This window comes from Aythya ferina, assembly GCF_964211825.1.
Source record: "Aythya ferina genome assembly, chromosome: 1".
NCBI classification, from domain to species: domain Eukaryota; kingdom Metazoa; phylum Chordata; class Aves; order Anseriformes; family Anatidae; genus Aythya; species Aythya ferina.
Genome location: NC_140296.1, coordinates 67,070,888 through 67,142,517, shown reverse-complemented (window position 1 = coordinate 67,142,517; position 71,630 = coordinate 67,070,888). Strand labels below are relative to the sequence as shown.

At 42.5% G+C, this 71,630-nt stretch overlaps 2 protein-coding genes and 1 long non-coding RNA gene across 4 annotated transcripts in view; all 3 read left to right on the top strand.

Moving 5' to 3' along the window:
* MAP4K4 (mitogen-activated protein kinase kinase kinase kinase 4) overlaps positions 1–2,334 on the top strand; it is a 136,390-nt gene extending 134,056 nt beyond the window's left edge. The window contains 1 exon segment of the mRNA XM_084526747.1: positions 1–2,334. This exon segment is cut by the window's left edge and continues 956 nt beyond it. The gene's annotated coding sequence lies outside the window, so the exon portion shown is untranslated.
* Positions 2,335–15,446: 13,112 nt separating this feature from the next.
* On the top strand, positions 15,447–41,081 carry IL1R2 (interleukin 1 receptor type 2). 2 transcript variants are annotated; one of them, XM_084512346.1, is made up of 9 exons: positions 15,447–15,490; positions 31,148–31,278; positions 31,391–31,649; positions 33,962–34,136; positions 35,224–35,398; positions 36,056–36,121; positions 37,060–37,195; positions 39,312–39,457; positions 40,781–41,081. In XM_084512346.1, exons 2-9 carry the CDS (start codon positions 31,200–31,202, stop codon positions 40,906–40,908), a joined length of 1,164 nt encoding a protein of 387 aa, XP_084368472.1. In that variant the 5' UTR covers positions 15,447–15,490; positions 31,148–31,199; the 3' UTR covers positions 40,909–41,081. The 2 variants fall into 2 exon arrangements, with proteins under 2 accessions (XP_084368472.1, XP_084368471.1); XM_084512345.1 differs by lacking the exon at positions 15,447–15,490 and adding an exon at positions 29,469–29,575.
* A 16,074-nt stretch (positions 41,082–57,155) lies between these two features.
* LOC311444424 lies at positions 57,156–58,715 on the top strand. Its single transcript, XR_014697881.1, has 3 exons — positions 57,156–57,279; positions 57,639–58,016; positions 58,531–58,715. It is a non-coding gene; the product is annotated as an uncharacterized lncRNA (long non-coding RNA).
* The last annotated feature ends 12,915 nt before the right edge of the window (positions 58,716–71,630 follow it).

Sequence of the window (71,630 nt, the reverse complement as noted above, 5' to 3'; positions counted from 1 at the left end):
CAGTTAAAGGTTTAATTTTTGTTTAAACCTAGAAGTGCAACAACAGTTTTACCACAGTCTGCACTCGCAGAACTAAAAAAAAAAAAAAAAAAGAAAAAAAAAAGAAATAAAATCCAAACTACATATGTTTATTTTTTGTGCCTACCTCATTGTTTTTAATGCATAAAATAAAAGAGGTGGTTTAGTTTATACGTTTTTAGATGCAAACCATTAATGTCTAATTTAATCTTAATACCAAAACTACCAGATCGAAAGGTTTCTGACTGTTATCGTGTAGCAAGTTTCAGCAGGAGGAGAGAGTGGTCCATTGGGGCAATAGTGGTAGCGTTATGGCAGTGAGACACTGATTAATGTAATTTGCTTACTAAATTTGGAAAGCAAGCATTTTTTGGAACCAATTTCATCCTTACTAGAAGTCCGAATTTAGCCTAAAACTGCGGAGGTTTCACTCTTCTAACACGTGGGCTTAGTAACAGGCAGGTAAAATAACTAGGCTAGTTCTATAAACTGTTAAATGTTGTAGGAAACGTTTTGGGGCGGTGATGTTTTTCTTTTTTAAGAATGCAATGCACTAAAACTCTTTTAAGAATGTAGTTAATACTGCTTATTCATAAAAAAACAGCGTATACCTGTGTTTAGATGTAAGATCCCAGCTCTGGCTTTTTTCTTTCTTTTTTTTTTTGTTTTGTTTGTTTTGTTTTTAAGTCAGTTTTATTTTATGAATAAGTTCTGACATTTGTAATAAATGTCTTGAGAGTAATAATTTGTTTAATGGCTACATGTTCATTACTTGAGAAACCTTGAGTGTATAATAATCTGTTGGTGATGTAATAATGCACAGTGTCATGATTCAGCCATCTTTTTGTTTGGTTTTTACTTTTTTTTTTTTTTAATTATTATTATTATTCTTCCTTCGGTGGGGTACTTTGTTGACAGCTGCCTTAAGCTGTTCATTCAGTGAACAGGCTCTCAGTGTTTCACGGGCTTTGTCTTCTGCTGCGTTTAACTTTCCCTCACGGCGTGACAGGTAGGGCTTTTTAAACACGTCTTCTTCAGTCAGACTCGACCGTTCGAGTGACTGGTCGGTGGCCAGCCGAGAGCACGAGCTGTGCAGAGCTGAGACTCGACCCGACCGACCCTTCTTGTGGGATCCAACCCGACTGCTGTAAACCCTGCAAACCCGAGCAGCGCTTCTGCTGAAGACTCTCCTGTGAACATCACAGACAGTTTTGAGAGTGAGTGGTCAATGCATACCACAAGTGCATGTACACACACACACACAGACACGCTCACACACCCCACACACCAAAAGAATCAAAACTCAAGAAAGCCTTACATTTGCTGGCAGAGGAGGACCTAGAAATATTTTTTTTAACCGTATGACTTTTGGATAGCGTTGAAGGTGAAGGATGTGTTCTTTTCATGCCTGGCACGCTCAGCCAGAAGAACGATCAACTCTTTTTTTGTACTATAATGAACTAAAGGGGGACTTGGAGAAGCGACGTGGGTGTAATCACACAGCGGCCCCGTAGTGTAGCTTCCCGAAGCTGGTTTGATCAAATGCCAGTCTGCGTGATTTAATTCTTCCAGCGCTATGCGGTCCAAAATCAAGTTAGTCCTTGAAAGCCGATGCTATTCTCCCAGAGGAAGATGCTCCAGTACTGTAGGGATTCCCAGGTCACGGATACGTGCTGTTGAAGTTTGGAGGCTCCTGGGGGGGAAACTCCTTCGGGCTGGCTGCTCGCGCCGCAGCCTTCGCCTCCACAGAAGTGCCAGGACAGCAACATGGCAAGGTAAAAACAGTATTACAAAACCACTACATATACAGACATCGAACTCTTCAAACAGTGCTTTTGTAAGCAAAGAAGAAAAGAAAAAGCTCCTAGATTTAGTTTTAAGCTTTAATAAGTAATAATTTTCTGTATCTTTAAGTCAAAGTAACCCTAACTTGTATGACTGCAGTGTTTTTATTTTTTATCTTATGCACATGTTATGTTGGAGAAAATGTTTACAAAAATGGTTTTGTTACACTAATGTGCATCACATATTTATGGTTTATTTGAAAGTGATTTTTGTGGGTTTTTTAGTTTTTCATAGTAGTAGTACACTTTTTGTGATTTATAACCCCAAACTCTGCTGATTATAAAGATGCTAAACAATAATACAAAATGACAAACTGCATTAAAATTACTAATCGTAGAGCTGCAAAGCAGACTGGTGACAAGTAAAACACTCAGCCTTTTTTTTGCAGTGCTATCTAACTTGTCTTCTGTGTATTATGGAAATTACTGTTTTTTCCCCGTTTTTCCTTAAATAAAGTCAAATTGACACCTATTGTATGTGGAAAGTATTTTGAGTACCTCCTGGCTGCAGAAGTCAAGCTGCATGATGCCTAGTAGCATGTATCGTAAGAACAAAAGCCTTATTGTCAAATCTCATAATTTTATAGACTTTGACAGTAAACATGGGCTTTTTAGGGCTTTTTTTGTTGTTTTTGTACTCCAAGTCCTGTCTCCTGGTGCAGTTGCTCTTTAGAGAACTACAGTTTTCCTTTAAAAAGGAAAAAGAGAAGATCAGGAAAGTTAGGAAGTGGCCACTGGTTCAGAAGGAAGAAGTTGCCTCGAGGAGAGCCTGGAAGTGTTGTGAGTGTGCCCTCCCACCTCCGTCCAGACCTGATTTTTGGAGCACCCTGAGCTGGATTCTCACATGGTATAAAAGCATGGCTCCGACAAAAATCAAGGCTTTCCAAGTCCTAGGCCATGAGCACTGAGCAGGTTTGATACAACGCCGCTGTTTGCACTGGCGGGGTTCTCCTCGGCTCTTGCACGTGTGTTCCCACCATGGGCTGTGCCTGTTTTCTTCAGTGGAGATAAGCAGTAGACGTTTCCTTCCGAACAGGCTGGTCTCTGCAGGAGGAGGAGGAAGTATGTGTTCCTGGCCTCCTGCCTTTCTTCTCACTTTCATCTTCAGAAGGCAAGGGCTGAAACATGTCGGGGTTTTGCGTGCTTCCTACAGACAAAGGTATCTGAAATCCTTGAGCCCCGCAGTTTTCTGCCCCTGCAAGTAGCAGATACCGAGGGTGTCTGAACTTGGAAAGCTAATGGGGCCAGCAAAATGCTTGTCCAGCTGCTGCTGCAGGCAGTAGTAGTGAGGAGGCCCTCAGTGAGCTCCTTGTGAGGGCAGGAGGGAGGAACACAGGGCAGAAAAGAATAGCAGGCAAAAAAAATGTGCATATTTAAAACTGACAAATGCAATAGTAATTAACAACTGCAGTTGTCAGACCAGAGAAAGAAGTAATCGGACATCAAAAGGACCCCTTTTATTTATTTATTTAATTTTATTTTACAAGCTTTTAAACATACAACAAGTGGAAATATGAGTAATGAAAAGTAAAGAACACTTAAACATGAGATTAAAGTTTTAAACGCTGCAAATTAGAAGAGAGAGGAGGAGCAGCCTCCTTTTGGTTGCTTTGCTGAAAGACGTGATAGAGAATTAGGATTGTGTGGGACCGTAATGAATGGGGAAAGCTGAGTGTTGTGGGCTGCCTATTGTGCAGAGAGCTTGTTCATCAGCTTGTGTCTGTGCCATTGTCTGGGAGTACTGTAAAATTAAAAAAATAATGTAAAGTGGATGTTGGAGGAGAAACAACTGCAAATGGAAGAGGAGAGCCTGTGGGAGAGCACACTGCATTCAACGCGGGACTGTGCCGCATGAAAATGGTCAAAGGCAACAAATTTGCTAGTAGCAGGGCGAATACATTTCCACTGTAGTCCAGTTCCCTCTTACCCATCTGTCTGTAGCAGCTCAGCCCAGAGCTGTTTGTGTCCCCCAGGCACCTCCCCGCATCGCTGGAGAAGTAGCGGCACTGCCCCATGGTGCTGTGCAGCACGGCTTTCCCTCTCCCCTAAACCACACGCAGCCCAGCAGGGAAGCGATGCTGGGCACTGAACCGTGAGAAGGGCACGTGAGAAATATGCCTGGTAGCCAGGATCTCAGCTGCACGTGGTGGGCATCCCTGGCCTGCTGGGATGCCGTGGGGCATTGAGGGATGGAAGCTCAAAGAGCCGCGGGTGTGTGCGGAGCGGCTGTGCAAATTGCAGCTCTGCTCCAAGGGGGGCAAATTCGCTGCTGACTGCCAGCACCCAGATGTTGGCCTGTTTCTAACCCGTTAAAGCAGGAAAGGCTGGAAAAAAAAATGTCATATTGAGATTTTTCTCCTTTTAAAAAAAAATAAAAAATCAGTGTGGTATTGTGCTGCTCAGACAGGTACGGTGAGGCAGGTTCCCGTGTCAGTGTGAACTGCCGTGGAAATTACAGGATGGGGGAAGCAAAGACCATCAGGCACCTGCAGTCACTTCATTTGCACTTCGTGATCGTCTGGCTCCATGCAGCGTCTGCTCCCATAAAGGGTAAAAACTGCTCTAGAAATACCGAAATACCGACAGCCTCCCTCCTCCTTTCTTATCTCTCTGGTTTATCCCGCTCTTGTTCTAGGCAATACTAAACTAGGGAGAGAAGGAGAGAGGAGGGTGTTTTGTTGTCTAAGAAAATACATCCCTGACTCAATAAAAATGTGCTCAGTCCAGTTGAGGAAGTTACACTTTTTTTTTTTTTTTTTCTTTTTTTTTTTCCCCCCAGTTGTTAAATTATAACAGGAAATTGGGTTTAACATTTTATTCTCAGGCTCTGCTGGTTCTGTGGGGCAAACCCACAGCATGGGAAAGTGAGATTACTGTGTACCGACTGCTGTACACAGCTCAAATGCTACTTGCCCTCCGTGTGAAGCTTTTATTGCACAACCCCGTGTTTGTCATTCGACGCAATTTGTCCATTAAAAGGCAGCGTCACACCCCGATTTTATTTTAATATTTGCACTTCCGAAGTAATTTTGTCCATACCGTGTTAGCCATGGGGAGGAAAAAAAAAAAAAAAAAAAAAAAAAAAAAAGTGCTTTTTTTGGCTGTGAAACAGCCATTGGAGTGAGGGGATTACAAAATACTGTTTCCCTAGGCTTTTATCACAGAGAGGTTTCAGGCAATTTTCAGCAGAGCCCCGTCGGTACAGTTAGCAAGAGTCTGGTTTTATGAACAGGCGAAGTTGAAAGAGAGACGAGAGCAAATTTCATGCTTGGGATCTTTTAGTGAGCTGGGGATAGAGGAAGAAAACGGAGGTTTTGGTATGAAATCTTTCACCTCAGCCATTGAACCCACTTAGCCCCTTTGGATGGTGCAATGGCAGGTTGCAGGGAAGGTGCATCTTCAGCCCTTCTGGAGCTCCTGGTCCAGAAAGGACCATCAGGTTCCTCTGCTGAAGGTCCCCCTTGAATTCTGCATTAACTCGTGTTTCTTTAACTGTAGCTTGTAAAAGGCCTTCTGTGATTTTATTTTATTTTATTTTATTTTATTTTATTTTATTTTATTTTATTTTATTTTATTTTATTTTATTTTTTAAAGGTCAAATCTCATACAGTTCCTCTATTTTAATGCTTAAAATGCAGACTCCACAGAGTGAGTAGCTGGTGGAGCTGGGGCAGTGTGAGCCCAGAAGCTCTGACCTACAAGCTGGCTCCCTGGACTTCATTAAGACCCAAACCTACCTAAATCAAACCACAAGAACTTCTGGAAAATCCACGTGGAAATTTTCTCAATGCTTCAGTAATAAAATTAACTGAAAGATAAGAGGAGAGCACGAACCGGCACAGAACATTAAAATGCAAAGTATGTAATTACAGACTCACAGTTGTAATGATTCTAATGGATATCAGAGACGAGTATAAAAGGAGAATAAATTATTTCAGGCCATAAAGAATCAGTTATGGGTAATTAAGCTGCAATTATCATTACTGTGCTGCTATGATAGTTTTTTTTTTTTTAAAACTAATTTTTCTAAAATGGAATAATGCAAGTTAAGCATGAATTCATCTATTGTCTGCCGTTCAAATAAAAACATATTTTTCCAGTGTTTTTCAAAATGTGCCAGTGGAAAGAATCTTAGTTTTCCACTAGCAAAACCACAATTATTATTACTATATATTTTTTTTTTTCAAATGAAGCGATGTATTTCACATCACACAGCTGTTCAATATATGAAGTATATAAAGCCATGCCTGCCATCAACCACATCGACCAGCAATGAGCTCCAATGGAGCTCTTCACATGCTTAAGATTAAGTGATTTGGTAAACTGGTAATTCAGGCCTTTAATTCAGAGCAAGGACAACACAGTTTAGAGAGGCAAACAGCATCCTTGGTTCAATCTATAGTGCTCAGATGGGTAAGCCTGAAAATCAGCTGCTGAAGAGTTCCAGCTTGCAGTATTGAGATGAGAAGTCCTTGATGGCAATCAGCCTTAAAAGCCCCTTTGTAAAGCATGGTAGGTGACAAGCAGGCTCGTGAGCATCTCCCCAGGAGCCAGGCATGGTGTGCAAAGGGGCAGTGGTTCTGCTGGTGGACTCGGAGACCTGGGATGGCCGTGTCCTGCAAAGGATGAGCCGGTGAGGCAGTGGGACATCTGCTCTTCTTCTTGAGGCACTGAATGCTTTGCAGCTGGTGAGTAAGTCCCTACTGGTACCAAATTACAAACCCAGAAGTTACACAAAATCCAATAGAAGCTAACTTTCCCTATATTGCACCGCAACCAGAGCAAAAGGGCAAGGAGATGAATTCTAGGTTTGCTCTTCGCACTCTCTCTATGGATGCCCCAGAGTAGTTAGTGCTACTTGCAGAGGGATTCCTCTGGATGCCTAAAACCTGGATGCCCTTTAACACCCTAGCTGGCTTTCTGCTGCTGCAGAGCGCTGGGGTTCTCAGGACAATGAGGTGTCTCAGGTGCCATGGCCATCGGGAAGGGAACTGGAAGCTGGTGTTAGGTACCTAAATCCTGTCAGACGTTTTAACACGTTTGTTGTGACGTCGGAGTCTTCAGTGTAGGGCTTGCCTGTTGCGTGTTTTTGAGTGCTGCCTTGCGTAACACAGCCAGTTGATGCTGTAACACAACTCTTTAGAAAAAAAAAAAAAAAAAAAAAAAGAGTATTTTAACAGTGCTAAAAAAAGAACAGGCTTTAATGTACCAAACTTAAACTTAATCCAGACACCTTTTACTACTGTTGAGCATTTAATTACACTTATAGTCTTTTCTTGAAGTGCCATGCTCACTCTACAACAGATGGTCCTCATGGGAGGGAGAAGTGCTCAAAAGCTCTTCATCCTCGTTAATTAGTTCTGGAGCCTTATGTATATCGTACTTGGTGTCATCCAAAGTGCTCCTTTTCTCATACATTGTATCGACTTGATATGGTTCCCAAATCCTAATGAGCCTCTCTACATTTTGTTGTTGTGTTATGGTTCTGATATAAGAACTGCAGCAATGTTTTGTCTGGCTGGCCAGACTTTCCACTCATGAGGTGCTCCTTGCCTCGCTGCCTGCCCCAGGTGAGCAGCTTCTGGTTACCTCCAGGCCACAGCACCCACAGGGTTCAGCTGCAGACTTCCAGACACACATGTTTTGGGTAGATGTTCACTAGAATCATATTCACTAGAAGTGATGTTTTTTGTCACAACTGAGATTTGGGCCTCTTCAGGTGCACTATGCACAAGGGGAGAACAAGTCCTTTGAGTTTAGCCAGCCACATCTCCAACTGGCTGAGGGAAAAAGAGAGCTTGCAGTAGATGGCTGTTAATTAAAGAGGAGATAAGCTGGGTATTTCCTAAGCAAAAACAAGTTCCCAGTCAAACAAAGAGATATTCAGCCTGAAAAGGAGGAAAAACACTGGTTGTGCTGTGCTATAAACCCTGTGTCTTCAGTGGGTGCCTGATTTCTGGTGTCTGTTTCTCAAGCTTGTCTTTGGAAGATGATTTATTGTTGTGCCTTTAACAATGTGTCTTCTGTCTAAAAGTGCATACAGTGATCTTGTTTTTGTGAAGACAGCATGAAATCAATTTTTCCACGCATTCCCCTTGGCAGGAAACTTTTCCCCTTGCAGTATGGGGTCTTTTAAAGAGAGATTCATTGCACCACTTCACTGGGAGGTGGGCACCAGCCCCAGGCTGCAGCATATGGGGAAAAGGAATAGATTCCCTGTGCTCCTTGTTGCACATGTGCATGTGGCTGTAAATCACATGGGGCGTTATTCAGCACAGTTGTTCACGCATTCACAGAGACTGCCTCACAATTGTGTTTCCTAACTGAGACCAATCCAAGATATTGCTCCCCTGGGATCTGTTTGCAGCTCGGATTCATTGCAGCAGAACATTTATTCCTAAAAGACCAGTCAGAGTAGATAGTCTAGAGCATGACTAGCAGTTCAAACTTTCCCTCGTGTTTTCCAGTCAGAAGCATTGCCTGGAAGTGAAATCCGTCAATCTGGAATCTGCAGAAACATATGGATGTAGCGTTAACTGGAACAAATCTGGAAATTTCTGCTCCTCTCTAGAGTCAGTCACATTCCAGGTACCGAGGCATACCAGGTATTTGCCGAGGCGATCGGCTCCGGGGCAGACGCGTTCTGCAGCGGAGCGGGGGATCGGGCCAGGCAGGGCTAATTTTGTCCGGCATCGAGCCTACTAGAGGGAGCCGCCAGGACCCGGCAGCCCTCGTGAGGGAGGCTGACGAGGCGAAGGCGGAGCCAGCAGCGCCCCCTCCCCAGCCCTTCAAAAGCAGCCCCTAGGGAGCGCGGCGAACAGGGCGGGCAAACAGGGCGTGGCGCGTCAGAGGGAGTGGCGCGGCAGTTAGCGCGGCAGTTCGCGCAGGCAGGGCGCGCAGGAAGGGCAGAGCGCTCCCCCTACACACAAACAACACCTCGTTAACAACAGCCGTAACTAGGCGATAATGGTCGCCACCAGGCACGGCGCGCTCTCCAGAAAGTCGGTACACACGCAGACCGACTACCCGTTAAAAAATGCCGCAGTTCAGGTCACCGGATGCAAGGAGTGTCTGAGCCTCTTGCTGCCATCGGCGGGAGGCAGAGAAACTGCGTGCGTGAGGTGCGAGCAGGTGGATGACCTGGTCCGCATGGTTGCAGAGCTCAAGGAGGAGGTGGAGAGGTTGAGGGCCATCAGGGAGTGTGAGCGGGAGATAGACTTCTGGAGTAACTCCCTGCAGGGCCTCAAGGGGAGGTGCCGAGGTGAGACTCCCCAAATGGGGGCGGACCCCCTGCCCTGTCCCCGTCGGGCAGAGGGAGGGGATCTGGGAGCTGAGGAGGAATGGAAACAGGTCCCTGCTCGACATCGCAGGCGATGCTCTCCCCTTCCGGCCCCACCTTCCCAGGTGCTCTTACACAACAGGTTTGAGGCCCTAGAGATTGAGAGGCCGGTGTGTGAGGAAGAGGTAGCAAATGTTCCCAGGAGGATGCCTGGAGCGAGGAGGTCGACTCCGCGCCTCAGGACTGCCTCCACCAAAAAAGACAGGAGGGTTATTGTTGTTGGTGACTCGATTCTTAGGGGAACAGAGGGCCCTATTTGTCGGCCGGACCCTACCCGTAGGGAAGTCTGCTGTCTCCCTGGGGCCAGGGTCAGGGACGTTGCCAGGAAGCTTCCTAACCTGGTACGCCCCTCTGACTATTACCCCCTTTTGATAGTCCAGGCGGGCAGTGATAACATCGAAGAGAGAAGCCTCAAGGCTATCAAAAGGGACTTTAGGGGGCTGGGTCGGTTAGTGGATGGAGCGGGAGTGCAGGTGGTGTTTTCGTCCATCCCTATGGTGGCAGGGAGGAGTTCAGAGAGGACACGGAAAGCCCACCTGTTAAACACGTGGCTCCGGGGCTGGTGCCAACGCAGAAATCTTGGGTTTTTTGATCATGGGGCACTTTACTCAGCACCTGGCCTGATGGCCGCAGACGGGTCCCTATCTTTTAGGGGAAAAAGGATCCTGGGCCAGGAACTGGCAGGGCTCATTGAGAGGGCTTTAAACTAGGTAGGAAGGGGGATGGGGCTGAGGCTAGGATTGTTGGGGCTGTGCCAGGGGGAACAATGGCAAGGCCGGAGGATAAGGCAATGGCCCAGCTGAAGTGCATCTACACCAATGCACACAGCATGGGTAACAAACAGGAGGAGCTGGAAGCCATCGTGCGGCAGGCAGGCTACGACTTGGTTGCCATCACGGAGACGTGGTGGGACCAGTCTCATGACTGGAGTGCTGCAATGCCTGGCTATAAGCTCTATAGAAGGGACAGGCAGCATAGAAGGGGTGGTGGTGTGGCTCTCTATATTAGAGAGTCTTTCGAGGCTGTAGAACTCGAGGTTGGGAATGACAAGGTCGAGTCCCTTTGGGTTAGGATCGGCAGGGACAACAAGGCTAGTGTCCTGGTCGGGGTCTGCTATAGACCGCCGAACCAGGATGAGGAGACGGATGAGGAATTCTACAGGCAGCTGACAGAGGTTGCAAAATCATCAGCTCTTGTACTCGTGGGGGACTTCAACTTCCCTGACATATCCTGGAAGCACAACACAGCCCTGAGAAAGCAGTCTAGGAGGTTTCTGGAGAGTGTGGAAGATAGCTTCCTGACACAGCTGGTTAGTGAGCCTACCAGGGGAGGTGCCCCGCTAGACCTTCTCTTCACAAACAGAGAAGGACTGGTGGAGGACGTGATCGTCGGGAGCTGTCTAGGGCAGAGTGACCACGCAATGGTGGAGTTCACTATTCTTGGCGAGGTCAGGAAGGGGACCAGTAAAACCGCTGTATTGGACTTTCGGAGGGCTGACTTTGAGCTGCTCAGGACATTGGTTGGTGGAGTCCCTTGGGAGGCGGTTCTGAAGGGCAGAGGGGTCCAGGAAGGCTGGGCGCTCTTCAAGAGGGAAGTCTTAATGGCGCAGGAACGGTCTGTTCCCACGTGCCCAAAGACGAGCTGGCGGGGAAGAAGACCAGCCTGGCTCAACAGAGAATTGTGGCTTGATCTTAGGAGGAAAAAGAGGGTTTATAAGCTTTGGAAAAGTGGGCAGGCCACTAAGGAGGACTTTAAAGAAGTAGCGAGGCTGTGCAGGGACAAAATTAGGAAGGCCAAAGCTCATCTGGAGCTCAATCTGGCTACTGCCGTTAAAGATAACAAAAAACGTTTCTATAAATACATCAACACAAAAAGGAGGACTAAGGAGAATCTCCATCCTTTACTGGATGCGGGGGGAAACTTAGTTACAAGAGATGAGGAAAAGGCGGAGGTGCTCAATGCCTTCTTTGCCTCAGTCTTTAGCGGCAATACCGGATGTTCTCTGGATACCCTGTACCCTGAGCTGGTGGAAGGGGATGGGGAGCAGGATGTGGCCCTCATTATCCATGAAGAACTGGTTGGTGACCTACTACGGCACTTAGATGTGCACAAGTCGATGGGGCCAGATGGGATCCACCCAAGGGTACTGAGGGAACTGGCAGAGGAGCTGGCCAAGCCACTGTCTATCATTTATCAACAGTCCTGGCTATCGGGGGAGGTCCCAATCGACTGGCGGCTAGCAAACGTGACGCCCATCTACAAGAAGGGCCGGAGGGCAGACCCAGGAAACTACAGGCCTGTCAGTTTGACCTCAGTGCCAGGAAAGCTCATGGAGCAGATCCTCCTGAGAGTCATCATGCAGCACTTGAAGGGGAAGCAGGCGATCAGGCCCAGTCAGCATGGCTTTATGAAAGGCAGGTCATGCCTGACGAACCTGATCTCCTTCTATGACAGAGTGACGCGCTGGGTGGATGAGGGAAAGGCTGTGGATGTGGTCTACCTTGACTTCAGCAAGGCTTTTGACACCGTCTCCCACAGCATTCTCCTCAAGAAACTGGCTGCTCTTGGCTTGGACTGGCGCACGCTTCATTGGGTTAGAAACTGGCTGGATAGCCGGGCCCAAAGAGTCGTGGTGAATGGAGCCAAGTCCAGTTGGAGGCCAGTCACTAGTGGCGTCCCCCAGGGCTCGGTGCTGGGGCCGGTCCTCTTTAATATCTTCATCGATGATCTGGACGAGGGCATCGAGTGCACCCTCAGTAAGTTCGCAGATGACACCAAGTTAGGTGCGTGTGTCGATCTGCTTGAGGGTAGGAAAGCTCTGCAGGAGGATCTGGATAGGCTGGACCGATGGGCTGAGGTCAACTGCATGAAGTTTAACAAGGCCAAGTGCCGGGTCCTGCACCTGGGGCGCAATAACCCCAAGCAGAGCTACAGGCTGGGAGAGGAATGGTTGGAAAGCTGCCAGGCAGAGAAGGACCTGGGAGTGATGGTGGACAGTCGGCTGAATATGAGCCAGCAGTGTGCTCAGGTGGCCAAGAAGGCCAACGGCATCCTGGCTTGTATTAGGAACAGCGTGACCAGCAGGGCTAGGGAGGTGATCGTCCCCCTGTACTCAGCTCTGGTGAGGCCGCACCTCGAGTACTGTGTTCAGTTTTGGGCCCCTCGCTACAAGAAGGACATCGAGGTGCTTGAGCGGGTGCAGAGAAGGGCGACGAAGCTGGTGAGGGGCCTGGAGAACAAGTCCTACGAGGAGCGGCTGAGGGAGCTGGGCTTGTTCAGCCTGGAGAAGAGGAGGCTCAGGGGTGACCTTATTGCTCTTTACAGATACCTTAAAGGAGGCTGTAGAGAGGTGGGGGTTGGCCTGTTCTCCCACGTGCCTGGTGACAGGACGAGGGGGAATGGGCTTAAGTTGAGCCAGGGGAGTTTTAGGTTAGATGTTAGGAAGAACTTCTTTACAGAAAGGGTTGTGAGGCATTGGAACAGGCTGCCCAGGGAAGTGGTGGAGTCACCATCCCTGGAAGTCTTCAAAAGACGCTTAGATGTACAGCTTAGGGATATGGTTTAGTGGAGGGCTGTTAGCGTTAGGTTGGAGGTTGGACTCGATGACCTTGAGGTCTCTTCCAACCTAGAAAATTCTGTGATTCTGTGATTCTGTGATACCTCAGGACAATGAAAGTTAATTCAGATAAATTGTGAGGAAGCAGGCAATGAAGAGCTGGTACCCTTCTACTGGTAGGGGTAGGCGATGAGCCCATCCCCTGCTCTGATTTTTGTGCCTCCCTCCAAGCCCACGATGCAGCAAGGGATCACACTGCAATTACTTCTAAATCAACCTGCGAGCTCCTGTTGGCACCAAGACAAATGAGCAGACAGCCCCACAACCATCTCCGTGCCCGGGATCCACTGACTTCTGCTCCCACAGGACGGACAAACCTTCACCAGGCCCTGCAGATGGGGATGCCCAACCACCAGCAAGCACACCTGGGCCTTTGCTGGCCATCCCTGTGAGGAAATTAAAGTGCTCTGTGTTTTGGTTGCCTCCTTACATGGCACTGCCACCATGGGTGCCCTCAATGCCCTGAGGCCCCTGTTCCCCCTTGGAGTTCAGCCACAGAGAATCGGAAGAGGAGAGTGTGGTCATGAAAACAGCCGAAGTGCAGTTGTTGATCCCTTATTTCTATAAATAGGCTACCCTTTTGGTTTCGGTTTTATTTCTAGTTGTGGGGAAAGGACCACATTCTCATCTCCGTTACCAAAATGGCTAGCTTCAAGGTCTCCTTCCCCTTCCTTTGTGATAACAGCACTGCATGGAGGAAGACATGATTTCCTGGTGGCTGGGAGATGTTTGCATGGTGAGACCAAAGAAATGAAAGCTTAAGTTCTTCTCCAGACATTTGTAGGGAAAGGAATAGAGACTTTGGGGACTGCAGGCTGGCTGAGCTGGGTCTGGATGCTGCCCATGGCTGTGCCCCTCAGCCTGAGGGTTCTGGTGAAGCTGGTGAGGCTGCCCAAAGCCCCATCCAACCTGGTCCTGAACATCTCCAGGGATGGGGCATCCACGGCTTCTCTGGGCAGCCTGTGCCAGGGCCTCACCAACTTCTGTCCTTCCTTAATTTATTTGTCTCCAGAGTTCTTGTGACATTCAAGCATGAGAGTGTCTGAAAGAGCAGCTATCCGACTTCTGTTTCTGTCCAAAGCAGTGTTTGTTTTGCAATGCAATGGGCTGAAGCAATACTCTGGAGGTTTTTCAGTGAATGCAGCTTTCTCTCCTTCTAGCAAAAGTGCAGCTGTGTGGTAGTGGGATTGCATTTCTGCACTACAGTGTGTAATTGGGCTTATTCCAGTGACAACTGTCCTGAGATAAGATGACACTCCATCTTTTAATGAAGCAGCTTTGGGCTAATATGGAAATTTGTTCAAATAACAGGATTTGCATGAAGGGATGAGGCTACAAAAGAGGTTTTGAACAGGCCAAATCCAATTCTGGCTTCTAAATTGGCCATCTGTTTGCAAAATATATAACAGCAAATGCTATAATTTCACGTACGTGACTTGGTTTCAAGTTGACTGTGGTAACTCCGAGGCTTGACTAATAGTTTTGTAATAGTCTTCTTCACTACTTACCCTGGAAAGCGTTTTCTGTGCTGACATTTCTCAGACACTGAATGAAAAGGAGTTCCTTTCGGACTTGAAATAGGGCGCTATTAAGCAAGCCCATTTTGCAAGCTCTAATCTCACTCCAGCAAACACTATTCTCATACAGATGTGACCATCAGAGAAGTACATCCAGTTTCCTTCCAGTAAGATGTGTGCTGAGCTGGTACCTCTCAGCAAGGATGTCGAGTGCCCGCTGGCACGCAGGGTGGGCTCTTGTGGGAGCTTTGTGCAATGACAGTAGGTTGGGAGATGCTCCAAAATCTGAAGTGCGCAGAGGCACATACTTTTTGAAGGTCACGACGTGTCAAAGATAAAATATAAAGCATTTCTTTTTCCAGGTGAATAGCAGTGATGCTGTGCACGCAAATACTTCTAACCACAGAAGGGCAAATTCTGCCTCTTTCAACATCTTGCCTGCTCTGCGTGTTGCCAATATTTCACATTTTTGTCACTTTTTTTTTTTTTTTTTAATAACTACATTAAGATAGTCAAGCCACAATATAAAGAGGTTCACATCTCAGACAAAGAATGTTTTGCTGCTGTTTCACAATGAGAATTTTCACACCAGCTGTGGAGACTTGAGAGTTGTGTGGGACTGGTGGTTTTGTTATCAAGGTGTATGGCATCTGTAGCTCACAGGTAGGAAGAGGCTGCAAATCTCATCTTGGAAAGCTTTAATGATGGCAGTACTTATTATTGGATTCATAACGTTTTTAACTTTTAAACCTACTTTAAAGAGGCCTCCAAGAAAAACAAAACTTCGTTTGCCCATGGTTAGAAAGCAGTTCCAGGAATTCTGTCACTTGGGATTTCTGTTGTGGTTTTCCTGGGGTAGAGACTTGTCCTGGAAGGACCATTGAGGTTGCTGCTGTACTGAGACTTTGACAATTAACTCAGGTAAACTCCTAATAAATGAAATGTAGTGATCACCTTACTATATGTTTTTAAGACATATCGTGTCAGAAAATCTCAGGAGAGAACTGTTAGCCATGCAAACACACCTGTGGCTCCCTGGTAAATCTCACATTTACCCCATCTTGTCTTTAAAGCACAGGTGTAACCAGGTAAGGGATTGGAGGGCTATCAAAACCTGCAGAAGCTGGCAGGGAACAGCCTCTAAAGGAGATGCTGGGTAAGACTGTAGATGTACTTTTAGTTTCTCCTTTATATTCTTATTTTTGTCCTCTCAGTTTTTTAAGAATTATAATTATTCTTTTTAAATCAAAGGTTTTGTCTCAGTGCTATCATATAAATGTGTTATGAACCCATTTTGGTCACCTTGTTAAGAGGTTAAAATTCTCACTTCACTACATTTGAAAGACTCAGACTACTTCAGCTGAGCATGATTTAAGCGTCAGGTCAACCCATTTTGGAATAGCATGATGTCTAATTCTGTTGAGGAGAGCAGGCAGGCTCTTGATGCACTGACTGGGTATGTTGTTGACAGAATAATATGGTACCCAATCACTTGCTTTGGCTGAATGCTTGGTAATTGTGTTTCTTCCTGATGTAAAACAGAGGGTTTGTAATCCATTTTGCTATCACTTACCAGAGGAGGTCTCCCTGAGCTACAATGATTTTGTATTGTGTTCTCTGCTAAGTCCCTATCTCCAGGCATAGTAACTAGCATGCCTATCATTTCTCAAGTACTGTAAAAATACAAGCATATGATTTCAAAAGTTAATTTTAAAATAGCCCAAGTGTAAATGTCACTTTTTTTTCCCCACATAGATATGCTGCACTTTTAGAATTGCTTTTATTTTTATAGTTATTTTTATAGTTTTTTATTTTATTGCTTTAAAATTATTGCTAACCTTTATTATTACATTTTAAAAACACTTTAGATGTTGCTGAAAAATGAAAATGCTGCCTTAAATGAACCTTGTTTTAGAAATCTAGGCTCTTCCTCATTGTAATAATAGGTCTGAACTGCCTAAGCCACACAAAAAGAACTGGACTTGAGGAGCAAAACTGCTTGGTCTTGGTTGTCCAAGGATTCCTCCACTGGCTGGGATACATCTTTCTGAGGCAGATTCAGATGTTTTCATTCCCCAGTTTTGAGGTTGTTTGTGCCAAGTGTGTCAGTTTGGGTGATCCCTGTTTAACCTTTTTTCACAAAGGTGGGTGGGTATGTGGTACACAAATGGACTTTTTTCCCCTTCAGTTTGTGCTCATGGGTTGTGACTCAATGAAATCGATGGCCTGAATCTTATCTGTTTGATCACTGTTGGGAATTATTTTTTTAAAGAAGTGATGCTTTTGAGAGATATTTAAAGAAAGCATGGCATCCTTGAAGTGAACAGTGCGTGATATGAGAAAGGAGAGAAGGGAACAAGCATCTAAAAACAGAGCTTGTTAAGTTAGCTGTGTAAGTGGCATTATGCACAAACAGATGGGAGCCAGCTGTCTTTCTGGTAGGAACTGAGACATACTGTATGAACTGGGGAATGAAAATGTACATTAACTGAGCACTGCTAACCTGCAGAATGAAAAAGATCTGTAAAAACCTTCATGAAACCTAGATGATTTTTTTTTTTCTGAAATAATTATGGCCATATTTGATGTAAGGTGTATTTTTTTTTTTTAATTAAGAAAAATATTCTTGTTTGAATAATAATTCAAATAGAAAAATATTTCACCTTGTCAGCAGTCAGTCTCTAGAGCTGCTGAAAAACCTCTAGATACATGATAAAATGAATATTTATTGTGTATCGCATATGGATAAAGGAATTGTTATTTCTGGAGCCAGGATAAAGGATACATGGCTTCTTTTTGTTGAAATGTTGATTAAATCTTTCACGAAAAGACAACTGGCAGTGGATCAAAAAGAAGTTCAATGCTGGCCATTAGAATGTCTTTGTTTTGTATCACAAACACAAACTTGATGAAGTGGAGAGAAGGGTAGATGTTAAAAAAAAAAAAAAAAAAAAGTGAAGAGCCAGGGCTGAAAGGAGAAGTAGGTTAAATACTGAAATGACCAATTGCTCCGTGTGAGTGCTTTTCCAGCTTCTTTTTCTTCTGTGCTGGAGCTCATATTAGAGTTAGATTTGTTCTGGTAGGATGCACAAGGTCATTGATTCAATATCCATAACTTTAGGAGCAGGAGTCATTAGAGAGCAGGATGTTCTTTCAACTCCAGCTGCTGGAAGGAAATATTATATAGGAAACTTGGTGTATAATTTTATCAATAATAATAAATAACTGAAGGTATCAATGATATCTTTTTATTTATGTTGAAATGATCCTGCTGCCATCTACCTTGGCTGACAAGAGTTCTGGGTCATATTTAGGGTAATGATAGGGTCTCTGCAATCCACATTAAATCTCATGGCTCTCAGTACTTCTGTGCAGATGCAGTAATGACTGAGGTCATAAAAAGGAAACACTTCCAAAATCCACCAAGATTGGAGAAATGTGGCTTAGAAGCATCCCACAGTGTGGAACGAGTTCCCTGCTCTTGGCTTGGACTGGCGCACACTTCGTTGGGTTAGAAACTGGCTGGATAGCTGGGCCCAAAGAGTCGTGGTGAATGGAGTCAAGTCCAGTTGGAGGCCAGTCACTAGTGGCATTCCCCAGGGCTCAGTGCTGGGGCCGATCCTCTTTAATATCTTCATCGATGATCTGGACGAGGGCATCGAGTGCACCCTCAGTAAGTTCGCAGATGACACCAAGCTAGGTGTGTGTGTCAACCTGCTTGAGGGTAGGAAGGCTCTGCAGGAGGATCTGGATAGGCTGCACCGATGGGCTGAGGTCAACTGCATGAAGTTCAACAAGGCCAAGTGCTGGGTCCTGCACCTGGGGCACAACAACCCCAAGCAGAGCTACAGGCTGGGAGAGGAATGGTTGGAGAGCTGCCAGGCAGAGAAGGACCTGGGAGTGATGGTTGATAGTCGGCTGAATATGAGCCAGCAGTGTGCTCAGGTGGCCAAGAAGGCCAACGGCATCCTGGCTTGCATAAGAAGCAGTGTGACCAGCAGGGCTAGGGAGGTGATCGTCCCCCTGTACTCAGCTCTGGTGAGGCCGCACCTCGAGTACTGTGTTCAGTTTTGGGCCCCTCGCTACAAGAAGGACATCAAGGTGCTTGAGCGAGTCCAGAGAAGGGCGACGAAGCTGGTGAGGGGCCTGGAGAACAAGTCGTATGAGGAGCAGCTGAGGGAGCTGGGCTTGTTCAGCCTGGAGAAAAGGAGGCTCAGGGGTGACCTTATTGCTCTCTACAGATACCTTAAAGGAGGCTGTAGCGAGGTGGGGGTTGGTCTGTTCTCCCACATGCCTGGTGACAGGACGAGGGGGAATGGGCTTAAGTTGAGCCAGGGGAGTTTTAGGCTGGATGTTAGGAAGAACTTCTTTACCGAAAGGGTTGTTAGACACTGGAACAGGCTGCCCAGGGAAGTGGTGGAGTCACCATCTCTGGAAGTCTTTAAAAGACGTTTAGATGTAGAGCTTAGGGATATGGTTTAGTGGGAACTGTTAGCGTTAGGTCAGAGGTTGGACTCGATGATCTTGAGGTCTCTTCCAACCTAGAAATTCTGTGATTCTGTGATTTGTTAGGGGGGAAAACATGCAGATGATGCTAGTCATAATAGAAGTCCTACAGAATGTAATATTTATTTAAAAAAAAAAAAAAAAAAAAAAAAAAAAAAAGAACATATACATCAACAGCCAACATTAAACTTTAAGACATGAGTTGTTATAACAGCTATTTGGCCTGATATCTTCCAGGACATATTTCAAGAGGTAAATCCGCATTGTCCTCAGGTGCTTTCCTGTCACCTTGTTCTTCAGCACTGCTGATTTGCCTTGGTAGAAAATTGGATCGTGTCAACAGGGTAAGCTTTTCATTGCCAAGTGAGCAGCAAACTTGTCAGAGTTGGGTTTGTAAAGAGGAAGTGAGTTCGAGCCTCTTGGTGTGTGGCAATTCTTCCGGAACAAGGCAGGTTACACGCAATCTGGGATGGCCCCGTGGAAAGCAAATCAATGAATACTTGCACGGAGACGTTGCCTAAGTAAACACAGTCACAGGGTCTTATTTCACAAGAATTTCTTCCTATTACTTGAGTAGTAATAGGATGCTTTTTGTAAAATGAACTCTGGGCACCTTACCTCTACCTTGTTCACCTAGAAAACCTACAACTTTATGACCCACAGTGCAAAGCATCAGGTTTTGCTCGAAGTGGATGCAGGGGTTGAACTGTTTTCAACCATGAGGTTGCCCTTGGGTGCACTTTTACATTTTCAGCTGCGTATTTGTGCCAGAGCTCCCTACGGTTGCGTGAGCAGTGCACGTACAGTACGTGCTGTTCTGCAATCGGTGTCCATAGGCTTCGTTTCACCCTGTACGTCCCGCATGAATTCCGATTGCCTGTAAGTGCCACGAGTTCTGGTCAGCCAACTTGTCATGTATTTCTTCAGAGCTGTCCTGAATGTTTTCAGTAAACACGCACATATTTTGTACAGTGCCGTAGGATGTCTTGGACCCATCACTGTCTTTCCTGCACTCCACTGCTACTGCAAATGGGTGCCTTTTTAAAATGCTGCCTCAATGCATGGAAAAAACCTTGATGTACTTTGTAGTCATTGCAGTCAGGCAAATAAATGGGGTGAGAAGCTGAATCTGAGGGTAATGAGAAAGATGTAAGCAATCAATCAGAGCTAATCCTACCTCTAGAGAAGGGTCAACCAGCAGTGCCCAGCTAGCGGTCAGGGGGGACAGTGTCAGAAGGATGGGGTGGCAGGGAAAGACCTTCATTACATCAAACCACACTTGCCTCAGGTTGTGGGAAGCCCTTGTTGCAATGGCCTGACAATATGAGAACCCCTGGCTGTGGACTTTGCTCTTTGCCACCTTGCTGTCTGTTGTTTGTTAACCCACTTGGTGAATGATGATGATGATACATGATGGCTAATGTGCAATGCCACCATAAAGTGCCTTTGCCCAGTAGTAAGACTAAGAGGCAAACGGGAAGTTGTTAGTGACTAGGCATGGCTGGACTGCTGGGGCTGGGTTCAACAAGTGCTGGGTTCAACAAGTAGGAAGGGAACAGAGGGCATGAGAAAATATTGTTACAGTCCTTTTTAAGTTCATATTATGCATGCAAAAACTCTGGTGATCCTACATCAAGAGGGGTATAAAATTATAAAATGTACGCAAATGGGCAGCAGAAGTGACAGAGGACCAGGAGCTGCATCCCTCTATGGCAAGGTTACATACTTTATAGCACAGCAAAGAACTGGCAGCTGGAGGGTATGGTTGTGGCCAAAAGTCTGGGGTAGTATGGAAAAGGCAGATAGGGAATGGGTGATTGCTGATCCTCACACTCCCAGCTCTAGAAGACATCCCCTGAAATTATCAAAGAGTAGGTTTAAAATGCACAAGAAGTAGTATTATTATTCTGTCAAGAATATATTTAAACCACAGAACCCATTGCCATAGGGTGTGGTAGGGACTGAATGTATTCATGGATTCAAGAAATTCCTGGAAACCAGCTGGCTTTGGGAACAGCCCTTTCTGGAAGCCCTGAAAGCCCTTAATTGCTGGTTGCCAGCAAATACAAGGGTGAAAGTCATGCTAGACCTGCTGTGTTCTTACATCTCCTTAAACATCTGCAGCAAGTTACTATGAAGATCAGACAGTGTGCTACACAGACTTTCAGTATGACCAATGACTGCTGTGATATTCCTATGGTTTTAGACTCCCCAGATGGCACGAATATTTCTCTGTGATGCTGTAAGCCCTGAGCTGTGGCTGTTGGATGGCCTGTGAAGGGTCATAACCATCTTTAGTGGTATAGGATAATTAAATCCAGCATCTCAATGTACGATCTGGTTATAGCAGCCTGGGCATGACTGATGGGGCACTGGGAGGAGGATGGAGGTCTGCAGAGGACAGAGAGGTGTTGAAGAGAGCAGGCTGAGACATGGAGAAAAACACCTGTCAGAGGCCACAGGGACACTTGTGTCCTGTCTAGGAAAACCTGTTTTTGAAATGGGCTTGATAATATGAATAAAATACTACAGGATTTGCAGATGCTGCATTTTGTTTGTTGACTATGGAGCAGCTGAACTCAAAACAACTCAAGGTTACCCACCACAGATCCTGAGTCAGGCTTAAGGCTTGCTGAAAGCACAGTCTCCTTAGTTCATTATTTCTCTTCTGCCTGAACATCTGATGAAAACCTCTCTTACAAAAACATCCAGGTTGACACATTAGAAGAATCCTTTCTTCAAGGTACTGTTTCTTCATCTTCTCAGAAAGCTCAGCCTCAAGGGACAGTTCTGCCAGGCACTTTTCTTTATTACTTTACAGGGTTTTGAAATGTTCATTGAAGTGGGCTGTTAAAACTGGTGGCTGCTTGTATTGTTAAGAAAACATTGCACATCTCCCTTTGGCAGACTACAGTGCCAGAAAATTTCATACCTCTCTGCTGTTTCACCAAGACTTCATAAATAAATTTTGATTTGAGGATATACTAGAAAATTACTGTCTTCTGCTATAGTAGCGATGCTAGGAAGTGAAGAAGAAAATTAGCCCTAAGAGACAAATGATTTGAGCAAGCTCTTGAGAGTGGCATCTTGGATCTGATGGCTCCATGAGAGCCCAGTTAGAGGGGCCTGGCTACTTGTAGCTAGCAGGTTGAGGGAGGTGATTTTCCCTCTCTACTCTGCTCTTGTGAGGCACCACATGGAGTGCTGCATTCAGCTCTGGAGAGCCCAGCACAAGAAGGACATGGAAGTATTAGATCGAGACCAGAGAAGGGCCACGAGGATAATCGGGTGGCTGGAGCAGCTCTCCTATGAAAAGAGGCTGATCTTTGTGGCTGTTCAGTCAGGAGAAGAGAAGGCTCTGGGGAGACCTCACTGCAGCCTTCCAGTACCTAAAGAGGGCCTACAGGAAAGCTGGGGAGGGACTCTTTGTCAGGGGATGTAGTGATAGGGCAAGGGGTAATGGTTTTAATCTAAAAGAGGTTAGATTTAGATAGGTATTATGAAGAAATTCTTCCCTATGAGGGTGGTGAGGCCCTGGCACAGGCTGCCCAGAGAAGCTGTGGATGCCCCATCCCTGGAGGTGTTCAAGGCCAGGCTGGATGGGGCTGTGGGCAATCTGGTCTGGTAGGAGGTGTCCCTGCCCATGGCAGGGGGTTGGAACTGGATCAACTTTAAGGTCCTTTCCAACCCCAAATGTTCTGTGATTCTGTGTTTTTACTGAAATTTTAATGTAGAATTATGTAAAGAAAATATGTTTTAACGTAGTCTTCAGGCTTTCACTATGCATTTAAACATCAACAAAACACTGTTAATTGTGTTATAATAACAACCTTTTTTTTTTTTTTTTTTTTTTTTTTCTGGCTGGTGTTTTGCTGTAAAATAGTTTTAAGTTTCTCCAAACACTTGCCAGTTTGCCTCAAACAGTCAGATTAGTTGGGAGTTCCTGGGAAAGCACAGCCAGCATCCTGTGGCGGGTTCACCTTGCATGGCACTGTGACAAGCAGAGACAGAAATCCTGTGGGGCTTTCATTTCCACCCTTCTTTTGGGGATCTTTGCACGTGGAATGCAACCCTTCCCTCTCAGCAGGTGGCAGCCTCTGTATTTCTCCATGCATGGGTATGTATATTTCCCTAAATATATATATATTTATCTTTCTCTTGATCTTTGTATGGAGGGAAAGAGATCTTCTGAGTCTAAAAATTACCATTGGAGTGCCAAGGAGTATGTGCTTTTTTACCAAGACTCTTTCAGGATTTCTTCTGGATCTTTTAACATCCATCAAGAGCCTGTGGCTGAGAGCTGTGTCCTTGCCATGCAGAGCTGGCCAGTTGCAACTTTAGGGGAGCCCACAATGGTTAAAGTTTCCAAACAGCACTGTCATATATAATGGCATTACATGGTTAAATTCAGTTCCCCATTTTTGTTTTGTTCCCGTAACTATGTTATCAAGCCAAGATCTGTATCAATTATTCATACACTCTGCTGGAAGCCACTCTCCCTGGCAAGACTATTCACGAGAACTTGTACTTTAATCAAAACAGTGATCTGTAAAGGTCCTGACATTTTTGAGCTTTCCATGAAGACATAAGGAATGGCTCAACACTTCTGAGAAGGTCAGGTTAGATGACTTGTCCTTAAAGAAAATGCAGGTTTCTGCTAGGTCCCCATTATAATAACTGCCCCTGAGGGAGCAGATCCTGGAAGCTACAGCCAGGAGGACCAACAGGGATCTCAGTTTTGCAGGGAGGCTCTGAATCAAGGGATGTTCTGGAGGGAAAACAAACAAACAAACACACTGCCACACCCCACATATAGCATAAAATATTGTCTTGATTTTCCATGTGTAAAATCCTCACTAAGTCTTTAAAAATAGTTGCTGAAATGACAACTTCCCTTTTCAGCTGCTGCAGAACATGCTGGAGAAGGCCTTAGCTCAGTGCAGTTGAACTATGAAATCATCCTTAAATTAATTTTGGTGCCCCTAGTATGTTTATACTCTTCTCATGTAGTCAACCATCGTCAATACAACAGAACCCTCCAAGATCAACCGATGATAGCTGTTTTTATGAAAACAAATTTGTTCATTAACCTGAATTAATGATACAAAATCTTTTTTTATTTGGTTCTTGGCTGTGTACACACACCAATGGGACAGATGAAAATCTGCAAGCAAATGTGATCTTGCAGCATCACTTTGGCTTGCTTTTGCATTTCTTCTTCAGAAGCGCAGTGGTGATCTTGGGATTTGCTCTTTTTCTTCTGAATTGACTTGATTTCTCCCATATTCAAATACTCTGATTTTTTTTTTCTCCACTTGAGAATCATCTATTTATGTTATTCATTTATTTGCAACCCTTTTTTTTCCATGATATCACCAATCCAGAATAAGTTTCTCGTTTCATTTTTCTCTCAAGCAGCTCTTGCTGTCAGTCAGAATTGCTGACCATCGTGACATTAAACACAGGACAAGTACTGAGCAAAAATGCAAAACACAACTGAAACTTTGGCGCATTTATTTCCCTATCATCTGCATTTTCTTTTGTTTTGCACTGTGACACCCCACCCCAGTCCCACAGAACATTTTGTGAATGAATTGCACATTCTTTCTGTGGAGCAGGAAAGAAATATCATGGGTAACTGTACCCACTAAGAGTATTTCATCTTTTGTGCTTCTTAAAACAAGTGTGTAAACTATACTTGTGTGTCAGAAGGATATTAAAACTACAAGATTTACTGTCTGCATTAAATAAATGACTTCATCTCCTGGGTGAGACAAAGATTTCATTCAGGAACATGTAATAAAAAAAGAATGGTTACTATTACCCTCTGAGTGCACCTACAGTAACCACTACTACAGATCAACACCAGCTCAATTTTTCCCTACTCTTAGAATATATGTTTGTCATTGTTTTTCAGAGCTAAAATGACTTTTTTACCAATTAAATTTAAATACAGCCAACAAGAACAGTAATCATGAACAAAAAGCTCCGTCATCTGGTTTTCTTTGCTTCGCTTCTCAAGTTCATTGTTTTCTGGATTGACTGCTTGAAGCAGCCACCATAACTGATTTAGAAATCTTATTCTATTCCTGTTGTTCTGGCTCTTGTAACTCTACATGACTTCATGCTCCTCATCTGGTCACACTTCATCCCCTGCCTGCTGTTACCATGGGCTTTTCATAACCAGTGCCACGTATTTAAATCCCTATACAGTTTTCACATGCAAGTCCACAGAGTGCATTATGTTACTTCATACATAAAAAACTGTTTGTGATTGCAAGCATCACATTTTGGAAGTGGAGGGGAAAAAAAGCTGCTCAGCAATCTCAGGTTTGCTTTTGCTAGCTTTCAAACCACGTTCCCTACTGACTCACTGCCTGTGGTCTGAGATGATGCCACAGCTGTGGGAAGTGTCTGCTCGCTGCTTTCCTTGGCATCGTTTGCTCATGCTGGTCAGCCCCAACACGGTGAGTGGCCATGCCTGTGCTGCAGCTTTACTTAAAGCCTCACACAGAGACGTGGTAGGAAATGTATGCTATAGGTTTGCTCCATCCAAGCAGTGATGGCTTGGGAAAATGCTCGAGCAGAGCTGGCAGTTGTGGTCCACCTGCCTCGTCAGCAATCAGCTGCAGAAATGCAGAGAAGTACACATACATCTGTGCTTGGATGGCCCCACTGATTTCACTTGCTGCACTGGTGAAACTGCCCTTTGACAGTCCATGAACATGGTTCAGCATACCTATATGCAATTTTATCCATGGGAAAAGGAAGTAAAGGGCCTTTTTTTCCCCACTCTTATTCTAATGTTTGAGCGGCTTTCAGATGTGGTGATGGTGAAACTGTCACTACTTAGCAATTTAGATTACCATCTCCATTCAGGTGCACAGGAACAGAGACAGCACTTCACTTCTTCAGCTCCCATCAACCTCAGTTTTGCAACAATCCACCTTCCCTGCTTGCCTGCATTGTGCCGTATGTCATGTAGACCATGACCAAGGATGGTTTTCTCCCATAAATAAAAAGCCAGCAAACCCCACTTTTTTAGCAATCCTTTCTTTATTTCATTATCCTATAGCTGACAATCTAATCTGCTGCTGGCAGCCTGTGTGCTGCACTAGTGGGCAGGACAAAGACTTTCCCATGTCCCAGAAGGGGCCTGCAAACACGGGTGTGATGTGCACAGTGAAGAGCATGGCTGAAGCAGGTAGAGGCTTCTCAGACATCTTCCTCTGTTGGCTTAGACTCCATTTGAGGGCAGAGGAAGCACTGGAGAGGATAAACACAGCCTTCTGTTGCTTGAAGGCCCTCTGGATTATTTCTGCTGACTCTGGGCCTCTCTAGCCCTCACTTAGCCCCTTGCAGCCTGTTGACTTCTACAGTAAGGGTCCCCTCCTCCTCCCTTCCCCTTCCAGCCCTTGCCTGTGTAATCAGTCTTCGCAGCCTGTCGGGTTGCTTTTGCAGTGAAAGGAGCTGTTGAAAGCTTAGGAGCCCATGGGGCAGCAGGGAGGCAGCCTGCAACCAAGCTGTCACTTCTCTAGCGAAGCAAGCACCCCCTCATGACAGCGTGTTTGTTTCTTGGCCCATCTCTCCCTGTTTCTCCCATATACCAAATACAACTGGTATGTGACAGCACTTATTTCTCTGGAAAAGCATACGAATTCCTGTATTCTTGGCATCCGTTGCACATCAGGCTAGTCCCTCTGCTCAGTCTTACTCTTTCTGTCCCTTTTATTTGGTGTTTCTCAGAGCTAGATAGTTTTTCTTGCCTCTCCATTTCAGAGCTCCCCAAGAGCCCATCTGGGAGCTATGCACAAGGACATTATAAATTATTAAAACCAGGTCTGCCCATATCAATAAGCCCAAGAGCATGTGTTGTTGGTGCAATAGCTGTGGTTTACTTCGCATCTTCTTGCCAGTTAGCTTTCAACATTCAATATTTCTTAACGTCTTGCCACCTTATTCTTATGTGAACAAGAGAAATTTTCTCCTATTTTTAATCATATGAAGCTGGCTCAGCCAAACTGAGTAACAGAACTAATTAGCAAAATCCATGTGAGTGCAGTCTCTGGATGCCAAACAGCATCAACCAGGGAGCAATTTGGATGAGTTCCCCCAGGAAAGATAGCAGAACCTGGGAGTCCTTTGTACAGATGGTCTTATCCCCACTCCATGACACATGATTTTCTATTTCCCCTTCCATGAACTACAGATTATGAACAGACACACCTTGTTTGTGAAGGCCTTTTGAAACCCCTGTTGGAAGGGACTGCTAGAATGCCAAATATTATTTGAGATTTTGGGTTATTTTGTTGGGATGTCCTAAGAGATTCTGTGATTCTGTGAAGAGAGAAAAATCCACCCATGAGCAGCAAAGGTATCTGCGTGCAACCCTGGTGTGGGAAACAGCTCTCCAGTGAGATGAGCAATGAGTGAGACATATGGGGAATAGCCTGGTCTTCAAGTCAGGAATTTCACAGCTCTGCTCCGGCATCTTGAGCAGTATAAATGAATCATCTGCACAGCGAAACCACAGAACGACACCAGCTTCCCTAAAAGTGCCTCTATATATATAGCTGCTGGACTTGCACATTTTTGTTTATAAATACTCAGTAATAACTGACCACAAAGTGACATGGTCTTCTCAGCAGACAGCCCCTAAAAACATGCATTTCTTCCTGAGCTGTAGGAAACCAGGCTGTTGCACTTCCAGATGTAATATTTTGACTTAAAATCCTGGTAGTGGTGTGTGTGATCACAGTGTTTTATGGGAAAAAAAGACAGCTAAGATAGAGCTCTTCCGAAGAAATTTAGTTAAAATTGGAAAAAAATTGGAAAAAAAAAAAGGAAGTTGAAAAAATATTATCTGGCAACCACACCATTACTCTGTAGATACTTGGTTTTAGTCTAGTTTTTTAAAAGGAGGATAGCACATATCATTACATTATAAACTCACTTTGAATCTTGTAGCCCACTTCATGTTTTCAGAGCATCTGAATTTGTAGAAGTGTGAGGGAAATTGGTTGGCCGTGAGGGGAGGCCATAAGGGGAGAGCTGAAAGGGCTGCAGTGGAGGGGTTTGTGTGTGTGCTAAGGACACATATCTCCAGAAGAGCTAGCGATGCTCATTCTGCTGCTCGCTGAACAGCTTGCGATCAGATGGCTTCATTCAATGAATGCAATGAATGTGTTTGCAGCAGTTGGTAGGTGTGATCGTTTTGAAGTCATTTAACCTCATTTCCTGCAGTTTTGCTCTTTTTGAGCCTGGTAAATGTCTGAGTTTATGTGCTGGCATCTTGTTTGGCACCTGTGGCCAGGGTTGCCATTCGAGATTCCCACCTCCCTTGCGTATGTGAAAAGACTGTCACAGAGAAGTAGAGCTTAGACATCGGATAACATTGGTCACCTTATCTGATTGTTCTTCTGTCTGGCATATGACACATCCCCAAAGACTGCAGTATGTCAATAGGTGTCATCAGCTATATGCTTCTTCTCCCTGTGGAAAATGGCAGCATGGTCTCAAAAACTGGCAATTTTCCCTCTCTTAAACAACATTCTAAGGTTTCCAGTATAAATGAGGATGACAGTAGTTAAATAAAGAGTTCACAAATTATGTTAGGGATAAATTAATAAATGGTACATGAAGGATTTGTATCTCCTTACTGCAATCAATGGTTGCATTGCTTCTGTTTCTGAGTCACTACTCGGTTAGTGGCAGCACCACGAAGCCTTAACCTCAAGCTGTGATCCTGGCGCTCCAGACTAGGGCTTCTTGTCTGAGGTTTGTGAAGTCCTGGGGAGGAGGCATTTTTGTGAGGTCTGTTGGCAGGGAGCTGCATGCCAAGGCCAGTACTGGGAGTTCAGCAGGACACCACACAGTGCCTTCCTGGGCTAGCAGTGACGTGGTGCATGACAGCCGGTCCCTGAGGGACAAAGAGACTGGAAGAAGTCCTGGATTGGCCGCAGGAGGCATCACATGTCAGGGCAAGGCACGGGAAAAACTGACTTGTGGTCCTGCTCCAGACTGAAGTCCTTCACATGACTGCCCTCTTCTAGACAGGCAGAGGTCAACATTACCACAGTTGAAAACCCATTTTTTCACCCTTCTGCTTGTGAGCCTGGAGACCGTAGCCTGCTTGCATCAGTTAATTCCTTACACCCCACCATAAAGATGGCCTTCATGCAAAGCATGAAACTGAGATGGTTGTCATGGAAGGAAAGAGGAATAAACCTATTTGTGATTCACAGGCTATATGAGGAATCACAAAAGAGGAAAAACCTGCCATATTGTCCACACAAAAACTCACCAAACACATTATGTGAAGAGTGCAATTGTTCAGCTGCTGACTATGCTGCAGGACACTGTCTGTCACCCATGAGAAAGTTTGGGTTTAGGTAGAGCGTAAAATAGTCATGTGAAGACACGAGTGCATGTAAACTGCCATTCGTCAGAAAAAGGGAAATTTAGTCATATATTTAGCAGTCATTTCCCCTTTTTTGGGAAACCCAAATGCATATTTTTGCTCTCTCCCTGTCTCTATTTCTCTCATCCTCACTCTACGGAAGGAAAGAAAGGTGGGTCTAAAATGTCATTTGGTTTTGACACAAATTTGATTGGGCAACGAGCGATAAATTTCCGCTGTCTGTTGGGCTAAGCTCTATATAAGGCTCTTACCAGCAATTTTCATTGTTACATCTTTTCACGAGAGACTAATGGGTGAAAGGATGCAGAACCACAGGTAAGTGAAGCTTATAGACATCTGGGAATGAAAGCTATCCCTAAAAACCTTAGGGTGTGCAGGGGCTTACAGAAAATGCTAGATACTACACTGAAGGGACTGGAAACCTCTGAACAAAAATAACCAGGTATTTTCATCAGGCAAAGGATCCGAAGAGATCCTTTTACAGGGTATTACATGTGAACCATTGGCCCATTGGCACTGTTAATGCAGCAAAGGAAGACACTAGCTCCTGATCCAGGCATAGTCATGGAAGGGGATACTGCTCCATGCCAAACGCTTGCATGTATCATGGTATGGGAGCCGACCTGTGGTTATGAAACTGTATTTGTTGAGCAAGAGGTTGGCTGTGTAGTACTGTAAAGATGACAATAAGCTAGAGATAAGTAATTACAGTCAGACTATCAGGTGTCAGGTAAATTTAGCCATTAGAACATGGAGAAATTTGGATTAAAAACACATAAATATGAGCATGATGGGAGAGTGTTTGCAAGTAAGTACCTGTGAATAGGAATGAATTATACTGGTCGAAATACATTTTTGGTCTTGGATAAAACTTGAAGCAGTTGTCTAGTCATTTCGTATCCATCTAATGGGACAGTCTTAGCGTTAGACTAATATTAAATGTATGTAATTTGCATTTCTGTACACAATATGGAAAAAGTATGCATTATGTATGTGTACTGTATTTATGTATGTACACAAATACTTATGTACAGCATAAACTGATGCCTATCTATAGCAAATGTAATGCATTTCTGAATGTTGTACACAGAGATAATATGTGATCAGTTGACTGAGCAACAGCAGTTGAAATCTTATGGCAGACAATAGTGGCCAGTGATGTACACAGATGCCTGCTTGCCTGTCCAGGTCAATACAGATGATAGCTAATGAATGACCAGCAGCAGATAGTTCTGTTTTCAGAGATGGTTGTGGTGTCTATACTCTGTACTCACTTGTGTACCAACTGCAAGGTGGCTGTGCATGAGTCAAAGTTGTTGTTGCCCCATTTGCTGGGGACACGGAGAGTTTGGCTCTGGTTATAGCAAGGTTTTGTGCTTTCTAGCCTATTTTGGTAGCCATAGTGGGGAAGATGGAGTCACACAGGATTTAATTAAGGCATACAGCCTTGGCAGAAAACTGAAGGGAATGCTTAGAGACCTAAATCTCTGCTGCATCTTCTTTCCTGGGCTTACCCAAACAAGCTACACTACAGCCAACTTGAAGTGGCTGGCCCATGCCTCCATCATGTCTCATTGCTAAATACACAGAGCTGTATTTCTCTACCCTGAGCTATTGCACCAAACAAAACAAAGCAAAACAAACACATGGGGACAGCAGCATCTTGTGGCATGTTGTTTGCATCTCCCAGAGTGAAAGGAAAATGACAGAAGTGTTTGTGCCAAGCCAGATGCCAAGCCATAATTTGGGGGTGAAGAAGCCCATCTGTTCCCTAAGGAGAACCAAAGATCACAAGGCCTGGTGTTTGGAATAGGGGAATTAACTCTGCTAGTGTTAATGTTGAGTATTTTAATTGTATCTTTTGTCTCCTAATAAACTTGCCTTCAGATTTCAAGACACTTTCCCTCGGTCTTCTCCTTCCCATTTCCTCTGGGAAAAAATGCATGGGCTCTTCTTTGTCCTGCTTACATGCACAGTGGGTGCCTCTGCTTTCAGGCTCCAGCAAGGGAAAAGCACGGGTAAGGGCATGTTCCTTTTTTATTATTATTATTTTTATTTCTTGTCTCCCTCTCCCCTCTTTTTTAATGCGCCTGGCCAGCAGTAATGATAAAATGTTTCTGATTTATATAGAAAACTGCCCAGATCACATCATCTCTTTCCAACACTACTATGAACTGCATGGAGAACCTGTGGTTCTGAAATGCCCTTCCCCCAGATACAAACATCTGGATTTTTCTTCCTTGACCCATAATATCACATGGTACAAAAATGATTCAAAAACCATGATATCAGGAAGAGGTGAAGATCCAAGAATCTGGGCAAAAGGAGACGCACTCTGGTTTTTACCAGCAAGGCAAGAAGACTCAGGAGTGTATGTCTGTACGAGAAGGTAGGTACTTAAAAGAAAATTCAGTGTACATAAAAGGTGACTGTATCTAAAATATATTAGCTTGCTTCTAATCTTGATTTATCTTCAGAGTGGGTTTGGATAAGATCATTTCCTCACCAACTTTAATAGAGAAAATACATGGGAAGTTAGAACCTTTAAATATGGTGTGTCTCCTCTATGTATATATAGAAATCTTGATGCGTCATGACACTATTGTTACTCTACGATCTCACAAGGAAATAGTGTACATGAGAGTTTGCTCTAGCTTATTTTTAAGTCAGTCAGGGATGCAGCAAGCACGGGTGTGCAGCAGACAGGGAACACTGCAGAATACAAGCCGTACATCACAGCTTTAGAGAAGCAGACAGTATTGTTTGCGGTTTGGATTACATTACAAAGCATATACCAAGAGAGAGTGGCTCTGAGGTGTCTTCCTTTTTCCCTGTTCCTTTCCGCTGATCTTTACTTTTCTTCTTTTGCACATTTTAAAGCAGAATTTGTTTGCTTTGGCTTTGCTGGAAGATGTCTCTTGAGACCCAGTGTGTATTTACTGGGCTGGTACCAGACCTGTGATAATACAGGCTTGCAGCCAAGGCTATTTTCAGGCTTACTGGTCATTTTTTTTCTGAGAGTTTATGGTCTGACAGCCTGCTGTACAGTTTCAAAAGAGGAACAAGGATCTGGACTTGTGGCAGACTGAGGAAGGCAAAAACCACCAGTGCCATTCAGGCCTGAAATCCAAGAAGGCGCCTGGGTCCTTGCCCTCCTTCCAGTCCACCTCCCTCGCTGTGGGGCCCATGAGGTCTATACCTGTCTGCACATCCCAGCACCTGGAGCTGCCTCTGCAGAGCTCATTTTCCTTGCAGAACAGCAGGCAGAAAGCAAATTAATAAATCACGTTCAACTTATTAGGCTGGCCTTTCTATGTGTTAGCAGGGAACGCAATGGTGGGGCAGGAGAGAAGACTTCAGTAGTGCAGCCAGCATTAGAAAAGGCTGTAAATATGGAAGTCATGCAAATTCTGCTTTTTATCCTGTTTTTGGACACTCCTGCCTCAGTTCCTCAATGCCTCTAAATGTGGCAGTGTTACTGCCAGCTATAGCAAAATGCTGTGAAACCTGTTTGAGAAAGATATGCAGGGGCTGAGTGCATAGCTTCATTGTTAGCATTATTACAGGATTAATGGAGTACAAAAAAAAAAAAAATGTACTTCCTTCTCATATGATCCCATAAGGAAATGAAAACATGTCTTCAGCAGTCTGTGAAATGAGGCTGGAAGCAAAGTATCACAGATCTCTTAGTTTGCTGAGAAAGAACTTGGGATTTGTTCATTCCACTGGTCCCAGTGCCATAGGGGCAGTGTGAGCCCATCAGCCCACAGACACATGCCTAGTTTTGCTGGCCCCTTCAGGGGCTGAGCTCTGCCCTGGGGGAAGACAGAAGCAGGCTTTCACAGGCTGGAGAGAACACAGCTCAGGCATCAGCCTCCCCTAAGTTATTTGTCCATTTTGGTCCTCCTTGTGACTGGAAGCGATTGCTACTTGGGGCTGGGAAGAAAAGCTAGATACTGTGCAACTCTCAGGCCTTCTTTTCTATGTAGACCAATATGTACTCACAGAAATGCCTACCAGCTGTACAATAGTAACTGCAGATGTATTTTAATACATGCTTTAAACTTTTTATTTCTTCCTTACGTTGCAATCGTTAGGGTTTTCACAGTCAAGAGCTCTTCCAAGGAAATGGGTGGAGGGTTCGTGACACACTTGCCACTATTCAGATGGACACGTTGCCCCTCTGTGCAAAATCAAAGCCATGGCTTTAGCCTGAGGGTGTGCAGCAAACTTTGTGTACAAATAAGAAAAGAAAGCTTGGAACTCTGAGGCAGACATGTGTCAGCAATATGTTTAGATCGTGCCCAAAACAAGTACCAGTGATTCTTCAGGATCCCTCCTGGTATGATCTCTGTCTTGGCCTCCTAGAACGGGCTAAGGAGGGAAACAGAGCTGGGAGGAATGAAACACAGACCAGAGGCTGTGTATCAAGGGATGGATGGCTGTGGAAGTGAGGGCACCTCTCAGACCAGGCCGGGTGGTCTCCTCAGGTCTGGAAAGACAGGTGTAGAGAGGAACACCCTGATCCAGCTCACACCCACTCAATTACCAGAAAGAGTCTCAATGCCTGCTCTCACTGGCTTCAAACCAGCTTGAGCACATGGCTGCCAGCTTTCAAGCTCACTTGCCATGGATCTGAAGGGTGTCATTTGGGCTCCCTTGTCACCTGCGGGTGCTCACATCTCCCCGCTCTGCCCGCAGGAACAACTCCTACTGTGCCGAGGTGTCCATCCACCTCACCGTTGTGGAGAAGACAGCTGCTCGAGACATCGCTTATATGCAGGTCCTCTTCACTTTTACCTCTGGAAAGATTGTTTGCCCTGACCTGTGGGAGTTTACATTGAATATAACCAGTCTGGAGCTCAAGTGGTACAAGGTAGAACTTTAAACTTCTCTTCATGCAAAGCCTAATCTCATCCCTTTTGTAAACAAACACTTATCTCTGCTTTCTGTTTCTCCTGAACTCCATGTTGTTAAAGTCACAAGCGTTTTTATGTCACAGCATAATATAATGAAGATTACAACATGTGGAGGTGCTGGAAAGAGATTGAATCAAAGTTTACAGTGGTCTCTTGCCTATCTTGCTAGTCCAGGGCTTTTCAAGTAGGAAATCCTGGTTTTGCCTTTAATGTTAAATTAAACTGACCATCCTCAGCTCTCCACTGCACAGCATGGGAGTCTTGTTATATTTTCCCCATACCTTGGTTTAGCTTTTATTTACACTCCCACTATGACCATATGCTCTGCCTCTTGCTGCTATCCTTCTTAACACAGGATGTCATTCCTCTGCTGGTTTCACACAGCCATGCCTATGGTGTGATAAATACCATGCCAGCAAAGTGGCTCTGCTCAGGTTTTCCTTCAGGAGCAGGCTATAACTGACGTACCTATGCGAAAGTCCTTCCCCACAATGTGCTTCATGCAACAACTGTCAGAAAGAGCTATCCTGCCTTCGCTGAGAAAGAACATAGCTGCTCTTAGCTGGGCTCCAGCCCTTGTGTGAGTGTTAGTGATACAGAGCAAAAATTTTTCACGGTTTCTGAGATTGTGTAGGGTCAGTAATAGTGTGGTGAAAGCCTGTGTGATTACTAGAATCTATCTGTCTTAGAAGAGTGCCTTAGAATATTATTCTTATAAGGACATGTATGGAAAATAATAGCAGGAAAACCTTCCTGTTTACACAAAACTTATTTTTCTTAGAAGAATTTCTTAGTTGATTATTCATAAGAGGACTCAGGAAATATCCTGGTATATTTTTTCCATCTTAAAATGTGGCTTTACTGAAAAGTTTTACACGCCTATTATAGCTATATTAAAATAGCAATTCTTCATACCTCATAGAATGCCCCAGACCATTTTGAAGAGGGATGTACATTTGAACAACCTGATTTGTAGTGGGAAAGCGGAGCTGGGTGTAACCACACCTACTGGGGACATAATACCTGTTGTTGCCATTTCTCCAGGATGCTCTACCTTTGGAAGACAACAGTGAAAAATTTGTGTTTCTGAAAGGCTCGAATTCCCTGATCTTCACTTCTGTATTGCCAACAGACTCTGGCTACTACACCTGCAAGATGTCTTTCCCGTACGAAGGCGTAACGTACGAGATCACCAGAACAATCCAGCTGCAGACAGTGGGTAAATACTGACCCCCTCCCAAAAGAGCACCGCGCTGAAGAAAGCTCTTTGCCACAGCTCATTGCTAGTGAAGCTCAGGAGGGGAGCTTGCATCCAGCCCCTTGGTGCTGCCAGGAGGAGAGAACAGGGGTGCCTGCTTTGGGAGGTGATGCAGCAATTTCTCATAGCACATCTGGCACATCTGGCACAGCTGTGCAGTTAGTCGCAGCGCTCGCCCTGCCTTCGGCAGCAGCCTTGCAGGAGGCAAAACCCATCCCTCGACGTCCTAGGGTGCGGGAGGTCACTGTGCATGACTCTGGGGAGCTTGGGGGAGAAAAGAGCCTCCGTCCTGGCTGGGGCTGGGGGAAGGCCGCTGCTTCGCACCGCCCGGCGGGCAGCAGAGGGCGGCCGTGCGACAGCGACGCGGGCGGCATCCTCCGGGCTCGCCAAGGCTTCTGCCTAAATCCGCTCCTCCGGGCTCCAAAGGGACATCACAGAGTCACTAAGGTTGGAAAAGACCTCCAGTTCACCTGATCCAACCGTCCCCCTACCACCAATATCACCACTAACCCACATCCAACCCCTCTGGGTGATGGAGTGCTGCTTTCCACCGGTCCGGGCAATGACCAGATTTTCCCTGGTGCTAGCACTGACTCTCTGTTCTCTCTCTCTGTATAGAACAAGAAAAGAGAATTACCCCCATAATCGTGTATCCAACTCAAAAGACAACATCAGCTGCTCTTGGTAAGGCTCAGCACTATTTTCGGGAACATCTAATGAGAGGAAAATTAGAGGAGGTTCCTTTACAGTCCAATTTGTTGGCATTTATTATTATAGTTCTTTTGATACTGGTTATGTCAGTTGAGAGGCAGCTTCTCACGATTCCCTCAAACAGCTCTAGGTCTTCCAGTGGCTTTGAATGAGCCACCAACTCTTTTGGGAGGAGATATTTTTAATTGCTTCTTAATGTTTCAATTGGACAGTTGTCATCGGTTAGAAAGTACCTTGACAGAAACTCATTTTTTTCTTTGAAGATCGTGTTATGACTGTGCATTTCTGTTGCCTTTCCTCATTTTAGAGAAGAGCAGGTATATTTTACACTAAGCTCTTTTAACGTGGATGCTCTACACACAGTGTTCTTAAATTTAAATGCCACTTTTTTTTTTTTTTTTTTTTTTTCTGTTAATGTACCATTAAGTCATTTTTTTTGCCTATCTGCTCCACAGAGCATATTATATCCCTCCGATCACCATCAGTATAATAACAATATTGTATAAATATTGAGCCACGCATTTTCCATATAAAATAGCTATGCACTAGTGTGAAGGATTTTTATCCTTAGCTCAGAGTAGCAATAATTATAGAAAAATTCTGAATTTTTGTATCATCACTTTGGCTCTAGAGGTTCCATCTTGAACTGAATGTCCTTGCCTGCAGCACCTCCAAGGGAGGTTGCACTGCTGCTTAGTGCACTTGCTCCAGAGCAGTAAATCGCACTGTGCCCTTTTTGCCTCCTAAGGAATACATCTAAATCAAAAACAATCTGGGGCTTAACTTCAGTTTTGAATGTAGCAGTGCTTGACATGTGTGGGAGCTTGATCTCCCACCAGAGATGTTGTTTTTCACTGAGAGAAGGTAGTTCTCAACATGTATCTGAGTGCTTTTTAATCTTTCACCAACAGGCTCCAAGATGACTCTCCCTTGTAAAGTATTTGCTGGACCTAGCAGGCATGTCTATACTGACGTGGAATGGTTAGCAAATGACACCATCATTGATGTGGTTTACAAGCAAAACAGAGTTACAGAGGGAGAACGACAGTAAGTCAGACTAAAGTGTTTTCTTGTGGTTGTTATCTTAACCTGCAGTGTTACACTGGCTCTTAGATGAATGCCAGGTAATGAAATGGGGTATGGAGAGTCCAAAAGTAAAAGTCAGAGCTAAGAAAACACACAATCAAACAAAAAGCCAAAACATACCAAGCAGAATGATTTTATTATTTTTTTTTTAATCTCTGGATTTCATTCCTGTTATACTGTAAATGACCCAGCTCAGAGCCTTACACTTGAAGCACAGTTTCATGGGCAGCTGAGCTGATGTAAGAGCAGACTGCAGCGGAAAGCAATGGGCCTTGATCCTTCCCTGTGCTTCTCTTATCACTCTCCTTGCCCTGTGCCAAGGAAATGCCACCATGCATTCACCCACACTATCTATGGCGTTCATCAGATACTTCACTGAGCCTCTGAATACACTGAGATAACAGAAAGCTACCCAATGTTTTTTGCCTTTTATGTTATTTTTTTAAATTGTTATTTTAATTATTGTTGGTTTTCCCCTTAGGGTTGTTGTTTTTCATGTCAGTGACTTAAAATTTAAACTGACTCACTGAGATGCCCAGGGAGTGCTAGAGCTGGCGCCAGGGAAGCACCAGGGGGGATGCTGGTGGGAGGGAAGGCAGGATATCCCACATCCTCTTGCCCTGATCCATTGTCTCTCCCCATCTTGAGATGTTTTCTGAGTTGCCTCATAGTTGCATGCCTCAAGGCTTCTGCATTTTGCCTGTGCTGTTAGTGGCCAAACAGGTCCCTCACCAGCTATGACCTTCCAAAACAGCTCCTGGCTAGAGATTAAGACTTATTATGTGGCAGAGACCATTGATGACAGGGTCTGGGGATGTGACATCCATGTTCTGAGGGACAAGAGTGTTTAACAGTTATGGATGTGGGCTGTTTGCAGCCATGCGGCTTCAGTGCCAGATAAGAACCTGGCCGTGCTGAGTTTATTGCACAGTTAGACCCAGAGGTAACATGATAGCTCAGCTGGGTTCCTGAGTCTTTCTGTGTTTTGGTATTCCCCCCAGCTTGATTTAGACCATTCATTCATAATGTTGTTTACATGAGTGAGAGAATTTAAATGCATTGTCAAGTGACATAAGACATTATGTGGAACAGCTAGAGTCTCTTCAGGATTTAGAATAGAGCAGCACACGTGCTTTCGTACTTAGACTTTTATTACTATTACTATCACCACCACTACTAATAATATTACTAATGTAACTATTAAATATTACTACATAGTTGCACATGGAAAGAGGCAATGCCATCTCAGGGTCACACAGTGCCCATGGTGTGTGAGATGTCCCAGCTCTGCTGGAAGCCCTCAGAAGGGCAGCAAGTCATATCAGGTCAAATACCACAGGGAAAACGTATTTCCCACAGAAATTTGTGGCAAAGCACTCACTGCCATGTTGCTACCTTCCTGCGGTACTGACCCCGGAGAAGTCCATTGCTGCAATACATAGCAGACTCATGAACAAGTCATTGCAAAGCAGCTGGACAGCTTCTCCAACAGTGACTAAAAGGTATCAAGAGACAGTATTTGCACCTAGAAAACCACTTTTAAATAGTTGCACTCATGAAACAATCAGGTTAAAGTCAGCTGGAAAATTTCTAGGCAGTTCCTTGTACTGAAATCTAGATTTGAGGTGAATGATAAGCAGGTATGGTGGCTCAGTTTGCTAAGTGAGTGTTTCCGGATTTATGTTCTCCGTGTGTACTCTTCCAGCTGATAGTAACAATTAGTCTCAGAAACTAATAGATGGTCAGAAGCAAGGAACTAGATCCTTCCATGATCCTCTGTGGGGAGCTCAGTTATACACAACTCTCTCTGCATTTCTTCCCTCCCTTTTCTTTATTTCTTGCAAGACAAATAAAGATCTTAGAGAAAAAGAATATTCTGGAGTGCAGCAAGGGTACTGAGAGGAACGGAGACTCAAAGAGCTGGCAGAACTGGTCTGGAAGCCACAGGTGTCCTGTAATGCAAAGAGGCTAGTCAGAGATGAGCAAATATCCAATGCATTTCCTTGCAATATGCTGTTAGAAAGAACATATCAGAGAGAGAAAATGAATTGACACGTGACTTTTCTTTTTCTTTCAGAGAAACCACAGAAAATGGTGAGAACTTCATTGAAGTGCCACTGATTTTTGAATCTGTCGAAGAAGTGGATTTTTATACAGACTTTAAGTGTCTGGCACAGAACAGATATGGATCCCAAGTACTGCCAACAAGGGTCAAGCAGGAAGGTAATGAGCTTGACTGCTTATTTGGGGGACAAACATTCTATAATTGTTATGGTTATTCTAAAACTGAATTATCATCAAAGTCGTTTACACTTTCCAAGTTAGTATTGAACTGGATTATTACCTGGGAAAAACTGATTGCCTCTTTCAATTGTAGACCTAGCATGCACAGTGTTTTAGAATAGTCTGTTCACAATGAACACATCTTGTGGGCTGATTATTGACATTTTCCACAAGCGAAAAGATCTGTGCTGGTATATATCTGTTCATTGGCTAGGGCTCAAATTTAGATATGCTTTGTGAAATGATGGCTCCAGTGAGACTACTGGCAAACTCTCATCGGGTGTAACGGGGCCAGATCAACCCCAGCTCCTCAGAAAGTAGGAAAAAAAAAGACAATAGCAGAATAAAGATCAGAGTGTTCCTTCTCCTTGTGCACAGACTGTTGCCAAAATAACAAGAGGTGTAAATTATGGTGGGTGTTGTTATTTTGGCTTCTAGCAATGGGAAGAGAAGCCCTACACTTAGCGCATTTAATGTTGCAGTGCGATAGACCACTGGCTAAGAAGCAGCTGTAAAAACAATGTGAAGCAATGCTAATTGTTTCTTTGCGTGACGTTGATGAATCACCAAAGTTTGCTCATATAATCTTAGAAAGGAACATGAACATTTACAGTCTTCATTATGAGTTATAGCTCATGACTCACTCTAGCATCCTATGATGAGGGGTTTGTACTCATTTAGCTAGATGATGTGCTGCTCGTGTCTTCTGTGAGCTATACAGGTATTGCTAAAGGGGAGGCAGTCCATGAACTGGTGTAGGCCAGCATAATCCAAAATGGTCTGGACAGATGCTTGTCTTGGAAGCTAGGTGTATTTTGGGAAGAAGCTCACAGTCTTGGCTTGATCATTAGTAATTTATCGGGTGGTCTGTATGAGAAAATTCTTCATAGCGCTTGAGAGCAGACTAGCTGTTATGTACTCCCTTTCCATGTGGTGCCTTTATTTCCTGCTTGGATTGTCGCTGTGTTAACTGAATTAAGATGGAAAGCACGTAGCCACTCTGAGCAGGGGCTGGGAAGAGCCACATGTACACAGGAGGACTGAACTTTAAATTCTCACCCTCTATTGTTTTCCAATATTTTCCTCCCACCTCGACAAACCCATTTCCCAGAGCACTGAATCAATAGACCTGTTCCTTTTGCAAGTGGTCAACCCTGCTGGAAGGTTAATTTGCAGACATCCTTTTTATGTGATTTCTCCTCTTCCTCCTTGAACGTAGAGAATTATATTTTCTGACAATATTTCATTTCTTTACTTTTCCAGCTGTTGGCTTGTCCTGGTACATTGCAGTGATTCCAGTCGCATTGGCCTGTGTCATCTTAGGGGCGATATGTGTACACAAGTGCTGGAAGAAGAGAGCTGATAAAGGATACATGATAGCAAAGGTTTAAGATCTGCTTTATTCTCCAACTGCCAACAGTGAAAAATTCAGCCTGGCTGACTTCCACTTGAGACTCAGAGAGATGTTTCAGGCTAGACGTACTGCTTTCTCACCGGATGGATGTATATCAGCTTTTTTCTTCTTCTTCATGTCTTCCATGATCTGAATAAATTAGAAATACAAGTTTGTGTAAAATGCTGCCTAGATGCAGGAAACTCTCTTCTATTATTTTGCACCTAGGCTGTGGTTTGTAGCATTTTGAAACATGGTGTCCCAGGTACGTGCCCTTGTTATGAGAAGAATGGTAAGAAAAAAGAGATGGTCTCACCCTTTGTAAATTCAATAGCCTTATCCTTTGAAAGAAGGCAAAACAAAACAAAACAACTAGAACCTAAAAAACAGAAACTAAGAAAGCTTGCTCCAGAAGAGCTATTCCACGCCAGAGTGATAAGAATTTTCCTTGTGCACCCAAACTCAATTTATGTTTCTTCAGTCTACAAAACAGCTGTTTTTTTTTTTTTTTTTTTTTTTTTTCCATTTTCCAGAGCCAAATTCAGTTGTCATGACAACGGTACTTCTATGAACTTTTCCACAGAAAATCTCTCTCTCCCTCTTTTTTTTTTTTTTTTTTTTTTTAACCACTTGGATTATTCCTTGCTTAAATGGGTGTTTTCAGAATATCCCTCTCCCAGAGATAACTACCTCAGCGTAACAGATAATTGTACACTGGAGAATTTGTTTCTGTTTTTTTCTACAAACATCTCATGGCTACAGAACTGTAGGCAGCTGTAACATGTTGTTATCTTTGCCAAGAAAATATTTTGGAGGATGTTTTAGTGTTTTGAAAGTCATTTGACTAGTAGTAATAAAATTTTATTCCTGGAAGTGATTCAACAGATTACCAGTAATAAGATACAGTCTTGCCCTTCTGTGCTTCTAACTTTTATTGCTGGATGTCTCCTTCTCTCTGATATAAGTATAAAAGTCTGGAATAGATTCCTGTAAACAATGAGTCTGCACCAGTCTCAGACTGGTGTAGGTTTGGGAACCATGTATCCTCTGAATTGAAGTACGCAGTCTGATTAATCACGATGCAGAATGGTGCCTATTTAGTTTAGTGTAACTGGATTCAAGTCTTGACATAAATCAGAAGGGAGCAATAAATAAATAAGTAACCATGCTGTACTTTGAGGATCAAAATGAGTAGAATGCCTTGGTTACTTCCTCTTCCGAGCAGATAGCGGAGAAATAATTCCATCGTACATAGTGCATGTCTTCATCTGTATTGAAGGGGAAGAGATCCAGTTTTAAGGTTTAGTTTGTTACAGATCCATAACTGACACCTCTCACAGACACTGAAGAAAAAGCTGTTTCTTTAGGAAAACCAGCCTGGAGGTTTTTTGAAAAAATAATCAGGAAAAAAATAATCAGGAAAAATGTTGGCTCTAAAGAAACAACTTTGTAAAGTAAGAATGTTAGAATTGTGCGTAGTCCTGCAGACCAGAGAGATGAACTACTCTCAGACATCTGGGAGAAGCCATTGTCAATCTCCTTTCCACCTCCACTTACAGCTGGTTCTGAATTTAGCCCAAGAAATATTTGAAGAATTTTAAAGACTAGGATGTGGCTTGAATTAGGAAACCCTTCAGGCTATTAGCAAAAACCTTCACAACTTATGAAATTTAAGACAAAATCTCCCTTTATACATTCTAAATGTTTGCTGAAAAGATACAGGAGTTGAATTTCTGACATGGTTTGTGTCAATGGCAACCAGACAAGACAACAGGAATTATTGTTTCCAAGTGCAGGATGTTAAAGATGACAAGAAACGATACATAGATTTTATGGGCAGATGCAAAAATGTGGCTGAATGTGTCGAAAAAAGTCAGCCTACTTGGATATTTGTTCTTTGAAGGAAGAAAAATGCTGAATATAGTTGGAAGGAACATGAAAAAAAGAGAAAGTTTTAGGTACATCAGGAATCCTGATTTTTTTTTTTTTTTTTCCAGCAATTGTTATTCTATAACTAGAGAACAAAATAGGTTTGACAATAAGTATAAACTTTCAAAATGTGGTTTGCTCTTCCCATCCATCTATATCCTCCCAGAGTAGCATGATAACACATCTGGCTGCAGGAGCAGGGTTGGATTACACTAAGTAGTGGAAAAGAAGTAGACCGTTTTGTATATGGAGTATTGATGTCAAAAGAAAGTTAAATACCTCAGATCCTCCTCCACACTAGAGAAGGAGAAGGAAATGTGAATATGAGATAAAAATTGGGCATGCAGAGAGCTGCTCCTACATACTCAATGGTGTCTTGAATACAAGGGGAATGTAAAGAGACAAAGATTTACTCTTTAATGAAGTGATACCCACTTTAACTATTGGTACAGTAATTTTCTGAAGGCTTTCATGATAGCTAGACTTGTTCAAATAAACTACAGTATGTAAATGTTTTACGGGTAGATTTGTTCAAATGAACTGCATGATGTAAATGTTTTACTTTGATTTTGTTTTGTTATAAGCAAGTGAAATACATTCTACATTGTTCTTGTAAATACTACCTAAAAAAAAAAGAAGAAATAAAACAAACAAACAAAACACACAAAAGAAATCAAAGTGCTGGTGTCTGAGTTGGGTGGGAAGGAAGGCTTGAGATGGCTGCTTGGGGGTCCTGTTTTCCAGCACCTTTCTGGAAAGTGCTCAACCCTGGCAGCAGTGTCCCCTGCTCTGTGGGCTGCAGCGGCTCTAGGATGTGCTCCATTCTTCAACCTACTTCTGCTCTGGCCATGCAGCTTTTCACACCAAAAGGAAAACAAATCTGGACGGAGCAGGTTCCTTTCCTGACTGCTGCCACAGCCACAGCTGTCCCTGATCATTCTCTCTCCAGCTACCAGAGTTTGAAGTATTGTGTCCTCTCATGCCTTCTGAGGCTGGAAATGTAGGATAACACAGACTGTTATTGTGGGGATGTGAATTTAGTACATAATCCTTAGTCAGGAAGATCTATCTTATTCAATTTCCCAATGGCAATATTTTTATTTTATTTTATTTTATTTTATTTTATTTTATTTTATTTTATTTTATTTTATTTTATTTTATTTTATTTTATTTTATTTTATTTTATTTTATTTTATTTTTAATAAAAAATAGAGTTCTAGTTGTCACCATATGTATAGTTCTTTGAGTAGGTCTCTCCCAGGAGTTTTCCTCTGGTCTCAACATATTCTGAGGAGAAAATATCCTGAATCTCAAGGCAAACTGAGCTTGAGGACTTAGTTGTAGCAGCTTACAATCAGACCTGAAAAACAAAACAAAACAAAACAGAACAGAACAAAACAAAACAAAACAAAACAAAGGCTACTTTATGTCAAGGACTTGGGTCTCTGTGTAACAATGTTCTTCTGCAGAAAAATTAATGACGTAAGGAAGACAAAGCCACCTCTTTTATGGAACTGCATTTGCCAGTAGAGCTCATCTATCTGCAAAACTTTCCAAGGAACCTCTACAGAGGGGAAAAAACTGGTGTGGTGTGGTCTTGGCATGAGTTAGTTTCCAGGATAGAATCAGCTTCTGCAGAAGTAGTTCTTTGCAGGAAAAGTGAGCTCAATTAACAGTTATTTTATAGTCTTACTTAGAATACATGATCTTGATGTCAGCCGTCCATCTAAATAGCGTAACTGTTTGATCAAAGTAGCAACTAAAATAAAGTAAGTATAATTTAGAGAGCACCACATAACTAGATCTGCTGGTTGTCAGGCAAAACCTTTGACTAAGCATGGGAGTAAATAAAACTAGAAATGAATAGCAGAGTGAATAAAAGTAGAAATAAGAATTAAACCTGTGCACGGAGCTGATCTTGGCAGATGAAGGTTAGAAGGTTATTTTTTTTTTTTTTTTTGATTTTAGTAGCTGAGGGAGGAAGGTGTGCATGAGGAAGGAGAAGAAAGATGTCAAATACCATTGCTAGAAATAAACCTTTACATGTGAGAATAAATGATGAAAATGTTTGATGATTATTCCAACTCAAGTCTGCAATGCTAGAAACTCAGGAGAGCAAAACAAAATAAGAAATTGGTTTTGGAGCTGAGCGCTCCCTGCCCACTTGTAACCTTGGAGCTGCTAAAGATAACCTCGGATTGGGCACCTCTCATCCATCCAGCCTTTGATCATCAGAAAGGAACATTGATGGTCATTGATGTTTCCTCTCCACTTGGTGGAGGAAGAGTTCTCTCTGGTGTCTGAAATAAATAGGATGAATGGCCCTCTAGAGGTGCCTTTTTCCACCGGTTACACAAGCTAAACATCTAACTTCAAGACAAAGGTAGGTCTATCCACGCAGTGTTAGTGGAAAAGTTGATTGTGGACAACATGATTTCAGGTTAACAGAAGGGTTATAGAAAGAAATGGATTTAAGCCCAGAGACATCCTTTCACACGGTCAAGGCTGCTGGGCCTTCTTGGGAAATGACTCTAGTGCTGGCAGCTCCCTGTGCAGAGAAAGGACACAGGCTAAAGGAAAATACTGCATAACATTGGGATGCAGGCACAAAGTTAGCCATTGTGGAACCCATCATGAAAAAAAGCAGGCTGAAAATGACTGGGAAATGTCTTGGAAAAATGTTTGCAGCTCACAGAGCGTGGTCCATGGCCTGGAGAAGAGCCATAGCTATTACGGGAAGAAAAGAAAGAGCTGCAGAGATGAAGCAGAGTCTCAGCAGAAGGGCTGCCAGCCCTTCCACTCCTGCTGGAGAACACCTACTGCTAGCAGGCACCGCAAGGCAACAACAGTAGACCAGAAAAAATGCTGCTATGTGCACCTGATGTATTGTAAAACTCATCTGCTGCTGGTGGACAAACACGGGCAGCAGCAGATAAAGAAAACATGATAAATATGCATTACATATTAGTCTGTTTTCATCTGTTCATTACGCTGGAACTCCTACTCTGTTGCAGTCTGTAGCTGGTATACATGGTGCCAAAGAGTTCAATAAGGCAGACCAAGTAATAGCACAAGTCGGTTTTCAGGAAGGACATATTGTTGTCTTCCTAAAATCCTCAAGGGAGAGCCAGATACCTAATAATAATGGGGAAGCTTTCAAAAGCTCCCAGAGACCCAAACTCACTTGTTAGGACTTGTGAAATTCACCCATTACCTAATCCTTAGCTGCAAAGTGCAGCTTAGCTCATTTAATTGTGTTTCCCTTCTCCCAGTGTTAGTTTTTGGCACCAGCCTGAATTGTCCCAGAACCTGAATTTCTCTTATGTGACCTATATATTTGCTTATCAGACCCAAGTCTGATACAAGTCATACCTACAAGTCTTGGTGGGCTCTGATTTCTTTGCAGACAGTGCAGCATTACCAGTTCTTCTGCCTAGCAGGGATTAAATTGTACTACTCATTTCCAGCTTTTTTTGCCTTGGGTATAGAGGAATCATCCATCTGTTTAGTTTTGGGCTAAATGAATCATCTTGTTTGCTTGTTTTGGATCCTGAATGTGCTTTGTCATAAGTGTTGGGAAGGTCAGAGTATGACTGGACATAGTCAATACCATGTTAGTTTATTGGAAAATTAAAGACTCAACAACTTTGCGGCTTTCATGTTTGGGATGCAGCTGAACTAAGTAATTAGTATCATTACATATATATCCTCAATATGTTGGTGCTGCTCTTTTCCTTTTAACTAGGACTTATCATAGCTGATTTCCAGCCAGCTTGAGGGACTATCCAGAGGAGACATCCAGCAAACAACAATGGTTTCTCAGCTCTCATCGTTGACAGTCTGTGGATGCTGGAGATGAGGACCTCTTTTCTGTAGTAGAGAGGAGCTATCAGCTCAGGGGACACACAGATGCCCTACCTTTGACCACAGCCATTAGTTTACCTGCTGAGTTTAATCCTGTAACATGCCTGAGGATACACTGTAGAGAAAGGTCATAAATTCACATCTTCACATCATCAAAGCCCCATGTGTGACTGTTTCCTGTTAGGGAAGAATATATAAGCAAATCGTATTTATTTATTTTTTGTTTGTTTAATCACACAGGCACGGTTTCACTTAGGAAATGTGGAACTCATGGGTAAGATGTGTGGAAGAGGGTGGTTTCCTACAGGGAGTGATATAAAGTGCTGAAAGGACACTTTGGGGGCTGGAGAACCTGTGATTGTAAATATTTCAGCTAATGAAACAGAATGGGATGAAAGACGCATAACCAAAATTATGTTGGCCGCTAATCACTGCACAGCAGTGGGGTCCTGAAAGACCTTCTCAGCAGGAGTAATGGAGAGGAAAAGAAGCTGGGTGAAGCTGCAAAAGGGATTTGATGTGTGTGGCAGCAGGGGGTCTGTTTGCAAGGCTGCATCATGTCCTGCAGATTTGTGCTCTTTATTTCCATTCGAAACAAACAAACTAAAAACAAAACAAACAAACAAACAACAACAAAAAAAAACAAGCTGTAGAGATGCAGATACAAAATCCCATCTAAGAGTTTAATTATTGTGCAATTCTCAGCTAAATCTCCAGTGCCAAATTTATACAGCCCTTTCAAGCTTTTAAAGGCTGGAAGATCAAAAGAATTAAACACTGAACACAGCTGCTGTATGTCTTTGTAGTCATGTCCAGAGTCCTAATCTGCTTTAAACTCTTCTTGGAGATGCCAGTTTCCTTGGAAAAAAAAAGCCCTTAATGAATCTTGTATTTCCTACTGGAGGGCACAACCCAGTCTCTAAACAAAACTGTGTTGGTGAGGTGAGCTAGGGCTCCATATGACCCCAGTGCCTGTGCTATGCAGAGAGGAGGAGCCCCTTAAATCCTGCTCTACCCTTTTTCACTCTGTCTCACAGAGGTTACTTTCTGCTTGTTCATTTTACTGCTTAATGGCTGTTGCTGTGGCTTTCACACTTGGCCATGCACTGGGAGCCACTTGCCCTGGTGAGAGCTTCCAGCCTCAGCATCCCCAGACAGTGCAAGCAAGCAGGAGTAAAGTCTCTGTTGGTAGTATCAAGGAACAAAAAGTGGAGTAATAACTCGCAGCAGCATACAGCCGTGGAAGAGGGCTTTAGGAGACAGAACCAGCTGCTGAAACATAACTGTAAGGGGCTTGACAGAAATACTTTGCAGCTTCTGGAATCACATTTCAGGATTATTGCCTGTGCCTGGATTTTTATTTTTATTTTTATTTTTATTTTTATTTTTATTTTTATTTTTATTTTTATTTTTTGCTTACCTTTAACTATAAAAGCAGAATGTTGACTTACCCAGATGTAACACCTACCCCCATGGTTAAGTCAGTAATTCAAGTTTCTAATCATCTGTCTACCCAGTATGGGACACTGGTTATCCAGAAGCAGTCCGAGACTTTGCATATACATCAGTCATCAAGTTCACAAGTCAGATTTGTGCTTGTAATATTTTACATTTGCATTTATTATATTTCTTTCTGATTAAAAAAAATAATTAAATCCTGATTCTACAATGTCTTTAAAAGCAGACCCATGGTACTTTTGGCATGTTATTCCTAAAAACAATTTGTTATGATGCAATACACTGGGGAGGTCTGAGCATGTTACGGCTTGTCTGTACGGGCAAAACATTATTTGCAGAGATTAGTCTTCATCCTTAGTCTCTCCAGGGAACTGATCCAGTTTCAGCACTTTTATTTATTTATTTATTTTGTCTTCCTTTCATTTATTCTGTTTGCAACATACATTTCAGCAAAGAGGATGCAACTTCAGGCAACTCTCCCTGGTCATGGGAGCCTTCACCTGTGGCTGAGGCCACTCTTACATGACAAGGTATGTACAGGCCTCTTGCAGTTGAGCTCAGCAGGGGTAGGAATCCTTCTGAATGGATGCTGCCCCCTTTTTCCCACCTTCCAGTGAAGAGCAATCCTGCAGAAAACCAAGCAGAAGCATGCAGGACTCTTCACCTCCTATGGACATAGGGTATAGGAGCAAAGAGGCCAGTCCCAGTGAAGCTCTCCTGAGAGCAGTAGTCCTGCTGCTTCCTCTTGTCCCAAGATTTCTTGCTCAGGAATGGCAGAAAGAAAACTACCTTGCATTTTGTCACACCTCATCCTTTCCTCTGCTCTGTCAGGGGGAAAGAGGAGAGGACACACTGGAACCCAAGATCCTGCATGGGGGAAAACAGACAGAGTGATCTGCACAGTGAACGGGTGGAGATCTGAATGGAGGTGCCAGGTCTTGGTGTTTTGGCATGGTGCACAATAGGACCTTGTAGCCCCAAATTTGGCAGCCTTACAGACTCCTTCTTCAGCTCTCTGGAGCCCCTGGGTTTCTGGGCACTCAATTCTTCCCTTCTAAACAAAGCAACTTCCTCAAACATTGAAAGAAAGAAACACTGGAGGGGGAGAAAAGGGATTTAAAACCAAGTGGCCTTCTGGCATAGACTTATTGGGTCATAACATCACTGAAATAAGCAGTTTTTTATTTAGGGAGAAGAACAACTCCTGTACCTCCCATTCTCCTCTGCCTGTGTTATCTTCTCTTCAGGCTATTTTGTTCTCATTAGTTGAAGTCCTAGGTGATGTAAAAGCTGTCTGTTCCTCTGGGCATTTGGCTGTTTGGATGCAGTCACTTTGGCTTCACACTCTGCCATGTGATATATTTTCCTTAGGACTGAAGCAGTTCAGATTAACTCATGAGGTGGGAGCCTTTGACTTCTTGCCACGTCTGATGTGAAACAGAGTGCATATTTCAGTTTTTCAACACAAATCAAAATATGTCGCTGAATCATGGATGATGTGACCATATACTGTCATTCAGCCTTTCCACGTGAGTTGAGTGTAGCTTCAAAGCATGTGATCAGAGACCACAAATTATTTGTGAATGACTATAAAATGAAGTAAGCTGAGGCATATTTAATGGATTTTTATTTATTTATTTTTAAATGCAGATGTTGATAGTATTGCATTCTCAAACTCCTGCATTTCTCATGTAAATGCTTTAAGATTGATGACTCCAAGATTGTGTGGGAGAGCTAAAATTAGGTATTGAAACAAATGCCAAAATTGTAACAAAACACAGCATGTTGTTAAGAAATGACTAATGTAATTGCATCTTTTTCACTTGGTTTTAACTTGTTCCTTCAGGACAAATAGTTAACATGTGTCTGTTTTCACTGGGGGGAAAAAGGGAGTGATTTTATAGTTAGCACAGTTATTTTTTTGCCACATGTAAATTGTTTGCTCACCTTTTGACCTCCTTACATTCAAAAGCCATCAACTTTGCTTGGATTTGTGTTTAGGGACATAGCGGAATAAGACTAAAATCTAACATTAGTGGAGAGCTTGGATATTAGAGGTTGGCATGCCATTATCTTAAGGGATGTATGATTCCCTATGAAGTATTTTAGACTTTTGCAACTTACTATTCAACAGCTCAAAATGTTCTTAAAAGTAAATAAATAAATAAATGAAGTTATTTGCTTCACTCTCACAGGCCCCAGAAAGTTTTTCAAAACATAACTAACACTTGAGTCTCCTGAATCTACTGCCTGGACCTCTCAGAGTTTAAAGGCAGGGTCTCACTCATTTTCAAAGCAATATTTGCACTGTGGGCTTGGGGAATTACTTGCTATGAATTCATAAAGAATATACAGAAGTGCAGGATGGAAGGGAAGAAAGCCTGTCCAAAAGTTCCCCCAGTTTTATCTAGATGAAATTTATGAAAACATTTCCATATATATATATATGTATATATGTATATGACTATGATCATATTGTACTGAAAAAGAAAAAGAAATCTCAGGAAAGCTTTAAGGTACTCAAAACTATTGTGTACCTGCAATATCATTATGTTTATCAGGGACATTGTCTGCCAGGTGCCTATTCCATGAAACATGCAGCTAAACCTTCTCTTTCTTGAGTAAATCCTGTGTCTTTGCTGCATCGTTGACAAGCAATATTTTAACAATCCATTTGGGTATCAAAAGGCAGATACAGCATTAGTTATCACCCATATATTTTTTATTTTTGTGACTTGTTGGTCATTCCACAGGAGTTTTGTGGAAAAGCTGAAGATGAAATGTGATTTTCAAAGTCAACATTCATGTCATCAAAAAAATAATCAATGTTCTCTTTCTTTTTCTCCCACCCCTAATTCATCCCTTACCAGCTTCCAGATTCTGTGATGTATGAGAGAGGAATCCCATCAAGAGCAACCTCCTGTACAGCAAAGCCCTGATTTGCTCCATGGCTTTGTCCATCCGGTGCCCTGCAAGCTGGGGAAAAGAATATGCATCATGCATTTAAATTTTTTTTTATAATGTGTCTGAACCCTCCATTCTTGTATTGCCTAATTTCAGAAGGCTCGATTTTGCAATCTTGTTCATGTTTTTTTTTTTTTAAATATTGTTTTTAAATGTGTTTATGTTTTCAAAAAAGAGCTTTTGTTTATTAAAAATCACAATGGCTAGTTGGATGCTAGTCAAGCTAGGCCCAGTTAAAGTCAAAGGGATGGAGGACGTCAATTAATGAAACAGTAAAACAGCAAAACAGCATATACCATTTACTGCAGATGGAAAAAGAAAAATAACACCATTCAAAATTATGGGTTATGTTGTTATTTTTACTGTTTGCAACCAGTGTGGCTATTTCTTCCTACCTCCCCTGACCCCTCCCCTACTGTTTGTGACTCCCTGTCTCGGTCCATGCTGACTGCACCCAGTTGCAGGCTCCACCCTGACATTTTTCACTTTCCTGTTTTTGGGCTAGTTGTCTCTTGTAATTAGGCTACAGAGAGATACAATATGAAATCATGCCATATGTTCTCACTCAGTATCTCTTCACTGCTTTCCTGGCCTCAGTTGAAAAGGACAGCTTTTCCACAAGCATCTGCCAGCTGATGACTGCTTAAGCTGGAAAATAGCTCCCTAGTTCCCATAAAGAGGTACTTTTCCTTCCTTGTCTGGTGACAAACCTACACTTTTTCTAGGAAGGGCGTAAGCTAATGTTGAAGGCCATTAGGTTCTCAAGTTCTTTTTTCACAGAAACTCCTCACAGAAAGATAAGATTTTAAATCTTATCTTGCATCCTTCATTGGTGCACATACAGCACGTCTGCATATTCAGGGTACAGAGGAGAGACTCAGTTTGGCAGTGAGATACCTCCTCTCATCTACTTCTCAAGACAGAGGCCATCTGTCATTCTCCATTCAGACTTGCGCTATACCTACAAACCGAAACATCCTTTTTTTCCTTCAAATATGAATTTTGACTCCTTGACCTTGCAGTGTGTCTAAATTCTGCACATCCTGCACCTCAGTAAGTAGAGTCAAGACGACTCCATCTCCTAATTTCCATCTTTTTCTAACCCTCCAGTTCTAATTCTAGGTGACCTGAAAATTTCCCAAGTGTCTGTAACTAGGTGCTAGTATGTACACAGACGTATGTGATGTAGAGTGATGTGAAGATAGGGCTGGGTTGATATTCAGACACACAGACACATTTGACACCAAGGAGCAGCCTGAAAAGCTGGGTTTCAAAACAGCTGTAGGTGTTGCTGGCTCCTGCCTTTGCCTAGTGCATAGGATGAAAACATTCTTCTGTGAATAAGAAAGACCACATCTAAGATGATTTTTAGAATGAGGAAAACAAATCTCAGTGCCAGAAATGTGCCACAATGAGACTGCATGTGTCTGGATATGGAAATGATGAGGTCCTGTGACTGTCACAGTTCTGTTCTCCTCATGAACAGGGCAGAGGGAGGGCAGACTCATCCCCCAGCTCCTCCCTGAGGAGGTCGTCTGGCTCCCTTTCACCTGCCCTTCTTTCTCCCTTTCTCCCTGAGTGCAAAGTATCTCTGTGTCCCTGGAAGTGGTGAGAATTTATGAAGGATGGAAAGAAAGGATGGATTAGGAAATATAGCTCTACTTAAGTCTCCTTTCCTGGTCCTTCATGTGAAGAAATAGCCTAGGTGTGCCTACTTCTGCCAGCTTCTGGTTTAGAGAATTCAGACTATTTATTTATAGCCACAGGTGTTGATCCTAATTCTCATTTTTTATACAATTTCTTTTACATTTGAAATTCATTAAAGAGCACCTTATGCAGCCTTGTTCATCCTTACCTATCTCCCAACCTTCCTTTGCAATGAGATAATCTAATGGTTTTGTAATTTATTTCAGTAGCTGGCAGCTTGTATGTCTGTTCTCCTTTTATTTTATTATTATTATTTTTTTAACCCCTAGGAGAGCTTTAGATTTCCTGCCAATCAGATACTAGACTGATTGTGCTTTTCAGATCAAAGATTTTCTTAGTCTCCTGCAACTTGTGGTGCTGATTTACTTGTGTAAGAAGCGTGGTATTTACATAATGACACAATTAGGGAGAATGGAAGAAATGTGAGAAATACAATTTGTGTTAGTTAATTTCCTGCTCACAGATTGTGTCAGAGAGCTAAGTATGTTCCACTTTCCAAGAGCCTTTCAAAATAAACATTAAAAAACCTCTAGTAGTTGATATCTGGTTTTGAACTAGTGTTTACTCTTCCATTGCTTCAAATAAAAGAGATTACTTACTTTTGAATTAATTCCATTATATAAATACATACACTACACATATATGTAAAATATGGGTTATCCTATATTCTTTGTGACTTTATCATGCATTTGCATGCATTTTTTTCTCTTTTAAACATTATACTGTAAAATGTTTTAGTGTACTCTGCACACCTAACAAAGTTGATAGTTTATACTACAATGCGGTATACAAAGATAAAGGAGAGGCCAAGGAAGGCACGAGAGAGGTCTGCAAATTCAGATTGCCTATGATTCTTCTCAAGGCCAGAAAGAGATGGAAGGCAGATTTGTTCACCGTTTTTAGGCAAAAATATAAATTGAAAAGAAAAGATTCAGTCTCACAGTAATGGCAGAGGTAAGGATTTGCTGGTAGTAATGGTCTGGACTATTCAGATATCTATTGAGAAAGAAACAGATGAGGATACAGATGATCCATCAAGTTCTGGGAATGTGTTAGTGGCAACTTTGTGTTGTAGATACAGAGGAAGTTAATAGATAATGGAGAGTAATTAAATGTGTTTGAAATTCAGTCCAGTCAGAGGGTGGACATTAATTTGAGTTATAGGAGACTACAAAACAATAGCATCATAAATGAAGGAAGGAAGCCTTGAATCAGTGTAAGTCAGACAGGTAGCATATCTTTGGAAGAACTTCCAAGGAGTATCTAAGGAAAAAGAAAACATGTAAGAGATAAAAAGCTGGTTAAAAATAAGGTGGGTATGCCAATACCAAAGCAAGCCATGCTAGTTCAGTTTCCTCTTTTCTAGGATAAGTGACTTAGTGTTAAAGAGAAAGCAGCAGCTGTGATTTATCTCAGATTTAATAAGGGGTTTGAGGATTGTCACAAGTAAACTAGAGAAATGTGGTTAAGATGATGGGAATGTAAGGCTGACACTCAGCTATTGGAAAAGAATATTCATGGAGTAGTCACCAAAGAATTTCTGTCAAACAGGATATTTCAAGGCAATGTTGCAAATTTAATCCCTGCAAATGGTTTAATTCTACTTAATCTTATTTAAGTTAGTAATGCTGGTGACAAACTAGAGAATACTTAATGAATTCATATGTTAAATAAGTAAGATAGGGTGGAAGCACATTGAAGATAAACAACAAGGGTCAAAGTTAAACTGATATGGGGGGAGGGTGGGGGATGGGGGGTGGGTAATAGTACAAACTGATAAAGATAAGCCCAAGAAAGGAACATGCTAGTAAAAAAAAAAAAACAACCTTGGTGGTATTTGGGGAACTGATTAAGCAATAGAAGCTCTACAAGGCATATGGAAGACAAAGTCCAGCAGAAATTTGCATGAGTCAGTAATGCAAAACAGTTGCAACACAGACAATTTGTATTGACAAGTACTAACAGGGTTTTCTTATATATAACACAGGAGGTATTTACTCCACTCTGTTCTTAGTGGGAAGGCCTCATCTGAGATTCAGGCTTTATCCAGTTGGAAACACATTTTGAGAAAGATGCACATAAATTAGAGACAATCCAGAAGAGATACATGAAGACAAGTTTTGGTAAATCAGATTTATTGGGAATAAATTTAAACAAATTTGCTAATGTAAGAGAAGGCTGGGGTGATATTGATAACAGACTTCCAAAATGGCAAGAAGACAGTGAACAGTTGTTTTCCATGTTCACTGGATTAGGACAAGCTGTCACAGCGGTGTCCCTGAGGGGGTTGTACTGGATCCAGTCCTGCTCAACTTATTCATCAATGACCTGGATGATGCAATAGAGTGCACCCGCAGCAAGTTTGCTGATGGCACAAAATGGGGAGGAGTGGCTGATACCCCAGAAGGCTGAGCTGCCATTCAGAGGGGCCTGGACGGGCTGAAGCATTGGGTGGTGAGGAACCTCATGAAGTTCAACAAAAGCAAGTGCAGAGTCTTGCATCTAGGGAGGAAGCAAGTTTTTCTAGCCTAAACCCAGAAAGAGGCTATCATGTGGACTATTAAATCTTTACAACCATGTGAAATATCCTTCAGTATATTACAGATCTACTGGCTTTGCTTCAGGACAAATACACAGATTACATGACCTCATGAAGCCCCTTCAAGCTACATCCCAGCCTCCCTTCCATCCCAGCTACATCCCTTCCTCCAAGGTCCTCTGCAAGGGTTTGTGTAGTCTTTCCACAGGCAGCAATTTACCTGTGCATGAGTTTAACATGTCCAATCCTTTGTCAGGCTTCTTTCTTTAGCTCCAACACAGAGCTGGTAGTCTACTTTAGAGTTAATCTTTTCTCTTTATGTAACTAAGTAAAGAAATTTAATTAGTTGTTACCCTATTAATACATCTGAACTTGGTATGCTGGAAACTTATCTTAAACAGACAACTTTAAGTGAGCAAAAAAGACACTAAATCTGCAAGGGAGAGCTGAGTACATTACAGAAGCCCAAATTTCCCCTTTAGCTGTGGCTAGGGACAGATAAGTGGTTTAATATCTTCACAGAAACATCATGCTCTCACTTTTGGTAATCTGAGACTGCATTTGACTGCTAAATGTTTGAACACAGTGTCGCATAAAATCCAAGAAGTACTTTGGAGCCTTTAATGATGTTGGCAAATATAAATATGTAAAATTAATTTTAGCACCTCTTCTCTATGCTGCCTCTCTAGGTCTGTGGGCATTTTATATAAATATTTAATTCAATTTTATTTCAGGTTCACAGAACAACTAACAATATAGTTATATAATCAACTTTGTCCTTTTGCACTTCTAATCCTACCTTTATTTAACAATTTGTTTTGCTTTTTTTTTTTTTTTTTTTTTTTCTGTATAAGCTTCTAATGTATGCTTTTTTTTTTTTTTTTTTTTTTTTTTTAACCAGGAAAACACTTCAGAGTTTCTTTTCTTTTTTTTTTTTTATATTGTGCGTTTGTGTGTGTGATTCATACAATGCTTGTTTTGGCTGCAGGAGTTTGGTCGTCAGCAGCAAGTTAATGAACAATTTAAGATACTGACATTGACACTTTCACCAATCATACAGCCCATCAAAGTTGCTCAAGGATTTTCTACTGCATTTGGCTTCTGCAAAGTTACTCAAAGATTTTCTATTGAATTAAGCTTCTGCTTGTCCTGCTGTAACTTTGTAAAGGGTTTCAAATAAACAAATTTACATGTTTTGTTACATACACTGTAAATGTCCTGATATTACACAGTAGAAATGAAAAGGAAAAGCAATTAAAAACTGTTTCAAAAAAATAAAAATCTGAAATTCATAGTTCAGAACTACAAGGCCATAGCCAAAGTATGCATCTCTAACCTTTCTCACAGTTATGTAGCCCTGAGGAATATCTTTGCTAATTAGATAATTGCAGAAACTTTTCCTAATACAGCTAATTTTAATGCAAAGTCCCTTAATAAAATTCATTTTTTTTCCTTTCTTTAAAATGTATTTGTCACTCTTAGTTGATTTGTGGGACTTCTACATATCAAAGTTGAAAACCAGCTGGAAAAAAACTTGAATTATATTTTAGGGAGAAACACGATTACAGTGTGAAGAGGAGGAGGAAGTTTTCCTCCTCTGCCCACCACCCTTCCTCAAGGGGCACGTGGCAAAGGCTGGCCTGTGGCTATAAGATGGTACAAACCACAGGCTCCCGTCTGAATGTAGATAAAAATGCTATGCCTTCAACCAGCACGTTGGACTGATGGGCCAAAAGAGGCTGTTCTGGAAAAGCTCTGCAACGGGAAAACAGGAGATGGAGCCTACTTTCCCTGCATGTCCCTGCTGAACATACCATAGATGTACCAGTTGAAAGTACAAGGCTTGGCATCCAGACAGGGCTGGGCTACAGAGTGCTGAAATGCCTCTAAGGATTAGTCAAAGGCTGGGTGAGTTTTCCAGTAAGTGGCAGATGAGCTTTGTCCTATGTTCCCCCGCCAGCAGCAGTTAAAAGAACAAAGTGTGAGAACATGGAGCAGTTTTTGACTCAGCCATGCAGACGGCAGCAGAGCGTGCTGGGGAAGATCCCAGAGTTTTCATCAAGTTTTTTCTTAAAAATAATAATTGGGAAAAAAAATAAAAAATCATGGCATAAGATTCAGTAGCAATTTGGCCGAAGACTAACTGTTGAGTGGGAATTTGGCCTGAGACTAATTGGCTCAGACCTGAAACGCAGTGGGATGAGAAGCTCTTTCTTCTTTTCTGACAGCCTGAAACTATTCTTAAGTGTCTACATCTTCCTTTTCAGTTCATCCCTTGTCTGCTGATTGCTGCTGACCAAAACATGCCTGTCATTCAAGTACCGCTCTACCCCAGCCCTGCTTGACTCAGAAGCTTCTTGGGCTGTGTTTTTCAGAAGCTGCATTACTTTTGAAGGAGCTGAGACAGGAAGATGCCACTTTGACAGGTTTGGCATTAGAATGTAATTAAATACTTCTGATACAGCACTCTTCACACTGTGTTAGTTGCAGCTAGCCGTGGGAAAAACAACCCTGCCCAAAGCAAAGCGGGACTTCGAGTGGAATGAAAAAACAATTTAGAAGCTTATGCCTGGAGCTGTGATCTGGAAAGAGGCAGTGCCTGGAGAAAAGGAAGACAGGTTGCCATCAGGATGATCAGAGTACGGGTAACAATAGTTTTTCAGTCATTTTTTTTCTTTTTTTCTTTTTTTTTTTTTTTCTTTTTTTCTTTTTTTCTTTTTTCTTTTTTTTTTCTTAATATTGCCTTGCTTCAATGCCGTTGCTCCTCAGACTATGGACTCAGTGGATACATGAGCTCAGAGACAGGTCAGGAAAGACTTGCAGTTAATAAGGGCCGAGAATTTTGTCTTTCATAAAACCAGCTGAAACATCTCCAGCAAAAACTGCGAACCAGTTTCCAGCTGAGCCTGGGATTCTCAAGAACAAGTGTGGATTGTTATTGTAGGCTCTAGTTTGCACTATATATGCTAGCAGTCTCACAGTTAGTTATTATTTCTGTTGAATTAGTATCCCGGGCAGAATCAGGGCTACCTTCTTTACAGAGTACGAAGCAAAGGAAATACTCATTTTCCTTTATGCAAATATGTATGCCTCTGGGTGTCTTCAAACCTATTTACAACACTAGTGAACCTCCAATTTTCCATTGACATCTCCCTGCAGGCAATGGGAACCTTTCCAACAACGTCAGACAGAAGTAGATCAGGTCTGTAAGCAAAGGAAGCAGTGTGGGAGACATGCATGCTTCACTGGGATACGTGGCTCCTTCCTGTGTGAAGGGGAGCTGTGGACTGAGCCTGGCTTTCAAAAGTGAATTAAAAAAACAAATAACGTTTTCCTGAAAAGCATTTGGTTGTGACCTGTGACAGTTATTATTTTGGATGAATGTTTCTGAGAATTGCCACCGTCTTTTCCAGTAAGCCCATTTGCCCCAAACTCTTGCACAAAATGCTCCGAAAAAAAACAAACAGGCCTCATGTTGGAGAACAGCTTGCCATAGCAATTCTTGCATAGGAAGGGTCTAAAGGTTTGTCTCAGTAATTAGTGTATGCAGTCAGCTACCAGAAAGCCAGTCTTGCTCGCTTTCACTGGAATGACGTGTGAGCAGGAGCGACACTGAACCTGAATGGGATGCATAGTTTTTAGGGAATGATGCCTGAGGCATAAAGCAGAGTGCAATCCTATTCCCATCTGAAACAAGGGCAAAGCTGTCACCAAGGTCAGGCTCTCGTTCTGTATATGTATGCAGAATGAAATCTGCACTGTCAGCAGATTATGTGTATGAATGGGATATGTGACAATAAGTTTGCAGAAGAGCAAGCCTGCACTTGAATTCTGCTTCCATAATGTGGGCTTGGAAGCTTCCCACTTTTCCTTACCAGCCCTTGACATATTTTTAGTTTTAAGTTTTCTACTACATTTGTGTAGCTAAGCAAGAGAAAGAGATATTTCTTCCTCAAGGACAAGTGACTGATGCTCCTGGTAGGCTTTACCTGCTGTAACATGGGCTTGTGTATGGTTTGCATGTTATTGCAAGCCAGAGCTTTGTTTTTTGTTGTGGCTCATTTAAGGTCCCGATAATCCACAATGGAAACAGAAAATCAGCCCTCAGTACATTTTTTCTGTATGTCACTGTCAAATAAAATAAATGGTAAAAATGCAGAGAGGACTTCTTTGTTTTAACAGTCTCTGCAAAGGCACAAGAAGCTGCCTTTAGTGTTTATGCAATTAGGATCATTTTTTGGTTACATATTTAGTGCAATGAGTAAGTATCGGTACAGTCAGGCTCAAATTAAAGCTGTTCTGACAGTATGTGCTTTAAAAATGGCAGAGAGAAATCACTTAATTAGGCAACTTCATAAAATAAGATGGCAAATTTTCCTTTCGTATTGTAGGGGCCAGTGTAAGTGGAGAAGAACAGGGATTTAATTATTAAAACTTTAGTCACTGGAAAATAACAATTTATTAAAATTTAAACTTATTTTTAAAGTGAGTTAATTTTGGTGAAATTAATTTCCAGGAAGAATCTTCAGAGGGTTCATGTCCTTCTCCAGTCTATGCTCTTCTTGTTCATGTCCACGTTCAAGGAATTGTTAGGAATGTGTGGATTCCCACTAATTTTTTTTGATTTCCTCCCAGTTTGTGCTGATTCTACAATCAGAAAGAGCAACATTTTCACAACTCATTTGGCATCTTCATCCTGAGAGTTCATTCACAACCTGTAATATCTGGAATATTGCTGACACAAAACAGGAGCAGCTTAGTGGCTGAAACAGGCTAGCATGTACCAGTGTGAAACACCAGTATTTCTTGTAACACCAAACCTAGCACTTGTATGCATTTCAGCTGCAGGATGGATACGATTCACATTAGAGTGGCATAATTATCACTGTGATCACTGAGCTCCGAGGTGCCATGGGAATGCAATTTCCATCATACTTCTGATATTGCATGACACCCCTTTCTCTTGTCTGTCTAGCAAGAATTTCCTACGTGATCTGAAGTACAACAGAGCTGATCTCCAATTTAATCTGGGGCAAGTTGCAAAGTCTGATAATTTCTAGCTTCAAACTGCTTTCATTCATCTGGAATGGAATCAGAGAATCACAGAATGCTTTGGGTTGGAAGGGACCTTAGAGACCATCCAGTTCCAACCCCCCTGCAGTGGGCAGGGACACCTCCCACCAGACCAGGTTGCTCAGGACACCATTCAACCTGGCCTCGAACACCTCCAGGGATGTTGCATCCACAGCTTCTCTGGGCAACTTGTTCTAGTGCTTCACCACCCTTGGAGTGAAGAGTTTCTTCCTAATACATAATCCAAACCTACCATCTTTTAGTTTAAATTCATTACCCCATGTTCTATCACTACATTCTCTGACAAAGAGCCCCTCCCCATCTTACCTGTAGGACCCCTTTAAGTACTGGGAGGTTGCTATAAGGCCTCCTCAGAGCCTTCTCTTCTCTTTAGGTTAAAGCCCAGCCCCCCCAGGGCCTGACTTCTACAGGGGAGCCTGCAAGGGTGTGGCATCCTCATTCACTCCCACTGCTGACAGAAATGTTTGAGTCCACAATTTCCTTTGAGTGCTGTTAAGTAAAAATAATAGCATATTCCATCAGCTGACTTACACTGGTTCAGGTAGCTGGTGCTGCTCACCTGCCAGGAGAGTGCTCAGTGGGATCCTACTGCCTGGATCTGGGACTTTCAGCATGTTGCTCACAAAAAGGTGATGTGAATAGTAGCGAGGTGACAGACCTTGTGCCTGCTACAAAATTGTTAGGCTAGTCAAATTCATTGAAACATATTGGGAGAGCTATGGAAGGATCTTACTAAATCTTCTCACAGAACTGACTGATAAAAGAGAGATTTGAATTCAAATCTCTCTGTGAGTAACTTTAGGTGGTTATATCAAAGCAGGCACACCAACATCTTGGAAAGAGCATATCTTTTGAGTCCTTTCATCACCAATAAAACACAGCACAGAGAAGGGTGCCACACATGATGGTGGTATGGGCTGGCTTTGCTACAAGGCTCTGCAGCTTGGAAATGCTGTGAGGTTCCTCTGAGTCATCAATAGTAATGGAGAAAGTGAGCAGGAAAAGATGTGTTCATTCTTTCTCACACAAGCAGAGTGAAGGGTGCCTCACTAAATTACTGAGGGGCAGATTAAGAAAGAGTAGTAGAGGGTTTTAATCACTTTTTAATAAGAGTGTGCCTTTACAGTTTAATGATTAAGCTGCAGGAAATATATGTTGAATGTTGTGGAGGCAACAAAAGATAAGAAGTTCAGAAAGGGACTAGGCAAAATGATAGAGGGAAAGTTAATTAGTCACTAATGAATATGACAATCTGGGCATGACCTTTTGCAGAGGGGATGCCTGAAACACTATTACTGGAAAATGGAAAAGTATGACATAAAAACAAACTGTATTTGCATTATTCATTTAAAGTTTTTACAAGTATTTGCAGCCAAAGTCAAAAACATGAGATTGCCTCAGGGGCTGGATGGCCCCTTCATTTGGCCTTAGATCTCTCTTTGTCTGCCACATTGGCTCTAGCAACTGACAGCTTCAGTTTTGTTAACCCATAAGCTGCCATGCAGAACAAATGATCTGACTTTAATCAACAACTTTCAGTGATTAGCTTCACTGAAAAGAGATATAAAATCAACATGACGTCAAATAATGTCCTATCTGTGTACATCAACATAAAGGAAAGTGGGAAGGTAGCACACTGGAGAGAAGATATGAGAAGGTTTCAAATCTACTTTAAATATTGAAGCCATGAGCCTGTGCCTAAACCAAACTGTTGTCCACTTATTCAGTGGACAAGTAAGAGAGTGAAGTTAAAACAACCTAATGTGTTACTTCCTGGTTATCATAACATAACAAAGCCTTATGTTCTGCTGCTTCATACAAACACGGCTGGCTTGGTTTCCTGTTTGGACTTCCTAAAGGATACGTCAGTAAATGATGCAGCATAATGAAGGGGTTATCATCTGAACAGGGCTTTCTCTTCTACTTTGGCTCTTTCCCAAACACAGCAATAATTCTTAGGAGTCATAAAAGCGAGACAGTGTGCTGCCTGTGAGCTAAAGTTTTGGCACTGCACAAGTTTGTACACAGGACGTTTTAATCTTTAACAAATAAAAGGGCTTCAGTCATGGACTCGGTCATGAGCATGTTTTAAAGGACCAGCAACAGTTCTGCGTGCCTCACTGGAAGTTAGACCTGTCACCCAAGAAAGAAACAATGAAGTGAAGATATAGATCCTGTTCGGTTTGTGACAAATAGATCTTAGCCTAAGGTAATGATAGTCAAGCATTTGCCATTTTTGTGAGTGTTTCTAAGCTAAAAATTGTTTTTTATGATGTTCTCTGACATGTAGTTAGGACCTAAATCAAAGCCCTTGTAAAGTAGCAGATTTCTCCTCTGGTTATAGACTTGGTATCAGATCTGCAAACAGTAAGTGTAGATATACAAACGAACTTATATTCTGCAGGAATTTTCCACTGCAGGCATTATAAAGGGAGTATACATCTAATTGGCTCAAATGAATGTGCATGACTTGTATATAGGAAAAGGCATACTGAAGATAGTCTATATTATACTGATCATACTGAAGTGTGAATACCTGTTAAATACATGGACAGCTGGAATGACAGCATATATACCACAGATATCTGCTGGGGTAAACTTAGCTGTGACTTCATAGAATCACAGAATATCCTGAGCTGGAAGGGACCCACAAGGATCATCAAGTCCAATTCCTGGGTCCCTAAAAGGCCACCTAAAGAATCAGACCCTGTGTCTGAGAGCATTGTCCAAATGCTCCTTGAACTCCAGCAGGCTTGGTGCTGTGACCACTGCCCTGGGCACCCTGTCCTGGTGCCCGACCCCCCTCTGGGTGCAGACCCTTTCCCTAACCCCCAGCCTGACCCTCCCCTGTCCCAGCTCCATGCCGTTCCCTCGGGTCCTGTCGCTGTCCCCAGAGAGCAGAGCTCAGCGCCTGCCTCTCCGCTCCCCTCGTGAGGGAGCTGCAGGCCACCATGAGGCCTCCCCTCAGCCTGCTCTGCTCTGGGCTGAGCAAACCAAGGGGCCTCACTGCTCCTCATACATCTTCCCCTCCAGACCCTTCACCATCTTCACAGCCCTCCTTTGGACACTCTCTAACAGTTTTAAATCTTTCTTATACTGTGGCACCCAGAACTGCACACAATACTGGAGGTGAGGCTGCACCAGCACAGAGCAGAGCGGGAAAATCCCTTCCCTCGACTGGCTAGCAGTGCCGTGCCTGATGCACCCTAGGGTATGGTTGGCCCTCTAGGCCACCAGGGCACACTGCTGGCTCATGTCCAGCTTGCTGTCGACCAAAATCTCCAGATATATCTCTGCGGGGCTGATCTTCAGCCTCTCATCCCCCAGTCTGTACGTACAGCCAGGGTTGCCCCTTCCCACGTGCAGAATCTGGCACTTTCTCTTGTACTTCCAAATAATGACAGCTGCAGACCAGCTTTTTTATTGAGATCATCGCTCTGAACAAACACATGAGAGCTATTAATGGTGGTTTTGTTGTTGTCTTTTCTCCATCTGTACAGTGAAAACCAAACAAGACATGAGACAGCTTGTCTTCATTAAATTAAAAGAAGCACCTTAGTGAACAGAAAATGCAAGAGACTCATGGTCTTTCATAGACATTGGACAAACGGACCCATGGGTGTTACAGAAAACATCTTACAGGAAAAGATTTAACATTAACTGTGCCATGTTAGACCCCAACTCATAAACTGGATAGCCCAGAGCTGTAGGTCTGCTTGAGCCCACAGAGTCCATATTGTCAGCTCAGATTTACTCTCTGTTTTCTTTTAACTACGGACACATTAATATGTTTAAATTGTCATTATAGCATGACCTTGAAGCTGTGGCATTAAAATGCACAGAACAACCCAATGATACTGCCGATGTGAATTCAATTTCACAAGCAATTAAAACTTTATGTTTTGATTCTCAGTTTCCATCAAGTTACTCCACCATAAGTGTGAAAGTGTGTACTAATTCATGTAGCATAACAACTGTAATTTAGACAAATACTTAAACTCTTAATTAACTAACCTTTTCAGGTTCTCTCCAGACTCGAGGAGTCATGGGCTGTGTCACTCCTTCCAGTTCTGGATTTCTAGGCCCTCATAATGAGAATCTGAATAGAGGAAGAATATCATTTTAGTCTTCAAAGTGAAGTTTATTTTCCACTGAAAGCAAAATATAGGGATCCTTCCATGTTCTGAGGTGTCTTCCTGGCATGGGTTCAAACCATGGCTGGGGTCTGTAGCTGGTTTGTGAGGACCCACTCAGCTCCTGGGTCCAACAACCTCAGGGACAACCTCAGGACAAAAGGCAAGTTACGTTACAGGTCTCTTTTCACAGAAGCAATGCAAAATGATTACGGGAGACAGGAGATAAAAGTGGTTGGAAGCTAGGTTTAAAATCATTTCACAAATTGTGATCTTCCCCACAGAAGTCAGTCTGCATTTCTCAGGAAACTTTAAATACTTAGAGCTCTCAGTTGCCACGTTGCACAAAAGAGTTTCTGTTTCAAGAACCTTTTTATTGTTTTTCCTGTGGCTTATGTGGTTCCATTACTGTAATATCTTTACCTTATACAATTATTCCTTATGACCTCAGCGGAGAAAGAAATGCTGCATCCTCAAGGTAATATGAAATACAGGTTGTTGAGTAGTGTCTTAGCCACCTCATGGGGTTTGCAGGTTTGCAGTTCAGTTTTCTATTCCAGCTTTGGGGTACTCATGATCACTTTATCTCTTAGAACTTCAGAAATGACATGTATTATCTCACTTGTTTTTTTGTTGGTTTTTTTTTTTTTTTTTTTTTTTTTTTTTTTTTTTCACCTACTTGATTAACAAAAGTTCAGTATCCTGGAAGCTGCCTCTAACTGAAGGAAAAATTGGTGATAGATATCTTTGATGCACTTCTGTTTGTTCATACTTCACAACTTTTTTATTTTTATAATTTCCTGACCACAAAAAGCTTTGCATAGGAAAAAGTACACTGAGTAAAGCTCAGTTTGGGATTTTCCTGTTACACAGTGACTGCTTGAAGTTCTCTGATTATTACATGAATGAAAGGATGCTGTATCTGTCTATTTGTCTAAGAAAATCTGTACAGTGGTTTGTAGACTTCAAACATTTCTAAAGCTGATGGTTGGTGTTTCCAGCCATGTGTTGTGTCCACCAGGGTACCTGCGTGGATTTTGTGGTTGTTTCTTAACAGTTTGAGTTCCATGAGCTATTCCCTCATGTTTTATGCCTTGCTGCTACTGCTACAGTTTCTACATGCTGTGTGCAATATGACCATGCAGTTGAAAGCATAACTAGTGTTTGCTAAATTTTCTCTCTTTCAAAACTCTTCTTCTCTGCACCAGTCCTCTTTTCTGAAGAAAAGAGACACAAAGTAGGGCACAGAACTGCTGGAGTGCAGGAAGTAGTCTTTCTGTGCTGAAACTGCTGAGAATGGGTAAAAGACAAAAGCTACAGAAATGGACAAGTTACAGCCCCAGAGCATGTTCTTTAGCAGGGCTTCCAGGTTTGGAGTGTCAAGCTGGCAAGGAATAGAAATGGTGTGACCACAGGGACATTCAGCAAGCATGGGTTTGAAGGCACGTGGTGTTAGTAGAAGCTGAGGGGGATACTATGACACTTTTGCAAGTATAAGTGCATATATCCTTCTGAAAGTGGCGGCAGAGGGAAAGAGATCTCTTATGGACTCTGAAGCACTGAGCGCTCCCTCCATGTGGGCTGTGAATGTATTTTCACAAGCAGCTAATTTGCTGCAGACCCAGGATTGTGAAAGAGGGTGGAAGAGTTCCAAGGATGAATAATCAGAGCACTTCAAGCACACTCTGTCTAACAGGAAACTCCAAATCTGAGCCCTGAACAAAGTCTGGAGGAGGGAGAGACTAAAATCACGATTTCTTTCTGCTAGGAGTGCTAGGAGAAAAATGTGCTCAAAGGTTATCTTCCAAAAGGAAAAAGAATGAACATAGCACAGTAACAATTCTCTGTCATCCTCTTCTTCTCTGGAGGCTTCTGTGAGCAAAACCCATGTATATGTTCTAGGGAATACATGGGCATGGCAGAGTACTTAAGGTTTTGTTGTTGTTGTTGTTGTTGTTGTTTTTGTTTTTGTTTTGTTTGTTTGTTTGTTTGTTTTTGTGGATGACGTTCCAATGTTTTCAGAAGGAAAACCCTACATCTTTGGATGAAGTTGGAAGAGATCAGATGAAGTACTAAATGTATGTAAGACATGAAAGAAAATACACAAGATGGAGAGTTGCAAAATGAGAAGTGAAGCACCTTGTGGACTTGTCTTAGGGATTTTGTTCTGGGGCTTTGCTGGTTCCTGAGTTTACCTGGATGTGCAGGCATGCGAGCAGAGATTCAAGCCCTATTGGTCCTGAAGAGTCTACATGTTCTGTACATCCAGTTCTTGAGATTACTGTTTTCTTCTGAATGCCAGAGGGCTGCCTGCCCATCCGTGCACTGTCAGAGCTTCCCTGTTGCATGTGTAGTCAAAGGGAGTCCAGTCATCACCTAGAGTTATTTTTAACCTTTAGTAAGGAAACTGCTAAATAACTATGAAACATCGTGTAACGGAAAATGGAACAAATGGGGGAGGTTTGAAAAAATGGGCTTATAATGATCATTTTCTGTAAGATGTGTTTTCTTTGCCAGTCTTAGGCTATATTTAGGTATATAAACCATATATTAAAAACTATATTGTTGATATAGTTTCTGCTCATATACTACAAACTTTTGTTAAAAATACGTGTAATTAGAGAGAGGGTTTACTCTGCAATGTTCAAATGAACAGATGGTCTGTAAATCACAGTCCTTGAAAGGTGCTGGAATAGCTTTATTCTTGGGAAGATGATATTTCTGTCTCGGCCTGTAAAGATTTGGACAGAACCACTGCTCTTAGTGCTGGGAAGCTTGGCCATGGTGGTCAGTAGCTGAGTTTGTACAGGGCCTGGCTGAGGCTCTTTGCAACTGCTCCTGCATCTTGTAAGCACCTTGAGCACAGCCTGAGTTCAGGCTGTGTAGAAGTACTGCTTATTTTTGGGGAATACCTGAAGATGCCTGAACCCTTTCTGAAGGGGCTTTTCTAGGCAAAAAAGGTCCCAAGCTATCCTTTTTGTCTGATTTTAAAACAAAAGTAGATGGAGATCACATACTCTGTTCTGGGAGGCTTGAGCCTGGTCACACTTGTTTTGGTCAAAGTCACAAACATATTTCCTCTTAGGAACAGGTGCAATTTAACTTTAAACTTCTCATATGACATTAACATTATCTCCTTCTCTAAAATAAATATACAAGTGTCTTCAAACAAATACTCAACAAACTTTCACAGTAGTGCACCACAGACAATGAACTGCAACAAGAGTTAGTGTTCAAGTACTGTGTATCACACAGATCCTAATTAAAAAGGTGAAAGACAAAAAAAAAAATAAATGTAAAAATGTAGGATAAAATATGAGGTAGATAACAAACTGTTTTACAAGGGTTAGATTCTTATCAGCAAGACTTGATCATTCAAAGATTTCAAAACGGTTTGATTTATAGATCTGACAAGGAGCAGATAGTGAAGAAAGGTTATTGTACTAAACACATTTGAAACACTAGACTCAACAAGAAAAATAATAAGCAAATGGTTCATAAGTTTGTCCTGCATATGCAGTAGCTCATGTTATAATTTATAATTTATAATTAGGTCATTTATATTGTAATCTGTATTAGCTCGACATTAATATGAATTTATTTTTAATTTAAATCAATTTACAAGAGGAAAAGTTAAAATTCATAGCCAGGTACACAGCAGAATTAGGAGAAGATTTGCCCCTTTGGATGAAGAAATGCTATCACTTACACTGCTCACATGATTAATGTAGAGGACTTTGTGGATAACACTGTCAATGTTTTAGTCAATGAAGTAAAAACAGGAGATGACCACAATTTATACATTCTTTCTGACTTGGTTTCCAGACTGCTACTCTATTAAGATGATTCAGAGTTGTCCAAGTTTCATTTACCTTACTGATCACAAACAGTAACTTGTGACAGTCCAGCGACTCATTTCAGAGTCGCTCTTTCAGGACCTAATTGGGGAAATCAAGGTCAGTCAAGATCTGGTATCTTGAACTACACTGTTATGGAATTGGACTTGTTATTTCTGTTGTATGTACATGCCAAATCAAAGGTTTGATATTGCAGAGGCAGCTTTGTACATGGCATCTCATTCAAATCTATTAAAATAAGAGAGCCTAGCATACCATTTAGCTGTGTGAGCAAACCAGAGACCACTGGATTACTTCCATCTCCTTGGGAAAAGGATTCATTGGTTTTGCTTTGTTTTGTTTCGCAGTTTTCACAAGGAAGACATCAGCTCTCTTGGAAATAGATCGTCACGTGCCGAGCACAAGTATTATTTGGCGTATTGCCTGGAACTGAATTGATAATGTTTTTTTCTCTAAATTTCTCTATTGAAAGGCTTCTGAATAGTACAAAATATGTCTCTTTCATGCTCTGGTGTGTTTGCTGAAGATGTATAAAGCTCTTGGCAAGGGATGAGGAAGAAGTCAGGAGTTTTATCACTTCCTGACATTTTCATACCCATCCAAATAACTCCCTTCCTTTTCCATTTTTAAACAGGTTGTGGAATGACCTGACTCCCATTTCCTTACCAGGCTGCAAGAAACACGTGGGTTATTATTTTAAATTGTCTGCTTATTGAGTTTTCCTGTTTGTGACTTTCTCTGTTTAACACAGAGTGTAATTGCTGTTCATTGCAATAGGGGCATGGCCATAGCTTCAGCCACTACAGTCTCCAAAAAATCCTTTTGACATGCATCAACCAAACTTCAAAAAAGAAAAAGAGAGACATCTTAAAAATTCAATATACAACTATTGCTCTTTAATTTCCATTCCTTTGTATAGGGAGGCACCTAAGGTAAAAGCCTTTGTGTGAAAGGCTATCTGATGTTGTTCAAAAATCCCTTTTGAGATAGGGAGTCTACATACATACATGCTTGTGAACAAAAGCAGCTCATGGGCACTGTCCCACAAGTGTCTCCTCCACCTGCATGCTGCCTGGTACACTTCTGCCTCATATCAGCCAGCTTCTTCCCAGGAAATCCTTGGCTATGGTACAGGGACCAGCCCAGGCTAGGGATATTTCCCAGTCAGAAGTGAAGCTGAGAACACATTTTTGAAGGCAAAAAGAGCTATATGGAGAGAAACAGACAACCTGTTCTCTAGCCCATTAATTTATTTGTCCTGATATGACTGGGTGTGCAGGTGTTGAGAACACTTTTTGTTTTTATTGTGAAAGCTGGATTGTTTTATGGCAGAAAAGATAAAGGGACAGGGCAAAAACATGGCAAAAGATGAGAAATACAGCTTTAGATCCTGCAACATGATTCTCCTTAGACTGGAAAAAAATGTAACTTCCAAGTTGGGATGCAGAAAAGGTTTTGCACTTGTTCTGTGTTCTAACATAAAGCCATTCCCCAAACTCCACACCATTAATTAGACCAGTGTTAACCTGAAGGAAGATAAAGCACAATCTGCTTCTCTCTCGTGTACTGTAAGTTGATCCTTTGTAGCACTGATAAAGGATATGATAACTGTATTAATAGAATAGAATAGTTCAGTTGGAAGGAACTTTTGAAGACCATCTGGTCCATTAAGGTAGTCAAATGATGACCATGTTAAGATACACCCTTCTTAAGGGTGTGGTAAAGTAGACCAGTATTAGGCTATGAAGGCACAGAAGAGATTTTTGTTCAGCTTTCTCAGGTATGTACACAAACTCCTGCTAGGAGGGACTTACTTTGTTATCACATCTGTATTTTGTAGGCAGACTCTGCTTCTCTCACAAGGCTGAAGCAGGTTCTGGCAAACAGTGAAGTGGTGCCCATGTGGAGGTGCCTGCACTAAGAAGTGATGGCGTGCCTGGAAGCACACTCAGCAAGCAGTCTGGGGACACCTCCAGGCCCCCTATTCGAGCTAGGGCCGTGGAGCATGAAGAGAAAAAGAGCTCTGAGCCACTTTCCCCATTTTTGAAGCTGTAAGAGGATTGATGAAAAACTTAAAAGGGGAGTGAATGTAGTGATGATTTGGGAATCCTTTAGGCCTGCTGGCAATTTTTTTAGGCACCTAGGGAATTGTCCTCAAGTCAAATGCTATTGTTCACATCTAAAAATATGCGCAGCTTGAAAACAGAGGAAGGTGGTTTGGCAGCATCTTCTCTTTTCTCCCTGCCATACTTGAACCAAAGAGATAAGACAGGAATCTCCTACACATCCTTTTATTGTATTGTTTGTTTGTTTGGTTTGTTTTTTACAATTGGCTGGAAATGAGGGAGAGGAAGGCAAAGAGTTAGAGCCAACACCATCTCAGGAAGCTTCAAACAATCTTAACAGCTCATAATTTGATACACTTGGTGAAAACGACAATTTCCAACTTCTAAAAGATTTATAAGTATTTCTAAATTATAAATTATGCATGGGTTAATAAACTCTAAGATATGAAAGAGAGGAAAAGGATAAGGTGGGGAAGGAAAAGGGTGCTTAAGAGATGGGATGATGACAGGAGCTTCAAGCACATGTTTCAAGATTTAGCCAAAACAAATTGAGTACTGGCAATGGTACTGCATGATTTCAGTAGTGCCTATTATATTTTGGACTAATTCCTCACTGTTGAACAGCTGGATTTTATATTGGATTAAAATGATGTCATTTAATTAGATAATGGTATTGGCTAATGTGTCTTGCTGTAATTCTGGAAGAAAAATCTAGATTAAAATCACCATCATAGTTTATGTTTTAATTATGCAACTTTGGTGTTATGCTACCGGGTATACAAAGGAAGAGCTTTTGAACCTTTTTGAGAGGAGTTTTGCTCTCCTCCTGGGTTCAGACTAAGTGATGCCATTTTTCACACTTATCTCTTGTAAAATTAAGGTAAGAAAACATTTGTACTTGGAATTAGCTCATCTGGTTATTTACCTTTGACCCACTCAACATGAACAATGTACCACAGTCTGACCCGTAAGACAAGACCTCAAAAAGTGTTTCACGTCATGAAAGCACCATCTGTTTTTTCTAGCAAAGACTGTATGAAGAAAGCACTTATGCAAAAATACTGGTTTCTACTTAGTACTATGTAGAAGAAAAGTGTCCCATTGAGCCA

Excerpts from the sequence above, each read along its gene's own strand:
- IL1R2 (XM_084512345.1), top strand. The coding sequence starts at position 29,550 with ATGGGTGAAAGGATGCAGAACCACAG. Across the intron at positions 31,279-31,390 it reads CCAGCAAGGGAAAAGCACGG|AAAACTGCCCAGATCACATC; the intron begins GTAAGGGCATGT and ends TGATTTATATAG. Across the intron at positions 39,458-40,780 it reads AACAAGGGTCAAGCAGGAAG|CTGTTGGCTTGTCCTGGTAC; the intron begins GTAATGAGCTTG and ends TTACTTTTCCAG.